This window comes from Lampetra fluviatilis, chromosome 22 (genome assembly GCF_964198595.1).
Source record: "Lampetra fluviatilis chromosome 22, kcLamFluv1.1, whole genome shotgun sequence".
Classification (NCBI taxonomy): domain Eukaryota; kingdom Metazoa; phylum Chordata; class Hyperoartia; order Petromyzontiformes; family Petromyzontidae; genus Lampetra; species Lampetra fluviatilis.
In genome coordinates this window covers 3,255,556-3,327,644 of record NC_136296.1, presented here as the reverse complement: position 1 = coordinate 3,327,644, position 72,089 = coordinate 3,255,556, and the positions used below count along the sequence as shown (strand labels likewise).

General features: G+C 47.3%; 2 protein-coding genes across 6 annotated transcripts in view; both read right to left on the bottom strand.

The window, feature by feature from the left end:
• Positions 1–26,553: 26,553 nt before the first annotated feature.
• On the bottom strand, positions 26,554–67,016 carry ATRAID (all-trans retinoic acid induced differentiation factor). 2 transcript variants are annotated; one of them, XM_078866280.1, is made up of 7 exons: positions 66,854–67,016; positions 51,173–51,309; positions 49,264–49,335; positions 39,607–39,678; positions 34,921–35,024; positions 28,896–29,002; positions 26,554–28,147 (listed from the first exon to the last, which is right to left on the bottom strand). In XM_078866280.1, exons 1-7 carry the CDS (start codon positions 66,956–66,958, stop codon positions 28,043–28,045), a joined length of 702 nt encoding a protein of 233 aa, XP_078722406.1. In that variant the 5' UTR covers positions 66,959–67,016; the 3' UTR covers positions 26,554–28,042. The 2 variants fall into 2 exon arrangements, with proteins under 2 accessions (XP_078722406.1, XP_078722407.1); XM_078866281.1 differs by lacking the exon at positions 28,896–29,002.
• A 3,886-nt stretch (positions 67,017–70,902) lies between these two features.
• The window catches only part of LOC144938457 (tyrosine-protein kinase Yes-like), a 100,564-nt gene continuing 99,377 nt past the window's right edge, over positions 70,903–72,089 (bottom strand). For all 4 annotated transcript variants that reach the window (XM_078866276.1, XM_078866278.1, XM_078866277.1 and 1 more), the window contains one exon: positions 70,903–72,089. This exon is cut by the window's right edge and continues 6,055 nt beyond it. The gene's annotated coding sequence lies outside the window, so the exon portion shown is untranslated.

The window sequence follows — 72,089 nt, the reverse complement described above, 5'->3', positions numbered from 1 at the left end:
GTTTGTCACCCGAGTACTAAGTGGATGTTGGTCATCCGAGTAGCTCAGTGGGCGTTAGTCGCCAAGTAGCTAAGTGGGTGTTTGTCACCCGAGTACTAAGTGGATGTTGGTCATCCGAGTAGCTCAGTGGGCGTTAGTCGCCAAGTAGCTAAGTGGGTGTTTGTCACCCGAGATACAAAGTAGGTGTTAGTCACCTGTAACCAAGTTTGATAAAATAAAGAGTGTGTTACCCGTGAAGTCGTCTCCCGCCGAGTTACTACACTACAACTGGCGTCAGAAGTAAACCTGTCTTCAAGAAGTATGGACACAAGGAAGACTACCCGTACCCACGAGCGAGGTCGGGATGACGACGGCGTACCGGGGACACCGACCTCGGGAGTAGAGGACGAGGAGTTGCCGCCGATGCAGCACTTCGCGGTGATGGCCGACGCTCCGCTTGCCTCCGACACCAGCCTCCAGGACGCGCACTCCCGGTTGGCGGAGTTGCTACTCGCCGCCGCCGCTGTCTTGGCCGACATCTCCGTTCCGGCGAGCGGAAAAACGGCTGCGGGGGTCGTGGAGGAAGCGACGTTGGAGGATTCCCGCCAAAAGGCGCTTCGCGCCAAAAGTCTGGAAGTTCCCGCCGTTTTTGAGGGGCCGCCATTGATTGGCGGGAAAGACGGACGCCACGTGGCCGGACACCTCCGCGCAGCGCAGCCCACGTCATCAGCGCGCGCCGGAGCCCTCCATTTTGCGCCTGACAACCGAGCCGACATTTTACACAACTCCAGCGGAGCGCGGGAAAATCTCTCCGACGTCGACGACGATCGGGTCCTCCAGCAAAGATTGCCCGCGCTGTCGGCGTTCAAGGCGGATGGGGGCGACTGGGGAGCCTTCCAACGAAGGTTCCTCGCTCATCAGGAGATGTCGGGGTGGTCCGACACCACTGCCCTGCGTGCGTTGCCAGCGATGCTTGACGACGACGCGCTTGCAGCCTTCACATCTGCTGCAAGGTCGTCCCGCTCTACGCTCCAGGCCGCACTACACCTGATGGCGAAGGTGTTCGGGCCGCCCTCCACGTGTCGCCACCAGTTCTACGATCGGCGGAAGGTGGCTGGGGAAACGACGCTAGCCTACCGCACGGCACTACTCGCCTTGGCGGACGCAGCTTTTCCCCGCATGGATAAGGAGGGGAAGGACGCCATGGTGACGGAGCAGCTGCTGGTGTTGGCCCACGAGTTGGGGGTCCCCATCAACGTGGCAGACGAGATGGAGATCTGCTCCCTGGCGATCGCCACGAGCATTCACGCGTACGAGGTCCTCAAACGCAAGCCGGGGGTCGTCTGCAAATGGCCGGGGAACGCGGCACTGGCCGCCACGATCGCCGAACCTCAGCTAGCTGCGGTGCAGGAGCAGGCCTTCGCTGCATCGCGTCCGGGGGAGTGGAGAACGGGAGGTCGTTCGCCCACACGTTCGCCCCGCAAGCTGGAGCAACCGAAACCTACGACGTCCGTCGTCTGCTACAACTGCGGCCTTCAGGGTCACGTCGCAGCCGGGTGCCGGGCCCCGCGTCAGCGCGCCGCAGGACCACGTCGGGACGACGACCGGGGCCACAGGTCGTCCCAACAAAACCCGGCAAGTCGCGGCACCTCACACGTTCGGTCCACAAACACGGCACATTCGGGTCGCCGCTTCGCGGTGGGGGGTTCGCGGCTGGGTGCCGGGGGTTCAATTCGGCGAGGGGGGTCTGTACTCGGCCCGCAAGCAGTCGAGTGGTCCGAATTGGCCCACAGGATCGTGGCTGCGTCGGCCGGGTCGTCCGTGGTAACGGGGTTCATTGACGGGGTTGAGGTCCGGGTGCTTGTTGACACGGGTGCGTCGGCCACCATCATCTCGGACCTTATTTATAACATTCTTCCCGTCCAAAGTAGACCCCTTCTGCCGGTAGACGTGCCATTTTATGCGGCGAATGGGGGATCCCTGGGGATCATCGGCCAGATTCGGGCGACTATTTGCATTGGTGACATTAAATTAGCGGGCCCTATTTTTGTATCATCATCGCTGGCCGTTCCCTGTTTGCTAGGTACGGACTTTTTGTCAAAAATGCCCATCAAAATTCTTATAGATCAGGCCTGCATAGAGCTTCCGTCAGGTCGGCGGGTTGCCTTCTTGTCGAGCCCTACCAAAGTGCGCACGGTTTGTGCGACGGTGCAGGCGCTGGCGACTCACACTGTACGGGTGCCCCCGGGATCGCAAATGTTAGTACCCCTTCGGTTCAGGAAGCCACTCGAGGTGGGTGCGGAGGCACAGGGGGTGCTGTTGGGGCCGTCAAACAGAGCCAGTAAGGGCCTCGACTTAGCGGTTGCTCAAACCATGGTGAGAGGGGACAGTGAGCCGTTCGTAATGGTCCTGAATACGGGGTCGCGGCCGGCCGTAATTGCGCAGGGAACGGTGCTGGCTCACGCCGCGCCGCTACCCGTTGAGGAACGGCTCGTGGCTCAAGCAGATTTCACTGTCAAGTCGCATCCTCAAAGTGATGAGGGGACTGAGTGGTTGGACTCGCTGTGTGCGGGTTCTGCTAACTTGTCCGGGGTGCAATTGGGAGCATTGAGGGGTTTGCTCATCGAGTTTGCTGACGTGTTCAGCAAACATAAGTACGATATCGGCTGCACTGGCCTGTTGCGCCACCACATAGCTACAGGGGACGCGGCCCCTATTCGTCAGAATCCCTTCCGGCTCAGCCCGGCCGAGAAGGAACATGTGCAATCGGCGGTTAATGATATGTTGGCTGCAGATATCATTTCGCCCTCTTCTAGTCCGTGGGGTGCTCCTATTGTCCTAGTAAAGAAACAGGACGGGTCCTTGCGGTTTTGTGTCGATTTCCGCCGCTTAAACAAAATCTCGATGGCGGATGCGTATCCGCTCCCCAGGATGGATGAGTCGCTGGATGCCTTGGCGGGAGCGCAGTTTTTTTCCACACTCGATCTGCTTTCTGGATTTTGGCAATTGCCACTCGATAACGAGTCTAAACCTAAAACTGCTTTCCGAACACCTGGGGGCCTATTTGAATTCAACCGTTTGCCCATGGGCTTACATTCCGCTCCCGCCACGTTCCAGAGACTCATGGAATTGGTTTTGTCGGGGCTCCAATGGGATACCTGTTTGATTTATCTTGACGATATTATCGTCTTTAGTCGGACTTTCGAGGAGCACCTCCAGCGACTGAGAGCGGTGTTCCTCAGGATGCGTTCCGCTAAGCTTAAATTTAAACCGGCTAAATGTTTTCTGCTTCGGGAATCGGTCAGGTATTTGGGCCATATCGTGAGTCGTTCAGGGATCTCGACGGACCCTGCTAAGACGCATTGCGTCAGCTCATGGCCAACGCCAACCTCGGTCACGGAGGTTCGTAGTTTCATTGGTTTTGCCTCCTATTACCGTCGTTTTGTCAAGCAATTTGCCACCATAGCCAAGCCCCTGCACGCTTTGATGGCTAAGGGTGTGAGGTTTCACTGGGGGGCGGAAGAGGAGGCTGCGTTCTGCTCCCTCCGTGACGCTTTGGTGCAGGCTCCCCCCTTGTGTTACCCCGATTTCACACAACCGTTTTTGCTTGACACGGACGCCAGCAATACGGGTATCGGGGGGGTGCTCTCACAGGTGGTAGGGGGGGTTGAACGGGTGGTCGCCTACGGTAGTAGGGTTCTTTCCCCCGCAGAACAACGCTATTGCGTAACTCGTCGTGAATTGTTAGCCATTGTGTTTTTTACACAGCAATTCAGGCCGTATCTTTACGGCCGTCATTTTACGGTCCGGACGGACCATGCGGCTCTACAATACGCTATGCGCATGGCACAGCCATCGGGCCAATTGTCCCGATGGTTGGAGGTCCTTCAAGACTACCAATTCACGACGATTTACCGCAAGGGGTTGCGGCACTCAAACGCGGACGCCTTGTCGCGGTTGCCGCCGTGCACGGACTGCACATGTTTGTTGGGATCAGCGCGGTGCAAACCCCCGGTCGCCGGCACCCCGGGAGTTGCGCTCGCCGCCACTGACACCCCGGGAGAGGACGCCCCCACGGGGAGGGATTCGCTGTTGTCGTTGCCCCTCATTGAGTGGGGCCGCCTCCAGATGTCCGACAGCTCCCTACTTACGCTGCGTCGGAAAGTTGGCGCTCCCGAAGAAGGGGAGGCGCGGGTCGGTTCCTGGGTGTGCAGACAGGGCCTTTTGATGAGGTGGGACAACATGTCCCGGCGTCACGTGCTCGTTGTGCCTGTTGCTATGCGGGGTAGGGTTGTTCTGGCAGCTCATGAACGGCTCATGCATCTGGGTTTTCACAAAACGCTCGCCCTAATCCAGCGAGACTATTATTGGCCGGGGATGGGTAACGACGTGGCGAATATTCTTAAGGGATGCGTAGGGTGCGCAAAAAGGAAACCGCCACCATTGGCAGCTAATCCACCGCTGCAATCCATTCAGGTTTCACGTATAAACGAATTGGTAGCGTTGGACATCTTGGGGCCCTTTCCGGTTACACCAAGGGGAAATAGGTTCCTGCTGGTTGGCGTGGAATACTTCACCCGATGGCCTATGGCATGGCCGCTCGCCAACCAGTCGGCTGCGGCGGTGGCGGACGCCTTTGTCCAGGGTTATGTGTTGGACAAGGGCGCCCCCGAACGCTTGCTGACGGATCAAGGGAAGAATTTTTCGAGCGTTTTGTTGCGCGAAGTGTGCGACCTGTTGGGTACAAGGAAAGTGCGTACTTCCCCCTACCACCCGCAGACTGACGGGATGGTTGAGCGTCTGAACAGGACGATTACGTCTATGTTGTGCCAACAGGTCTGCGACGATCAGGTTGATTGGGACTTACAGGTGCCGGGGGTACTCGCGGCCTATCGAATGGCCCCTCATGCGGCGACGGGGTTTTCCCCATTTTTTCTTATGTATGGACGGGAGGCCGATCTGGCCATGGACGTCCAACTGGGGATTTCCCAGCCACGTGCAAAATCTAAATTGGCAGACCACATCAAATTTAATATCGCCAAATTGACTGAAGCGCGGGAGGCGGCAAGGTTGAATTCGCGGTCGCGGCAAATTGCAAACGAGAAATTGCATGAGCGGAGGGTGCATACGCATGATTGGAAACCAGGCGATAAGGCCTGGCTGCATTGTCCACATGCACCGTTGGCTACGTCCCCCAAGTTGTTGAGACCTTGGAGGGGACCGGTGGAAATTGTGCGGGTTGCACGACCCCAGAGTATACAGATTAAATGGGGGAAACGCCGTTGGTATGTGCACCCCTCCCGACTGAAGCCCTATGCGGCACCGTGTGACCCCGTTCTGTGCCGTGACGACCGGGCGTGTGATGTGACCGTCGACTCGGGGAGGGAGGTGTCGCAGGCTGATCCTCACGTGTCTCCACCTGACCCACCCCCAGGTGCCTCGGGCTTGACGGCTGCTGACCGTCGAGAGCCTGAACCCCGGGGCACGCACGAGTCCTCGATGCCTGGCCGATGTCTTTCTGAACCGCCGGCACCACCGGACGTTCAACCGCGTCTGGTGCCGTACGACGGACCGGCAAGGCGGACTCGGGCTAGGTCTCAACAATTTTCATGAAGATGGTTTTTTTGCTCTACACCGAGCTCGCCCGGTGTTCCCCTCTGCCGGGGTAATGTCCCGTTGAAGGGACGCTCGGAAGAAAAGGGGACACTGCACGAGTCGAAAGAAAAAAAAAAAAAAAAAAAAAAAAATTTCCATTTATTTTTTTTGCATACACATTGCTATTGTCACTCGCCGGTTTGTATATATTGTTCTATTGTCGCGGTGGCATTGGTTGAGGGTTGCGGATGGTAGTGTTCGCGTCGTGTTGTGTTGTTAGCTTAGTTGTTGTTCTTGTTGTTGTGTTGTGTTACGGGGCACACAGGGGGGGTTTGTATATTTTTATAGCAGCCGGGGCGGCTGCGAGCTATGTGGTAGGGGGTGATGTAGTGGTGGTATTGACGTGCGCCGACTGTGACAGTGATGGATCACGGGGCGGCGCGGGGTGCGGGGTTGGGCACGCGTTGTGGGCGTGGTGTGGACGCGCGCGCCGGGAGTGAGAGATGACGGGGCGGCGCGGCGTGAGTGGTGAGGCACGATGAGATGTGGGAAAAGAGGATCGTAGCCAGCGCCCGGCGATTGGTCGAATAAGTGGGTGCTCGCAGCGACGTCCGCAGGTGGGGTATAAAGGGGGACGCGCGAGAGCACTCGGGGAGAGTTACCCAGTTGAAGACCCGAAGACGGAGCTGAAGACTTAGTCGCCGAGTAGCTAAGTGGATGTTGGTCATCCGAGTAGCTCAGTGGCGTTAGTCGCCGAGTAGCTAAGTGGATGTTGGTCATCCGAGTAGCTCAGTGGCGTTAGTCGCCGAGTAGCTAAGTGGATGTTGGTCATCCGAGTAGCTCAGTGGCGTTAGTCGCCGAGTAGCTAAGTGGATGTTGGTCATCCGAGTAGCTCAGTGGGCGTTAGTCGCCAAGTAGCTAAGTGGGTGTTTGTCACCCGAGTACTAAGTGGATGTTGGTCATCCGAGTAGCTCAGTGGGCGTTAGTCGCCAAGTAGCTAAGTGGGTGTTTGTCACCCGAGTACTAAGTGGATGTTGGTCATCCGAGTAGCTCAGTGGGCGTTAGTCGCCAAGTAGCTAAGTGGGTGTTTGTCACCCGAGATACAAAGTAGGTGTTAGTCACCTGTAACCAAGTTTGATAAAATAAAGAGTGTGTTACCCGTGAAGTCGTCTCCCGCCGAGTTACTACACTACACATGCATCGCTATGAACCCCTAATCAGTGCCCCCTAGCTTATTACAGACCACTTCAAACCTTATTGGTCACCCAGTGCCCCTTATAAATCTCAACGTTCATCCTACAAAGTCCCATCGTAAACAAATAGATACAAAAAAAACATTTGCCCGCATTGAAACGGCTGTACGCCGTATGGACTGGAAAACTTAATGTCCCTGCACAATAGTACGGGGCGAACCCTTTGGGGTTGACAGCTCTGCGCGTGCAAAGAGAGACGGCCGAGACGTTGCTCACGATTCTAAACAGGAGCCCCGCCAAATACGAGTGGGGCAGACGCGGCGGTGTCTGGCCGGTAATTCAAACGGAGCCCTGACCTGTTGGTCTCTAGGAGGCGGATCACCGTTATTAGGGGAGGGGGGCTGGCTGAGACAAGGTCAGAGATTGGCGGTGGGGGCAGTAAATTGCCTCTCCAGTCCAGATACAGATACTCAGACACACAGGGGTAATGGACATTCGCACAGAGAGGGACACAGGCAGAGACAAAGATCCCGTGTAGCCTTAACAGACTGTTGGGGCAAGTGCTGTTAGCGAGCACCTATGAAGGCCGGCACGGCACACGAGGGGGTGGGTGGCCAGCACCACGCCCGGCCGCCTTTGTCTCCCCAGTGGCGATGTTTTTATACACTGCACCAGGTACTCGTTTGAGGCCGAGTCAACCTTGGGGAGACCCTGAACCAGTTCAGATATACGTCACTGGTGTTGACCGTGAGCGTGAATCGAACTCGGTTCGCCGGGTTGGTAACGCAACGTCCTAACCGCTCCACCACCGCTCCTCAGACAGCAACGGGCACGTATAGAGGCACACACATTCTGAGAAATACAGAGACACGGAGAGCGACAGAAGACATTGGCACGGCGAGCGACAACAGAAACGAAAGCATTGATAAGAAGACATATTGAGGCTCGCACTGGAATACGTAAAAATAACACTTTACAGTGGACCATTATTCATATTGTTGACTTCATATTCAGCGAAGAGCAGAGTGCCTGGGCTATAAAGGGTTAGTGGGGGCCCCAGTGCACTGCAACACTGGACCCAGGCTTATAGGTATAGATTTCAGCCACCATTGGATTTGTGAACACGGGTCGTTTGCGATAAAAACCGGTGGAGAAATTGACACACACACACACAAAAAAAATTGACATACACACAAAAAAAACATTGACTCGCAAAAAATTGACGCGACAAAAAAACCCGCAATGGCCATCCGAACTCGGGGAGTCAACAGGGCAAAGTCATCGGCCCACGGTAAAGATTTTACACCTTGGGGGAACAGGTTGCCAATTCCTCATCCCAGGCTAGAGGGTCGACTGTGCCCCATCACTCCTCCAGCGTTGTAACAACAACAACAACCACAAAAGCCGTACAGCGTGGTTGGGGGTAGCCAACGGCGAGCGGTTGTCCTGAAGAAGAGAGAAGATACCCCGTCATAGGAATGTGGAATTAACACTCAACAATGGCTAAGTCGTCGTTGGCAAATCTGCGCTGTATTTTTGCTCGTTCACTAACCCCATTGGCAAACCCAAGAAGCCTAAGACGTCCACCTAATTGCCTTTTAACTACTTGTGCAATTGCTGTAGTAGTGCTTTATCCCTTCTCTCTGTCTTACACTCATGTCGGGTTTTCTCGTACTCTTTGTTGATGTAACTCGCTGGACCCGCCCCGATTTGGCATCCGCGGAAAAAAATAGCTTCACAGCCCATCGGATTCCTCCAGGAATAATAAAGATCCTGATTCTCATAGTCAGGACTGTGAAATGGGGATGATACTCTTAGGTTTTTTCGGTAAAGTCACGTAGGTAAAAAATAAAATTAAAATTAATCAAGTTAAATAAAAAATCACGACGTTTCGGAGGCAACACAAGATTCCGTCTTCAGGTGGAACCGTCACAGCACGATTTATGTATCAAGTAAAGAGGTCATCAAGTAAAAAGGTCTTTACTTGATACAGCAATCGTGCTGTGACGGTTCCACCTGAAGACGGAAGCTTGTGTTGCCTCCGAAACGTCGTGATTTTTTATTTTACTTTTATTAATTTTATTTTTTTACCTACGTGACTTTACCGAAAAAACCTAAGAGTATGAATCCTTGCAGTCACGAAAGCTTCAAATCTAGAAATGGGGGTCAACTCACTCCCTTGGACACCCATGAGTCTGGTGGCACTTCACCTTTTGCGCCGCGCAAGGATGTTCCACGAATCGGGCTTTGCAATCCGACTCGCTCAGTCGGCCACAAGAATCGACTATTTTATTTCTCCACCACCATAACGGCAGCACGAGAGGGAGATGGGGGGGGGGGGTTACGCTCGCCGTACACAACTGTCAAATAATCGTTACCTGAGCGCGAGAATCACGTCGAGGTGACGAGCCAACGCGCCGTCACGACACTGCTGTGGACGTCGCTGCATTCGCGTGACGCGTCCGGAGCTTTCCTCTCTGTCCCGTCTTAGTGCGTCCCGTGGCCACCCGCGACGGGGTTGGCCAAGGGCCTCGTGGGGCTTCGTGCCGTTCAGACGTACACAAGCGGGGTGCAATTCGACCGCGGGCTTCATCATAAACGGCGAACCTCTTGACACGGGGGGACTTGGGCAAGAGAGGCGCGCGCGGTCGACCACGAGGGGGGGGGGGGGATACGGCGCACGCGGTCGACTGTGACGCGGCGCGCGTCACCGCGTGCGCTCTGCCTCGTGGCAACCTCGCGCTGTCCCGCTCGTGAGACGTTCACTTTTTGCTTCGTTTTTAAATGTTCAACATTTTATTCTTCTTACGTGTAAACAACAACAACAAATCAGACACACGCGCAAAAAAGAAGACGGCGTTTCATTCGATAATTCACCCGCTACCCTATTTTTATGGGCGACAAGAAAAGCGATAAACATCATCGCGAGATTATCCACAGAGCATTACCAAGCTCAGCTGCAGATGCCCCCCGCAGTGCGTGAGCGATGGAGGACTCGACAGTGCGCTTAGCCGCGTTTGATCACAGAGCCCCCCCCCCACCCAGTGAATATCCCGCTCCCCAATGCGTCAACTGGCAACGGGAAAGTGGCATTGATGAAGGTGCTACGGTCACACACGGCGGCCTACAGTGAAAATGGCGGGGGGTTGGTGGGTTGTAATTTACGGGCCCAGCCAATATGAACCTGCCCAGAGCCTTAAGGTGGCTGTGAGAAGTGGGTGGCAGAGGGACAGCAGGCTGTACTATTGACCTCACATGCAACACACTCACTCTCTCTTAGAGGGCGGTAGGAGAACTGCAAGACAACAACAAAATCCTTCCAGGAGTGAAAGTTGCACATGCCTACAGACACAAAACCATAGCTCGCCCAGCACACAACCGGTATGCTGTATTAGTGACGAATTGGCATGTTTTGTTTACGTGACCAACATACTCTTTGGTTCTTTCAGTAAAGTCACGTAGATAGAATATGAATAGATCACGACGTTTCGAACTGCTGACGTCAGAAGTTCTCCTGCTGTGTTTGTCTCACCGGATGACGGTTGCTTGTGTTGCGATCGAAACGTCGTGATCTATTAATTTTCTACCTACGTGACTTTACCGAAAGAACCAAAGAGTATGGATTCCTGCAGTCACGAAAGCTTCAAATACGTGACCAACCTTACTAATTGGCTGTGTCGGGTGGTGGCGGGTTTTAACGACACATTTCTGTTTACACGATCTAACCCCAAAAACCTCGATTATGGATAAGACAAAGGGTGCCGAGCCCGGCCTGTGACTCAGGCTGGCAGGCCCGACCCGAGGGGCTCCGTGGTGGCGAGATGTTGACTACCTCGGGATCGAACACACGACAAGAGGTCGTGGGTTCAATCCCGACGCTGACTCCTGTATATTTGGAGTTTGCATGTTCTCTCTCCCCGTGCTCACGTGGATTTTTCTCCAGGCCCTCCGTTTTTCCCCCATAGAGCTTATAAACGAAGTGTTTGGGGGCAGGTGCTATTCGTGAGCACCTGTTAAGATCAGTGAGGCAAACAGGGGGGCGATGTGGCCAGAACCACACCTGGCCCTGAAATGTCACCACCACGCTGGGTGATAATTTAAGGCTGAGTCGACCTAGAAGATGCACCGGACCGGTGCTGATATCACTCTCCACTGTTAGCCATGGCCGAGAGTGAAACTTGGGTTGCCAAGTTCGCAGCACTGCGGTGATCACGAGGCCGCAGCACCCCACAACGCACTCTCACACACAAACACACACATGACGTGCACAAAGCATTGACATGTGTGTGCCAAAAACGCATGCTTTATATGGAAACTCTCATTACCAATGTTGTGATTCGCAATTCGTTTTTTTTGGTGTGACCTTTCTTACCAGTATTTAAATATATAAGAATATGTTTTACCCTTTCTGGCAATAAAACAGTTGTTTTAAGATGTTAAAACACCGAACAGAAACCTTTTGTAAGGAATCAATATCACGCGAGCCCACAGCATTATTACAATGGTCAGTTGCGGCAGAGGTATTGGTTCTGCCATGTTTCAAATCTGCCTTGTGTTCACGAACACGGTCCGAGACATGTCGTTTCGTTTCCCCAATGAAACTGTTACCGCAGGTACAACTCAGTTTGTAGACTCCAGGGTATTGCATGTTTCATCTACAAAGTCGCTGGAGATTACAAACGGCATCACAAGGTGTCAACATTTCGCTTGCTTTTCAACATTCAAATCACAATAATAATATAACAGATCATTTACCATATTTTGCCACAAGACAACTTGATTTGATTGGCACTGTTGGGTGGTAGAGGGTTACAGTTAAAACAAAACTTTCACTATACATACATGACAATCTAACCCCAAAGTAAACAAATTATTCATTAAAAAATGTTATGAATTTTATATGTAAACTCGAAAGACGGAGATGTCCTTTTTAGCCCGAGAGTCTGGAGAAACAAATGTTGTTCGTGAGGTCCTATTAAGGCCAGAGCAGCACGTGGCGGGGTTAGCTGTGTCCCATCCTGCCACTGCCGATGTGCGCTCAACACCTCACCAGGCATTCATGTCAAGCAGTCAGCCGAAAAGAGGCCCAGGCCAGGTTTGCCGATACCACTTGCCCATTGTGTCATTGCCTAACATCGAATCCGCAATGACACGCAGGTCACGGTGAGCCACATGTCGACTGTGTGTCTCCCCTGTTCACCTGCACGATGGACGGTCCCCATTCGTGATACAAAGCAGAGGGAAATGGCGAGGTCACTTCTTCTCTCCTTTGGAAAACATTGCCTTTCCACTCAATGGTACTCAATATTATTGACCGGAAGAGAGTATGGGCTGAGTTGACCCCAATACGTATTTGAACCCATGACTATCAATTATGATCCATTGCATCATTAGACCTCCTTGGCCAGTACCAAAATAAAATAGGGTTTTTCCCCTTTTTTCTAGCAACAAAACTGAAACCTTTTTATGTCTGCATTAACCACAATACTTGCAGTCAAAATGCAAACAAAAACATACTATGATAATATATGCATTTTCCTTGAAACTGATTGGCCGTCCCTTGGTGTGGACCAATCAGTTTCAAGGACAATGCATATATTATCATAGTGTGTTTTTTGTTTGCATTTTGACTGCAAGTATTGTGGTTAATGCAGACATGAATCCTTGTAAAAAGGTTTCAGTTTTGTTGCCAGAAAAAAGGGGGAAAACCCTATTATTATATGATCCATTGCTCTGGTATAGGAGCCACCCCTCATATAGCCATTAACAGACCATTGGGGCAAGAGCTGTTATTGACTACCTATGAAGGGGGTGGGTGGCCAACACCACACTGGTGGAGATGTTTGCTCTGGGTCCTCCGGTGTTTACCCTCGACATTTAGAAACATGCGTTTAGATTATTCAGACTGATTGAGTGCCGCACATTTCCACACGATGAACCATTTCGTTCAGCTATCAATCGCGGCCAGGTCACTTCTGAAAAAGAGCTCCAGGATATAGCTCAGTAGGTCTTACCTGGTTACAAAACAGAACTAGTTGAGTTGATTCCAGCCCCAGTATAAATACATATTTCAATTCTGATCATTTAGTGGACACAAATTCTTCTTCTGGAAAGACTCCTCGTGAATGGTGCTAATTTGGGTCTGCTGTGCGGCGCGCACGAGGGAGGCTGCATGGGAACATTCACCACAAGGGAACTCCACGTGCACTGCTGCCCGGGGTGCGAAGCAAACCGTTTACAATTACCCAGCTCCAAATTTGCAACGGGCGTACTCGAACAGAATTGCTTGACTGTATGCAGCTTGCATTTCTTCCATGCCGTACATAGCCAACGGCGCCCACCGAGAGATGCGTGGGAGGGATGACAAAGTAGCCGCACAAAAAAAGCGGTTCTGAAGAGACGAGTTTTGAATCTGGATTTAAAAGTACATCGCTCCGGTGCCTTCCTCGTACCTTTACCCCCATGTTCACCGCGAACGTTCTTGGCGAAACAAAGCGACTGCTTCTGGTTTCGCCCGTTCAAACAACTAAACAACTACATGTACACGCACGGCTTTTGTGAAATCTACCGCTGGGCGAGCAGGCGAGTAGCGTCGTGACCGGCGGAGGCTTCACCGGGACAATCCTGGAGTTTCGTGGAGCCCGAGGACAGGCGATCGCTGTTCCACGCTGCGTCTTGAGATGCGGGTTGCATTTAAACGCGATAATGAATCCACACGTCGCTACATTGTACAATATCAATTGTAATTTCTCGCATCTAATTTATTTTTTAATTCAAGGCAGGAGAAGCCGATGCGTGAATGGAAGAGGGAAAATATTTGCAAGTTGTTTGCAATGGGGCAGGCGACGTCGAACAAAGTAGCACGCTGAGAATGTGCCAATGCTGGTGGCATAAAAGTGAAATCGTCTTCAATCTGGTGGGGGGTGGGGGGTGATCCTGGGCTCAGATTCCCCTTGAACGAAACAGGGGCTCTGGAACGGAACCTCAGGCTGCTTTTCAGCAGCATCACAAGGACCAGATGGTTTGCACAGTCAGGGGGGGCTGTGCTCTGACATTGACTCCTCGCTATTCCATGCCGCACTTTGATAATAACAGGCAGAGTGAGAGAGAGACACACTCACGCACGCAACGGGAGGGTATTATGGCAGAGATGTTTATTCATGGCCATGCTATTTTCCCGCAGCTCACCGTAAATTATATACGTGAAGCTTCGCTGTTATCTAAACTAAAATTATTTTTTTACCAGGTAAGGCCCACTGAGCTGTAAAACTCTTTTCTGGCCACAAATGATAGCTCAATGAAGTGGATTGTCACGTGGAAATGTATCGCAGTCACACACCCTAAACGCATTTTGTTTAAATGAGGAGGGAAAATGTGGAGGACCCGAATAAAAAAAAAATCCACGCGACCACGGGGAAAACGTGCCAACTCCAAATATTGCAGGCGTCAGGGTCGGGAGTGAACCCACGATCTCCTGCATACCAAGCAAGGGAGATAACATCTCCTAGCCACCGATGTAGAATTCCCACCAATAGATGAGTGCCACCAACCATGATGAGCACTGAAAAAAACACGCTTGCTTGTTGGAGCAAAGGGACAATTTTCAGTTCATGGAACAGAGATAGGCAAACTCGCACGGATCATGTGAAACTGCCTCCTCTGCTATTTCGCGATTAAATTGTTTTGCTGTACTTTTTTTGTTACAGTTCGTGTCACAATGAGAAAGCGGAATATTCGCCCGTTGAAGTTCGGCAGTTACATACCAATTGTCATTGTGGCTCGTGGCTTTAATTTTGTCTGGAAAATCATATTTACATACCCGTGTCTTTTGAGAGCCCGTTTAACTGCTGTAAAACAATATTTTTGTCTTATAATCGTCAGCCCTTTTGTCAATTCACTGCTGGATCGAAGGCCTCCTCTATGCAGTGCCAGGCGTGGGACTTGCTTGACCAGACTTCATGGAGGTCAGTGCTGGTTGGTGAAATGGTGCCTGGGACCAGTTCACAATTCACTCTCCGTTGATTCATAATAAAGGTGTTTGGGTTAGATCGTGGGAATATATTTACGCGATCTAACCCAAAAAAACCTTGATCATGAATAATATTGGTCACGAAAGCCCACGTGTTAAATTGACCCTCCACTGCAGTTCACCATGAACGGGAACGAATTCAGGTTGTCGGGTTCATAGCGCAGAGCCCTCACCACTGTTGCCACCACTCAACCCCAGATTACTATGGTCGCTCACATAAAAAAAATGACAAACTCCTTAACATCCATTTTCACTTTGGAAATAACCTTCAGTGTCAAATAAATGCCCAAGACTGAATTCATCGGCACTTAACGTTGCCCGGTTGTGTGAAAGGAGGGGAAAAAAACCTCTGCTCTCCCATTAAAGTGCAACACACATCAACCGTATGCCAGTGAACTTCTACGTTGCGTGTGGCAGTGCGAAATGAGGAAATGAGATGAGGGGGTAAGGTTTATTTGTTTTACGATAGCCCCGGGATTTGGCGAGCACAGTGTGTGGCTGAGAAAAAGGTTATTCAGAAGATCCTCAACCAGTTCGTACCTCGAAGACGGCGATTGTACAGCTTTGACAAACCGGTGTAACGATAATTCAAGGTGTCTCCCGGCTTATACCTGTTCGTGGCTGTTAGCCAATTGCATACGACAACCACAAAGTGGCACTTGCTTTATGAACCTCTATTTTACACGTTGACCCTGTGACATCATGATTGGTTCGAGTGTGCAGGCTCTGCAGCTGCACTCAGAACCCATGGGCCTGAGGGGCCCATGGGCCGGGCTAGGAAGAGCGGGGAAATTGGACCGGTAGCCCCATTTAATTAAAACTAAAACTACGGAGGGGGGGGAAAAACTGGAGAACCTGGAGAAAAATCCACGAGACCACGAGGGGGGGGGGGGGGGGAGACACACAAACTCAAAATATACAGCAGACGTCAGGGTCGGGATTGAACCCATGCACTCCTCCATACCAGGTGAGGTAGTCAACATCTCACCACTGTGGCACCAGGGCCAGCCCACGCTAGGCGTGCCGGGTCAGCCTGGTAGGGCCGCCATGGACACTCTATTGTTACATAACCTTCATATTCACTTTTTTTTACCAGGTAAGGCCCCACTCAGCTAAATGGCTCTTGTTCAAAAGCGACCTGGCTATCAGAAATTATCGCTCAAGGAAGTGGCTTATCATGTGGAAATATATACCAACCAAATACTCTAGACGTGTGTTTCTGAATGTGGAGGGGGAAAAACCAGAAGACCTGGAGAAACCACGGGGAGAAAGAGACATGCACACTCCATGTATACAGGCGTCAGCGTCGGGATCGAACCCACGACCTCGTGTCGTGGGTTCGATCCCGAGGTAGTCAACATCTCGCCACCACGGAGCCCCTCGGGTCGGGCCTGCCAGCCTGACTCACAGGCCGGGCTCGGCACCCTTTGTCTTATCCATAATCGAGGTTTTTGGGGTTAGATCGCGTACATTTGAATGTGCCGTGAAACCCGCCACCACCCGATGCAGCCAATTAGTCAGGTTTAGTCACGTAAACAAACATTCCAATTCATTACTAGTTCGGCACACCGGTGTGTTGGAGGGTAACCCTACAACATTTACAATTCGAGTACGACACATTTATATTTACATTATCGAACCCAAAACCTCTATCATGGTTGTTATTTGTTGCGAAAGCCCGCATGTTAAACTGGCCCTTTGTCGTCGTTATCATAAATCTGTTTAATTTTTCTGTAACCGCAATACTCTGACAGATTCCATGGGCATTTGTCCCAGTTAACTTCATTAAAACAACGTTTATATACACGTACATTTTATTGCAGTTTTTTCGATTTCTCATGCACTCATGCAGCTGCTTCGTTCTCGTTTCTATTTGGTTGTTTTTGCTCCGATTCCTGTGGCCTTTTTATTTGTTGTACTTTTTTGTTGTTGTTGTTGTTGTTGTTTTTTGTCATTTTAGCGACCCCCCCAGATCACCCTTACGAATTGATACCATCCTGTTCCCTTGATTTATCAACCTGGTTAAACAAATACACTTGAAGAACGCTTCCCATGGAAAATGCGAGAATGCAACTACAACCACAGAGACAGCGGGGAGTTCAACCGATTTCCACCACACTCAAAAAAAAAACAGCGTCCACTTAATGAAATTTTCTGTCTAGTCCAAAACTCCAGCTGCGGCTGTGTCAAAGGTCAGCCGGTTGCTTTTTGCCAGCAGGAGTCCAAAATAATGCAAGCAAAGCAGAGAAAAAAACATCATGCAGTCACATGTTTGGGGCACAAATCCGACCATATGTGCAAAGTAAGAGGTATTATTATATTTTTTTCTGCCCCTATGGGCATTGCTGACATTTCCACAGCAATGTATTTCCTCTCCGATCCTCATCTTCCACCAAAAGAAAAGCGAGATTGGTTTCTGTTCCGGTCCATCGTAGGTTTAATTCACATTTCGATGCCACAGGCTTAACGGTCGTTGAATGGGTGCGGCGTTTTTTAAATTATTTTTTCTGCCAGTTCGATGTCTTGTTGCTGTCGTCCTGGTAGGAACGCATTCAGATTGTGTGTTCATTTTGCAAAGGACACTCGGATAATTGGAATAAAATAGAGCAACGCATCTAACAATTTCGTTTCCATTTGGCCTGGGTGGTGCTGCGTATGAGGACAGCGAGCCTCAATGTAAGAACCTCGCAAATTCCGATTGAATCAGCAGTGAACTCAGCTCATCGTCCAAATTGGTCTGGTAAAATCAGAACCACTTTTGTGGGACGTCAACTGCGGTTAGTCCTGTGGAGAACTGATCCCACCACTAGCTTAGGACCAGCGACACTTGAGTGTGGACACAATGTGACTTTGGACTTTGAATTAAGTTAAATAATAATAAACATTTGTGATTCTAGTCGACAACGATGGTGGACCATGGCCATATCATATTCTTTGCGAATACTCATGAAGGAAATGGCGATTCATCCAAGGCAGGGCCTTCCGGAAAAAAAGTCACGAGACGCAACGCGCCCAGCCCACATAACGAACAAATCAAATCTCATCTTTGGATGTGGCCCAAAACCGGTGGTGGAAATTCCAGTCATAGAATGGGGCCAGATTATCCAGAGGAAGACCAACATTAACCTGCTATACAACGTGGTCGCATTTTTTTTTTATCAGCCCCAGAGGGATTATGGGTTGCATTGATTCCACCAACTGGATAAATAATTCTGGTCAGATTATTAATGTTTATAATCATTAATGGCGGAGAGATGGTGCAGCGAGTGGCTAACAAACCACGCTACGGACCCAGGCGATTTGAATTTAATTCCCAGCCGTGATATTCTGAACCTGCCCTCCCGTTACACACTCACCAGCAAGGTAAAGCATGATGCGGTGTGGGGGGAGGAGGGGGGAACTTCATTCAGATTGACAAAGGGTTGTAGATTAATTATGTCATTCAACATTTACAAGAACTGTGTGCCTATACAACACTCCGAACAGCATAAAATAAACAGAGAGGCCAGAGAGGGAGAGTCAATCAGGGTTGAAGGCTGCACCTTAGACACCATGGGACCTGATGAGAATAACATTTCTAATTCATGGGACCTCCTTTGCCAGTACCAAAATATGAGAATAGGTTTCCAAGATTCTTCTTTGAACCATAGGCATGTGGAATTTCCACCATCGGCTATAATAATCCTGTAATGCCCCATGTACACAGGGAAACCTTGCAGAGCCACATGCCTCTTTCCAGGGGTCTTACTTTGGGACGCTAGACCAGTTATGAGAATAGGTTTCCCCCTCTTATCTGGCAACAAAACAGGTGTTAAGATGTTAAAACACCAAACTGAAACCTTTTACAAGGAATCATGTCTGCATTAACTACGATACTTGTGGTCAGAATGCAAACAAAATCCATACTCTGATAACATATGCAATTGGCGTCCTCTGGTCTAACACCGTTTGACGTGGCTCAAAAGAAAGCTGTCTCTGGTGTGGACCAATCAGTTTCAAGGACAATGCATATATTATCAGAGTACGTTTTTGTTTGCATTCTGACCACAAGTATTGTGGTTAACACAGACATGATTCCTTGTAAAAGGTTTCAGTTTGGTGTTTTAACATCTTAAAACCTGTTTTGTTGCCAGAAAAAAAACCTATTCTCAACATTTCTAATGTTTCTGATAACCGGTTTGAGTTGCTTTGTGTGTATTGTGCTCGTACACCGCTGCCGGTGGAGCATTATAAAATAACGGTGTGCTGTATGATCGGCGACGTTTCAGGCAACGGGCCTTCTTCGGAGTACATTTGTGCTATTTAAGAAGGCAGTGTTCATGCCACGCACGCGGTGCATATCTCTTTTCAAGGCCAAAGTGCTGTTGACGAATGTGCTGAGTGGTTGTGGTTGATCGTGCACCACTGCCAATCCAGCAGCAGCAGCATCGCCAAATACGACAAAACCCCGATGCTTACATCGTTTCGCAAATACGTCGTCACTTTATAAACGCTCAACAATATACATCTCATCATCATTGAATTCACATTTATAGAGCACAGTCGTTCGCTAAAAGGCATTCTTTATGTATTAATGCAAGTGTATGCATTTATTATTTCACTTAATTTTGAGCCTCCTGTGCAAAAATAATGGATAATACATACAAAGCCCAATCTTGATTTGAAGCTTTCGTAACTGCAGGAATCCATACTCTTTGGTTCTTTCCACGTGACTTTACCGAAAGAAGCAAAGAGCATACACATCTCGTTATATTCGGCAACTTCGTTTTACGAATATCCACGCATTGATGCACTGCCGTGCAAACCGCTCATCCATTAGAACAAGTGTGGCAGTGCCGTCGTAGTAGTAACAATCATAATAACGATGCAATTTATGACGGCGTGCAATGTCGCGGACCGAAGACGCAATTCTAGGGCGCTGCGCCGAGCTCGGCGTGGGACGGCGTCGCGCAGTCTCGGCGAGACTCGGGCGGTTCAGTGTCGAGCCGAGGAGATGCGCCTCGAGACGGTTGTTTTTTTTTTACGAAGAAAATTGTTGATCGTCGCGGATTTTAATAGGGAGGATGGCGTTCCAGATGACGCGGTGCCTGCGACGGAGAAACGACGAGAAGCGACGGTGGTCCTTTGTCCCAGGGAGTTGCAAGGAGGTTCCGCGAAGCACTGTGAAAGTTGTCTACGATGAATTTAAATTGAAGTGTTCAGGCGTCAGCAGGGATCTTGGGCACGGCGGGTAGCCGGAGGATTTCAGAGGCCTGCAATCAACAGGGGAACCGCCATGTGCTGATGCATAGCCATTTAAAGTACTATCCAAGCTCTCCTTAACTTTCCAGATCAGGATTGCCATCGGTTTTGGCTGCAGGCGTAATAACAATGCAAGCAAAGTAAATGTGATGTTCCCACTCAAAGCATGGAGGTGATACTCGGCTTCCGTTTACAGCCCTTCGGGGGGGGGGGGGGGGTAGAGACTCCACATTCCTATGGTGGGAACAGGTGTCGATGGGGCAACCACTGTCGACGTCACCACGGAGTTGTGTACTCGAGTCGTAGCTCCCACGAGAATGGAATCAACACGTTGTTGGGGGAAAATCGATCTCAAAAAGTAGTCCGGTCATGAGACTGTGTGTCTTCGAGAACGTATCCCAATATGGGGTTAATAATAATAATTCAATTTGTAACGCGCGCAAATTTGCAGACGTAGTGGCCCCAACTCAGAGGCACGGAGCCAAGCTCAGAGTCGCTCGAAAGCATGATTGTAGAGGTGAGTTTTTAAGTCTCTCTTGAAGGAGGCGATTGAGGTGATGCTGCGAATGTGCAGAGGGATATCGTTCCAGACTGTTGGGGCTGCCACCGAGAAGCGGCGCATAGACATGACCATCCTGGATCTTGGTATCCAGAGGAGGTCGTGAGTCGCGCTCCGCAGGCATCTGTCGTGTGCTGAGCTGCAAGTTGTCAATAATGAAGAAAGGTACGGCGGGCAGGCGGATATGAAGGCATTGTGGCAGAGGCAGGCGGTCTTGTATGTGACCCTACTGGCGATGGGTAGCCAGTTGAGGGCACGGAGACAAGCTAGTGAGTCGAGACGGGGATGAGTGTGGGCAATGACGACAAGTGCAAGGTTATTTTGTAGTCTTTGAAGTTTCTTTAGGTTGCCAGCGGAGGTCCAGACTAGGACGTAGTTGCAATAGTCAAGGCGAGACCCAACTATGCAACATGCCAATGTGTTGGCAATTTCAGTAGAGATGAGAGGACGTATGTGTCTAAGAGCCTTCAGGTGAAAGTTACATGAGCTGATGATATGGTTGGTTTGACGGTCGAAGGATAAAGTTGAATCTAAGATGACACCGAGGTAGCTGAAGTGGTCGGTGAACTTGATGCTGTGACCGAAGATGTGTATGTGTGTGAGGAGTGCTGCTGAATTGAGGCGTTGCTTGGTACCTAACATGATGGCCACTGACTTTTTCGGATTAAGGGCTAGGTTGTGTGCAGTGAACCATTGTTGCACGGCGGTGGTACATTCTGAGAGCCTCTCGAATCCAGATGCATTGCTAGAATCGTTGGCGGTGAATAGAATCGTGTCATCCGCGTATGAGTGATGCTTAACACCGAAGCTTGCAATGAGCCGCCGATCAGGGAAGTGATGGCATCGACTTGCTTCTGCACTGATACATTATTTTTTTTAAACTCGTGTTTGTATTTGATGGCTCCGTTGCTAAGGGGGGCCTCAGAATCCAGAATCTCAGTGGGCTGGCTCAGCGAATTGACGTCTTTATTGTCCAACCCTCCAACTACAAAGCCACCGGCCGCTTCTCGTCGCATGTCAATAGCTCCAAGCTGGAACAGCACTTACTGCAATTGTAACATCCTTATATAATGCATCGTGTTGTATCCCTGGGCAAAACAAGTCAACGTGACTGTTTGCTAACATCCACGGTCAACACAAAATAAAAAAGCACCCCACAGTAACAACAAACAACGATAAACAAAAACCCCACGGTTCCAGCCTCAAGACTTCATGAGGCTCTCGCCCAGTTTGTTTCAGGTACGAACTTGCGGCGACTTTCCAGGCTGCCCTCAAGAGCCGTCCCTCTTGGGGGTGAAGAGAGCGAGAGATGGAGAGCGAACGAGTGTATGTGTGTGTGCGCGCAACACTTCAAGGTCTACACATCTGAATCGTGATGGACTGTGGCGGTTGGCAAAACACGCGAGTTCGCATCATTACAGGTCTGAGGTCCGTCCGTCCCCTAGGGGTACGGCGAATCGGTGCGGCCGCCCCGGGCCCCGCGCTTTGGGGGGGGGGTGGTCAGTTCGAAGGCGTTCGGAGGAGGGGGGGGGGGTCTCCACACGGTGCGGGATTTGTGAGCCGAGCTCGGCGCCCCACCGCTACCCGCTATGGACGGCCCTGATGACAGTCACCCAAATCGAGCAAGTCGACCGCATCACAAAGCCAATTTGAAGGCCGTCAAGCAAACGGGACAGCTTAGTCGAGAAGCCACCGGCGTGGACCGTTCCTGCTGCCGCTGATTATGATGACGACGACGACGCGGGCGTGTTGCACGATTCGTCTCAGCGTCGGCAGCTTCAAATGAATGTCATCTGAACCATCCTGAATGTGACATCCGCGGGTTTGGATGTATCCGACAGTGCACAGCAGCGGAGTTTCACCCCAATGGCCAAAATACGCGACACAACATGGAGTCGTGTAATTTTTTTTGCCGGTTTCATGTCGATATAATTAACGCCGTGTCGTTAGAACGAACTCTGCATCATGATTACAAGTTTTGGCAACGTTTCGGGCAATTGCCCGAACCCGCGTCGCTCGCATTCCGCTGGGAAGGGTCGGAGGAGGAAGATGACCCGGCCTGGCCCCCCGTGAACCCCAGGCTCGCTACCTGTCCACATCACGCAACATCGTCCCTCCGTATGGCCTGTATCAATCTGTTGGGGCAAGTGCTGTTCGCAAGTAGCACCTATGAAGGCCAGCACCACGCTCGGCCGCCTTTGTCTCCCCCCCGTGGTCGATGTTTCCCACACCTCCGATTAGCACGGGTGGCTACGTACGGTGCGAAAGAAGTTCAACATACACACGTTTGCACACCGCACCAATGTACTCGTTTGAGACTGAGTCGACCTAGGGGAGGCCCCGGGACCGGTGCAGATCATCATCACCGGTGTTGGTGGCCGTGAGCGGGAATCGAACTCGGGTCGCCGGGTTCGTAGCGCAGTGTAGCGCTAACCGCTGCCCCACCGCTCCACACCACAGCGAACACCATCACACACACCAGTCTTGCTCCATTCTACATGTTCCTGTTTTCCTTTTTTCTTCTCATTGTTGTAGGCCTTTGTCCCACCCCCCAAACCAAATGTGATCTCGGTTGTACAATCGGCATCATGTCACGAGACGACCGAAATCCCCTCCGAAGTCTCACAGATAAGTGCACGACCCACCTGTGTCGCAGAACGGTTCGCACCGAAACAGATATTATTAGAAAATGTTACACTGGAGCACGGCAATATCCAGATGTACGACTCCCCCGTTCTTTTTTACGTCGTTTCGCAAGCACCTCGTCGTCGTCGTCGCGCTATCAACACCGCGACCTCAACCCCGCGACCTCAACGTCGCTGACAGCATCGTCCGTTCTTTCTCGTTATCCGTCGCCGACTCAGCCTTCGCTTCCACCTAGGCCTCGGCAAGGTTAGGTAATTTACCCTTTTTACCGGGTAAATGTGTCGACATGCCAAGGTTAGTAAGGTAAAGGGTAGGGTAAAGGTAGCGCGAAGTATTACCCGGTAAATACATTGTGTTTACCGCTTACTAAAAGCTCCGTGGCGCAGTCCGTGGCCTCCATTTAAAATTGGAATCATCGAGAGTATTCTATATGAATAAAGGGTAAAAGGTAGGGTCAAGGTAGGCTCGTTGCTTTTGACCTTTTACCTTTAACCTTACCTTGCTAATGGGTAAAGGTAAGGGTAGAGTGATTGTATTGTGGTAAGGTAAACGGTAGGGTAAAGGTAGGCTCGTTGTTTTTATCTTACCATGCCGAGGCCTACTTCCACCACCTGCCCTGCGGATTGCTTCGACTCACGGGGCAGGCAGTGAGATTTACGTTCCGCCATTGGGTGACCAGCTTGACGGCATCGACTCGCTACACTTAAAAAAAAATCACATTTTATTACAGACAGCTGCCTGGGTATGAACTCGACCAGTGGCCCACTTAGCATACCGATCTCACGTCTCCATTCAGTGAAATCACTGAATGTAAATGGAGAGGGGGCAGTGTTGATTCCCACTGCTGCATTGCCACCTCCTGGTCAACCGTCAGCTTCTGTGCTCGTGTTGAACCTCTGAGACGCACCAACTCGCGGTGGCTATGAGATGTTAACCACCTCGCCTGGTATACAGGAGGTCGCGGGTTCGATCCCGACCCTGACGCCTGCTGCTGGATATTTTGAGTTTGCGTGTCTCTCTCTCACACCGTGGTCCCGTGGATTGTTGTCCATATGCTCTGGTTTTTCCCTTCCACATTTAATGAGCACGTGTTTAGGGAATTTGACCGCTATGGAGTTGCACGTGATAAGCCACTTCGTTGAGCTATCATTTGTGGCTTCTGAAAAAGAGCTAAAAAGCTCAGCGGGCCTGACCTTGTAAAATAACAAATAGTTTACTTCATAGGTTTAACTCTCGGTTCTTATAGTTAAGAGCCCTGACAGTCTGACAGTAGCATGTTGTTGGGGAAGTGGGAGCAGGTTTAATTAGTGGTAGTAGCCTATCAGTGCCTGTTTAAATAGTATCATACCTTGCCGCAACATTGCATTACGCGTAAGGGAATGCTGTTTGGGATTAAACACGCAATGACTTTGATGACAATTGCATCTGTGTGATGTCGCGTTCTTGTAACCCATGTTGTGTCCAATGTACTCCAGTAGGTCTCATCGGTTTGTTGGTTTGGTGGCCCCCCCGAATCAAAGAGTATGGGGCCTTGTGCCTGCAACCCCCCCCCCCCCCACCTAAAAATGATAATCTTTTGCCATACATGATTTGCTCAAGTAGATCAGTCAAACTGCAGCAGGCATTCTCTCCAGTATTTTTTCCATCTTCCTTCGGCTGCCACTCCCGGCATTATTCTGGACCACTGGCGATCGTACCTTAAAACGACGTGTCCTGCCCAAGGCGGTTCATTTGAGGCCTTAGTCCAGCAGTGGATCGAACCACGGCTGATGATTAATTTGAGTATCCAATAACTGTGGCTAAGATGGATAATTTTTTAATGATCCGAGATTGTCTTTAATGATCCACCTTAAGAGTGTTCCAGATGGCCGCAGAAGCGCGGCCAAAAGCGCGCGATGCAAAGCGCGCGATGCAGTGACCGTCTTCGTTCGATGGTTTGCCAAAACCCGCTGCGACGATGACCGGAGGAGCGGTGATGCAGTGGTTTACCTGAGAGCTCAGTGATGTCCCTATGGTTTCCTAGCCTGGACTCTGAAATTTTCGAGCAGTGAGCGTGGGGAAGGCCAGGTGGCATGGAGTCATCCCATTGTGACATGGTCAGCCAAGCAGCATTTTCCATTGAAACCTATAGCTTGCGTACAGGAATGATTTTCAATAACACAATTTGTCTCAGTATTCAGCATGTCAATTCAAACTCCCATCACGTCCCCCCACCCCTCTCTCCATGCAGTTCCGCAGGAATATAACAAAACATTAACACACGTCGGAGACTTTGCCGTGTGTATGCGTGTGTGTGTCAGCTCAGTCAGTCGACCCGTGGCACCTGGGTCTGCCCCGTTACCTCCTGCCAGCGGGCGTTCGACACTTCACGTGGCCTCAAGGTGCACCTGGCCTGGCACAGGCGTCGTGGTGACATCATCGCCACTTAGTGGCGAATGGATGGCGGTTGTTGTTGTTGTTTTTGCAGAGATAAAGGAATTCACGTGCTCCAGGACTGCAAACCCAAGGCCAGTGGACAAGCGTTGCAGATCGAACCAAACCCTGAATGTTCACAGCAATGGGGACCTTTGCTGTGAACATAATAAAGAACCAAAGAGTATATACAAGGACTTGTTTCAGCAGTCTGTTTCTCTATCCAACCTGAGGACGATCGCTTGTGTGGCGATCGAAACGTCGTGATCTATTATTATTTTTCTACGTGACTTTACCGAAAGAACCAAAAAGTATACATGGTTAAAGTTTAACACGTAGGCTTTCGCGACCAATATCATCCACCTCTTGCCTTTCTACAGGCCTCTCCGTTACTACCGGTGTCGTACCTTGTCCCTGGGGCTTGCCTAGGTTATGTTGCAGCGCCAATCGCGATGATGCAGTTCACCAGAGTTTAGCGGAACGACGTCGCAGCGGCGCAAGTTTGGCGGTTACTGGGGACGGACAGTGGCGATTGGGTGGGGTGCTTACACGGTGGATAGGGTCAGCCGCTTCGTTTTGTCGTGCTGCCGGACTATGGGCAATGGGAAAAAAGCTTCATAGCTCATCGGATTCCTCCAGTATAAATACTCTGATTGTGGCTGCTGCGCCCATGGTTGTTCGTACGCCGGTCGTCGTTCATCCCTGCGTCGTCGGCGATGTCATTCAAGTGTTTTTTCCCTTCCGAAGAAAAATATTTTCCCCCTTTTTTTTGTCCTTGTGATATTGTGGTATTGTTATTGTTGTGTTTTTAGGACAATTGTCGTGAGATGTCGTGGCATTTATCTCCAATTCCTTTAACCCAAAAACACACATACACGCTTCAAGGACAAACGAGAAACTGATCACAACACAGTTTATGAATCGCCTACAAACGGAATGTAGACATTACATAGTGGTTGAGTAGTCTATAAAATTGTTAACGGTTCAGAGCTGATGTCTTCAACCACATATACTACACTACAGCGGTGTGCAATATAAACACTGATAGGTGCATTGATACATCAGTGCTCCACAAGAATATAAAATTGCTATTAAAAACGTGTGGCCAGTTATCAAGCATTATTCAGATAAAAAATGGTAAAGGTGCAGCCCTGAAATTACTTGCTTACGCCACTGCTGGCAGAAGGGCATCGACTGGAGGGAGCCACTTCGAGGTGGTATTTTCACCTCCTCTTCCACGCTGGTCAAACATTTTTGAAGAGGTTGGAAGCACACCACCCTTTGCCCTGCCACACGTTACCTGCCAATCAGCTAACTGTGATCTAGATTTGAAATTTTCGTGACTGCAGGGATCCATACTCTTTGGTTCTTTCGGTAAAGTCACGTAGGTATAAAATAAAATAAATCACGACGTTTCGGGCGCAACACAAGCGTCCGTCATCAGGTGGGACAACGACAGTAATTGTTTGTTGCTGTGGTTGTCCCACCTCATGACGGACGCTTGTGGTGCGCCCGAAACGTCGTGATTTAATTTATTTTATTTTATACCTATGTGACTTTACCGAAAGAACCAAAGAGGACAGCTAACTGTGGTATCCGGCTGGGTGGACAGAAGCCGGGGAGGGAGGGGATTTAGGAAACGTGTTTAAGAAAATACTTTCAACTGCTAAGCCAAAAGATCGAATCAAGGTGTCGGATCTCTATATTGCAAGTCCAGTGTGCTAATCATTACAACAGAAACATCTCATTAATTGTTTACGGCCGCACACACTGCCACCCCACATCTGAAAGCATACACGAAACCTCGCATCTCCCATTAGCACGGTTAGCTAAGTACGGTGCGAAAGAAGTTCAACATACAGACGCACACAATCTGATATATCGACCAAAAATCCACCGAGTATTTCAGAGGAGTGCCCCGTTTGAACGTTTGGCCAATTCATTATTTAATTGTGTGTTTTGAAGCAAACCATAGTCACCGAAAAAGTGTACATATAGGAGGAAATGACAATCATCAATTTATTCAGAGGTTCATAACCTTCTGGTTCTACTGCCATCTACAGGCCACCTCATTCAAGCCAGTGGGTGTCCTAAGCACTCCATGATCTCTGAGACCTACAAACCCTGAGACCAAACCTGGATTAAAAGGTGAACTCCAACCACACTTGGCACAAAAGTCAATTCAACTGTACACACGAAGCTCACTCAACACATTAATTAAACCCAAGAAATAATTTACAACTCAACGGTGGCCTCGAAAAAGTGCCGAGTGCGTTAATGGATGCGAACACATGGCACTCTGTCAAGCGCTGCATTTGACAACACCATTTAGCAGAGCCATTGCCAGCGGTGGCAAAAGCTTGCACATGGAATGTGCAAATCAGGCCACTAAAGGGTTTTTGCCTTTCTCCGCTGAGTGGCCCACAGAAAAGCTGAGAGCAAAAAGGTCACCGCTGTAAGCAGGCCGAAGAACAGCGCCATCGGGAAGAATCCCTACGGAAGACACAGAGAAGGAGGCAAATGTTAAAGGGTAAGGCAAGCTATTATAAAGTTACAAAAGCAGACACTTTGGTGAAACAACAACTGTAAAAGTAAACAAAAAACACTTAGTTTACAGTGTTTTCATCCCATTTATTTTGATGCCGAATTGCTTCCCTCACTTGTTATGTTTTTTTACAAAGTTATACTTTTGTTTTTCAAAGAAGAGTATTGTCAAGGGGCAAATATACAATAATAATCCCAATAAGAACAATGTTTAGTGCGAAACAGTCATTCATGCAAATTTCATCTCACAACCGCCGACGGAAAATGCGCCGGGCGGGTTGTTCCTCGAGCCAGAGCACTCACGCCACGTCAGGAAACCCTCCCCGGAAGATCAAATCACAGAGCTCCCTCTGCAGCCTAACGTCACGTGACGACTTCTTGGTGCTATCTGAAGGGCGGTTTTCCCGCACGTCAGAAATTTGATACTTTTTATAAAGTTGATTCTTCAATGTCAGAATAGATGAAAATAGGTAAAAAAAAAACTAAAATTTGTCTTGTACGGTCAATGGTGATTTGGTTGAAAGCATCACTCTCTAACTTGGGAACATGGTTCGATCATGGATAGCCGTGACAGGAATTCAAACTCAAAACATCAAGGCTCGCTCAGTGGCACACCGCAGGTTATACGCCTCCTCCGAAATATGGCCCCACCTCATACACAAATCAAATTATGCCTCATTTGATGAAGCAGAATTACCTCTCTAACGCACTTGTATCCATGATGGGTGTCCTTGCAGTCACACTTAAAGAGGCCTGGACCATCTGGGTGACAAACAGCCTCCTTTGGGCAGTGGTTACTCGATTCTGCAAGTGATTGAAAACAAAGCCACACAGTGTAATCATGAAGGCTTTATCTCATCTTGCAGTATCACAATTATTCCAAACTAGTAGCGAAAATAAAGGAAACAACCTTTCAATAACACCATGGAGAAGCGGACAATACATTTCTTTCATATATTTGTCCCCCCATATGAAGCAAAAATACACACAAGCACAATCGGTATGCGTCCCTGAAAAAAGCGAGACATCAGACGATACAATGTAAATCTAAACCCATTGACTTAACATATCTCAATTTAGGTTTCGTTCCCGGGGGGTATTTTTTTTTGGTCAGACAATAAGTAACAATAACATTGTCGATGCGTTCCAAGAAAAGGGGCGCGCGAAGCGGAATCGCACGAGACAGCGGCCTGCTGAGTAGCGCACACGGTAACACACACAGTGTTGTCTTGCGTACTACCGCGTAGCCGCGTATGGGTGAATTCAAACAGAATATAGCGAATTTTGGATAGAAATAGGTTAGCCGCGCATACATATTTCACAAACCAAACCCGCAGAAAGCGATAATGAAAGATACATAAAAAGGTGTTATATAACACGTTTAAATAAATGACATGTCCATACACCGTAGCCACCACAGATGGAGGTAGAAATTGCATTTAGAGGCCTGGTATGGGATGAAGGGAAGTTGAGGAGTTACATCATGAGGCTTGAGCACCCAAACTACTGAGTTATTTTGTTAAAATCTTTTAAAACAACGTTGGAGTGAATCAATGCATTGTAAATATAATTATGTTCCCCAATTCGTTGGCGGTGTTATGGTGAAACAATGTGAATAGGAGCAGCATAAATAGTGGACTTACTGTAATGTTTTTTTACACATCCTGCCAACCACAAGGCCTTCTTCTGGAAGTTCATAAATTCATTGCTTCAAAAACACATTACTAAGGAAGAGGTCAGAAGGACATCATGGAGAGTCGTAATGAAAATATGTACCATGCAAGAGGAGTAATGTCTCATCTAAAAAAGCTGTCAACAATTTTTCTCAGCCCCAATATCGGGGAGTTTAAGAAATGTTATTTTAGAATGTCTTTGGTAAGGAGAACGCCACACCACGTCAGTAAATGCCCCAGAAGATGACAGCCAGACCTCAGACCGCAATTACTACAATAGGCCTATCTAAAACGGATCTTTTTATTTGAACTAAAACTAAACTATTTTTCTTTTACCAGGTAAGGCCGACGGAGCTATATAGCTCTTTTTTCGGAAGCAACCTGGCTATCACAAATGTTAGCTCAATGAAGTGGCTTATCAAATTGAAATCGATAGCAATCAAATGTTCTAAACACACGTTTATAAAAGTAGAGGGAAAACCCGGAGAAAATATACACGACCAAGGGGAGAACATGCAAACTCAAAAAAAAATACAGGTGTCAGGGTCGGGATCAAACCCACGACCTCCTGTATATTAGGCGAAGTAGTTAACATATTGCCACCTTGGTGTCCCTATCTTGCCCTACACAGAGCACCGTGTAGTGCACTGTGTGCGTGGTGCACTATGTATCTCACTGCATGTCAAATCACCCAACAGGCAGTACTTAAACACATTCCCTCAAAGCCAGGATACACCAAATTAGGTACATTTTTACATTCATGAAATGAACCTTAGATAGATAGATAGATCGTTTATTGTCATTGTCACCAGTACAACGGAATTTAAAATGCTCACCAGTCAGGGCATCATTCATAAATTTATGGCGTGACCCCAGGGTCCCGAATAAACGGAAGTCAAAATCACAATGAATTTATTTATTTTTGGCGACTCCATCCCACCGCGCACATAAAAGCCACGACCTACCAGAAATCCATCCTCTCGTTCTTCACCAAGCACCCGTCGTTGCCAAAATTTCCATAGCCATAAACTAAATTTTGAAACTTTGATTAGCGCATTGTGTAGAGCTCGTCGAGAGGAATAGATTGCCGCGTCATTTGCCTTCAACAGACATAAAATGACGTCACAACGCAGTTTATGCGAGAGCCGGGGGCTTTTGGGACCCCGGGGTCCCGCCATAAGGTTCAAATATTAATTGCAATTATTGTTGACTGGATTATGACAAATTACTTACTAATTTTGACAAGCTGCCAAAATTCACTTTGCTACTAACAAATGTCTGCCAACGAGTAAACCGTTCATCAATCTCAATTATTATCATCTAACTCCATACACATTTTAAAATAGACTCGAGATATATCTCAGCCAATTTTTGTTTGCCCTCGCATGCTATGAAACGGGCCATTTCCCAAGACATTAACCTAATGTGTGTGTGTTTCTCTTGTCCAGGCGGCAGTCACGAGGCTTGTACGACATTCGGTTGAACACCTTCCAACACAGTCCCGTAAGGTGTACACGTATTCTTAAACTTTGGGCTCATGATTTAAGTCATACAAATGTGTCTTGAGACAAGATCGATCACAAGCATCTATGTAATCTGTATGTTTGTATGCATGCATCTTTATCTGGGAAACTCTTCCAAGACGGCTCTACCAATCTCAGCGAATGAGGTGTCATTTGAAAGATAATGGAAAGCAGCTTATATGAATCACGTTGCAATTGAGAAATATTGACCTTTGACCCAATAATGCAGCTTATTAATCCTGAAAATGCTTCCACTCTACCAATTACAATCAGCCTGCATGTGACAAAAGCCTTACAAACAAAAATACATACTTGCTAAGAAAACTGCCTTACAAGGAAAAGGAAAAAAATCGTCGCTGTGTTTACATTTCTTTACGATTGAACCTCATGGCAGTATAAATCTTGACTTAAAGCTTTCGTGACTGCAGGAATTCATATTCTTTGGGTCTTTCGGTAAAGTCACATAGGTACAGTGAGGGAAAAAAGTATTTGATCCCCTGCTGATTTTGTACGTTTGCCCACTGACAAAGAAATGATCAGTCTATAATTTTAATGGTAGGTTTATTTGAACAGTGAGAGACAGAATAACAACAAAAACATCCAAAAAAACGCATGTAAAAAATGTTATAAATTGATTGGCATTTTAATGAGGGAAATAAGTATTTGACCCCTCTGCAAAACATGACTTAGTACTTGGTGGCAAAACCCTTGTTGGCAATCACAGAGGTCAGACGTTTCTTGTAGTTGGCCACCAGGTTTGCACACATCTCAGGAGTGATTTTGTCCCACTCCTCTTTGCAGATCTTCTCCAAGTCATTAAGGTTTCGAGGCTGACGTTTGCAAACTCGAACCTTCGGCTCCCTCCACAGATTTTCTATGGGATTAAGGTCTGGAGACTGGCTAGGCTACTCCAGGACCTTAATGTGCTTCTTCTTGAGCCACTCCTTTGTTGCCTTGGCCGTGTGTTTTGGGTCATTGTCATGCTGGAATACCCATCCACGACCTATTTTCAATGCCCTGGCTGAGGGAAGGAGGTTCTCACCCAAGATTTGACGGTACATGGCCCCGTCCATCGTCCCTTTGATGCGGTGAAGTTGTCCTGTCCCCTTAGCAGGAAAACACCCCCAAAGCATAATGTTTCCACCTCAATGTCTGACGGTGGGGATGGTGTTCTTGGCGTCATAGGCAGCATTCCTCCTCCTCCAAACATGGCGAGTTGAGTTGATGCCAAAGAGCTCCATTTTGGTCTCATCTGACCACAACACTTTCACCCAGTTGTCCTCTGAATCATTCAGATGTTCATTGGCAAACTTCAGACGGGCATGTATATGTGCTTTATTGAGCAGGGGGACCTAGCGGGCGCTGCAGGATTTCAGTCCTTCACGGCGTAGTGTGTTACCAACTGTTTTCTTGGTGACTATGGTTCCAGCTGCCTTGAGATCATTGACAAGATCCTCCCGTGTAGTTCTGGGCTGATTCCTCACCGTTCTCATGATCATTGCAACTCCACGATTTGAGATCTTGCATGGAACCCCAGGCCGAGGGAGATTGACAGTTCTCTTTGTGTTTCTTCCATTTGCGAATAATCACACCAACTGTTGTCACCTTCTCACCAAGCTGCTTGGCGATGGTCTTGTAGCCCATTCCAGCCTTGTAGCCCATTCCAGCCTTGTGTAGGTCTACAATCTTGTCCCTGACATCCTTGGAGAGCTCTTTGGTCTTGGCCATGGTGGAGAGTTTGGAATCTGATTGATTGATTGCTTCTGTGAACAGGTGATTAGGAGCACTCCCTTTAAGAGTGTGCTCCTAATCTCGGCTCGTTACCTGTATAAAAGACACCTGGGAGCCAGAAACTCGTTCTGATTGAGAGGGGGTCAAATACTTATTTCCCTCATTAAAATGCCAATCAATTTATAACATTTTTGACATGCGTTTTTCTGGATTTTGTTGTTGTTATTCTGTCTCTCACTGTTCAAATAAACCTACCATCAAATTTATAGACTGATAATTTCTTTGTCAGTGGGCAAACGTACAAAATCAGCAGGGGATCAAATACTTTTTTCCTTCACTGTATATAGGTTCAAAGAAAATAACACAAAAACTACGACGTTTCGATCGCAACACAAGCGGTCGTCTTCAGGAAAAGGGGGGTTAGCTTCCAAGGCAAACTGTGTATAATGGTTTGAAATGGGCGTAGCCCAAATGTCAGCAGCCAAGTGGTGGGCAACCAACCCGACGGTGGTTGGTTTTCCACCAATCAAAGAGGGATTAGCATGTCCCATTAACATGCTAATTTTCACCTGGCAGCCCTTTACCAAAAAACTCAAAGAATACTTATGGCGGTACCCCGGGGTTCCACAGTACCCCGGGGTACCGCCATAATGTCCGTGATGCAGTCATTTTTAGTCTGTTGATGGTCAGCGATGCGGCCATCGACTCATCTCGACGAGCTGTGCACGATGCACCACTACGGTGCGTACAAGCATTCAGAGTTTCAGTGCCATCGTCCTCGCTGCGTTTTGACATTGCGGAGTAGCACTGATTTCAGATTGATTGGTGCCCCAGTCGTGGAGTTAAGTACACCCTAGGAAAAAATATTGTCCCAGAAATAAAATATTTATTTACCTCGGCCATTTAGTATTAGTTGGTACTCCGGGGTACCACCATAAGGATCAATTGCTAAGTGCACACCATCGGGGAAGCTGGTTGAATCTCAATGGCAACGCCACTACATTGTGTTCGCTGACGGTCAGGTGACTTGATGATGAGGGTCAGGTGTTCGTTCATGTGTCACACCACCCTGCCCAGACGACAGGCTGACCCCGACTCTTGGTATAAATCATTATTTCAACTTGTAACGGGCTGCCGCACAGCATTTGCCGCACAGCAAGAGAGCGGCTCGGAGGAGCGATGAACCACAGACAAGCAGGGAGACAGCCACGTGGTGAGACAACTCCCAAATCACCCCCAAAGCTCTGTGGCTCTCTATAAAGGCTTTTTGAGCCACTTAACGACATCCAATTGTTTATGTACGTTGAATAGACAACAAACGTAGAACGTTAACGAGACACGCACACACGTACTTGCATGCATCATTTTTTTTTAAACCCATGCATGCATTGCAATTGCTTTTTAGAATCAATGTTGGTGTAACATAGAGGTCTTCACGTGTCACAAGAGATTCTCAAACCCACCGGGGCTACAAGGGAGCGAAGACTGGTACAGCAAGAGGCTTTGTGAACCCATCCAGTGTGGACTTGTGAGTGTTATATTCTCACGTGAGTGACGTTTCACCTATTTTGTTTTTAAGGAATTGGTAAAACATTTGAATGCAGGTCCCTCGGGAATAAAATGGCTTGAGAATTTCCCGTATAAAAAAAAAACACCATTTGTAATAAACATACTATAAATTGTGAACAGAAAGCTGATCACACTAAGACCTTTGCCAGGGGTACAATGTGATTAAAACAGACACCACATGCAGCTCTCGACCGACAAGTCCCAACCCCTCCCACGTCGCTCATACCGTTGCATGCATTCTGCTGATCTTGGCAAATCCTGCTGTGGTTGACATATATCCTCTTCCAAGCCTTGTTCCCTCCAGGGCATTCGACGAGATGAGGCAGCTCGCTGAACAAAAGCCACCACGTATCAACACCATAGCCTTTCAATCTGCTTCATATTCGATATAAAGTTTGCATGCAAGTGGGTGTGTGTGTCTATGTGGGTGGTTGATGTTATGGTTATGTGCAATGCACTATCGAATCTGGCAAGCCAGGCTCATTTCAAAATGCCAAACACATAGGGGGACTGAGAGAGACAGGATAGACAGAGGGAGACAGAGTGTCAGATGGATACACAGAAAAACAGTGGGAGATTAGAGAAACGTGCCAGTTTGTTGAAATGAATATATTTCAAAGGACTGTCTGCCTTCAAATTCCACATTGCTGAATCTATAAGAAAGATATGTGGGTTTGGGACACATTCCTGCAGACGTGGAAAGATCGGATATCGCTGCAATCCTCAAAAACGCTAAGACACCTATTAGCAACATCAGTAAGGATGAGCGCTTTGAGGTTAATCAACTAAAAAAAAGAGATGACATAGTCACCCTCTCAGCCGACAAGGGCAATGCCACCGTTATCATGGACAAAACCCATAGAGTAACAAAATTCAGGACCTACTTAATGATGGTAGCTATACCAAAATCAATAGAGATCCCACCAACCGCCTGGTTACGAAAACCAACAACATCATCACTGATTCAACATCTTTAATCGAACCAACCAAGCGGCTTTCTTTAAAACCCTCTGCTGCTAGACCACCCAGATTGTATGGCTTACCAAAAATCAATAAAGAAGGTACATCACTTCGTCCTATCGTCTCCACCATTGACTCACCCACCTACAAACTGACCCGATTTCTGTCTGAGACCTTAAAACCATTCACTGGTAAGACCACCTCAGCTGTACTTAACTCAGCTCACTTGGTATCGCTAATTAAGGGCCTCTCACTATCTCCAGGTGATTTGCTTGTCAGTTTCGATGTAGCTTCTTTGTTTACCAAAGTTCCTGTGCCTGACACTATTACAATCATTGAAGATCTGGTCTAACAAGGACTGAATGCTGATGTACCAGCCCTGGTTAGACACTGCCTAATCAACACTTACTTCACCTGGAATGGAACATTCTACAAACAAGCTGAAGGGGCCCCAATGGGTTCTCCCTTATCTCCAGTTGTAGCCAATGTTTTCATGGAAAATCTTTAGACAGATGCCATCCAAGCATCCACCCTACGTCCTTCCTTGTGGAAGAGGTACATAGATGACACGTTCGTCATCTGGCCACATGGCCTACCAGCTCTGGGCCAATTCTTCAACCACATCAATTCCATACACCCAGCCATCAAATTCACCATGGAGGTGGAAAAGGATGGCAAGTTACCATTCTTGGATGTGTTAATCAAAAAGAGACCAGATGGCTCAATGGGACACTGTCTACAGGAAAGACAGAGTATTCCATTCGGATGCCGACCTAAAACCTGACTACCACCACCATCCATCCCAGAAGAATTCCCTCATCAAAACTCTACACCATAGAGCTCGATGTATGTCCGACCATCACCACCTAGCCAGTGAGCTGGAACACGTACACCAAGCCCTCAAGACGAATGGATATTCAGACTACACAATCCGTAAGGCTATCACCCCAACCGTTGGGAAAGAACCATTTGAGGACCCAATCAAAACCATCACCTTGCCATACATAGCTGGGGTCACTAAAAAGATTTCCAAAATCATGAGCAAACACAAGATCCAGGTTCGACTCAACACAGAACATAAAATTTGTGATCTGATCCCATCTGTGAAGGATGTGATCCCTGACACGCAATACCCCGGCGTCTACAAACTAAGCTGTGTCTGCGGCAGCAGTTACATTTGGGAAACTAAGCGACATGTCTCGGAACGTATTCGTGAACACAAGGCAGATCTGAAACACGGTAGGACCAATACCTCAGCCGTGGCTGATCATTGTTTTAACGCTGTGGGCACACACACAATGTATTTTTCCAAGACGAAGGTAATCTGAAAACCCACTGACTATCAGCAAAGATTCGTTCATGAAGCCATCCAGATATTTAAACAGAGACACAATTTAAACCGAGAAGATGGGTACATACTGAGCAATCATTGGAAGGATGTTATTAACCAATTTAAAAGTCACAACTGGCTGTGATGTTTCCATCCTACCTGCCGATGTTAGTAGTTATTTTCGACTCTCTGGTATTACATTAACAGGTTAAATGTCTCGCTAACACAGCCACCGTTGCTCGTTTTCCTCGATGTGGCAGTGGCTCTACGATCTTCCATTGACATGCTAATCTCTCACAATACAATGACCACCTCCGCAGCTTAGTCGTCGTCGAGGTGGCTCTCCGAATTACCCGATCTTACATTGACATGCAAATTTCATCACTAGCCCCGCCCACTCCCCTTATCACCTTTGGGCTACACCCATCTCAAACTTTTATAACATCCTGCCTCAGAAGCTCTCCCGCTATTTTTTCACCTGATGACGATTGCTTGTGTTGCGATCGAAACGTCGCGATATTTTTATTATTTTTTCTATCTACGTGGCTTTACCGAAAGACCCAAAGAATAAGATAGGTGCGATTCAGAGAAATGGTAAAAAGTACTATTAACCTTTGGGGTACTGACTCCCTTCATTGGAAACATTGGAAAATTATATATTACTACTATAATAAGCGAAGAATGTGCGTGTTCCGCACGTGACGTCACTCCACATGAGGCCCACCACCCCGCGTGATGTCACTACATGAGACCCACCCCCCACTCATTAATATTCATGAGTGGGTGAACTTTTACACTAACGCAGAGGAAGGTCGAGCTGACTTTAATAATTTATTACGGAAAGTCGCTTCAAATGACGTTTCTTTACAGAAAGTGACGGTAAAAAATAAATATACGCAGCACACTGCTACATCCGTACGTGACGTCACTGCAAAAGAGCCCCCCCCCGTCATTAATATTCATGAGCAGTTGGATTTTTACACTCCCGCAGAAGAAGGTCGAGCGGAAATAAATATTTGTACGCAAATTCGCTTTAAATTTGACGTTTCTTTATTGAAAAAGTTAATCAAATAAATCATTATACGCAGCACCAATGTGTTTTTGGTGTCTTTATTGATTTTTTCAGCACTTGAAGCAAAAGGTAAGTCTAATTTTTGCTTCTAAATTATGATAACATTTCTACATTTCTCCGTGATTTTCCAGATATTGTATCGAATTCAAATTGATTACAACCCCAGCGAGCGAAAGTAGAAGAAAATAAAGTAGCAGAGCACTGATTTTGAACTAATTGAAGGGGAGTTAAATGCAGTGCTACAGTGACATTAAGTGAGGTGTTTTATGACAGTTTTGTGCAAAAATCACTGCCATTAATACAGTACAACAGTGAAATGCAGTTAAGTGTTTGATTACATCGTTTTGTGCAAGATTCACTGCCATTAAATTTACACAAGATACAATAATACTCTGGTCAAAACGACGACAAATTCCATTAATTCCTGCGTATGCGATGACGATCAACAAGTCCCAGGGTCATACTTTTCAAAATGTAGGTATTTATCTCAATGAACTCGTATTCTCCCATGGCCAGTTGTACGTGGCTCTGTCTAGATCTAAAAATCCTCAGCGGATCAAAGTGTTTATCAAGAGTAGTCAACTGCAGGGAAACCTGATAATTGTTTTTTAACCCTTTTATCTGGCAACAAAACTGACACCTTTCTTTTTACAAGGAGTCATCTTTGCATTGACCACAATACCTGCGGTCGGAATGCAAACAAAAACACAACTCTGATAATGTATGCACTGTCCTTGAAATTGATTGGTCCACACCTGAGACAGCTTTTCTTAGAGCCTAGTCTCACATGGTGTTGGACTAGGTGACGCCAGATTCACACACAAAATATCGTATATTGAGAAACCTTCCAAAGTCCTTAATTTCATTTTTTAAGTTAAGAAAATTTTATTTACGTGCAACAATTCCTAAAAATATGTACAATCACACAAGAAAATGTAAATGTACATCTTTAATATTACAGATTCCGTCCTAGGACGGGCAAAAGGCTAGTCTTTAAATAACAACGCTGATCTAAAGAAGGGCTGTTGTCAATATATCATCTTTATGTAAAATATAATGTTAGGGTGAGATGACCTAGCAGAGGTCCAGGAAAAGTTCATGCCCAGAAACCAAACCTTTTTCTCTATGTCCCTCTGTCGCACTCTTGTCCATCTCTCTCGGTTCCCCCCCCCTGTCTCCCTCTCTTTGTGTCCTGCAGTTTCCCTGTATGTCCCGCTGCTTAGGTCTGTCTTCCTGTCTTTCTCTCGTACGTCTCTCTCGGTCTCGTCTCTCTCCTTCACCATGTACCCATGACGAGAGTTGTCGTCGCAGCTCCCGTTCCCGATTCTCCACTCTTATTTTAGACTAAACTCATATTCAGATTTGCATATTTCCATGCTTGAATCAACTGAATATGAATACTAAAACAAATCAGCCAATATTTGGAGACGGCGAAGTTAATATTAAGTGTATTATTAAATGTAGGAAGTGTTGGTGAAGTGTTATTCGTCTGTGCCGCTACTTAAAAGTGTAATTAAAATACTGCGAAAAAAATTCCACAGCCAACTTACATGTACGCCAGGCTTGTAAATCCAAGGAAGGTTGCGCTTGATATGTTAGCGAGTGGATTGTCCGAGAGGTCCCTAGAGTTGAAAACAGAAGAAAACAATGCACAATATTTACAAACATTTCACAATATTATAAAAAAAAAAAGCCAAAATAACTACGAGCTTTGTGGCCTAACTGCATGGCACACTGACGAAAAGAAACCCACTGGCTACAGTCCAACAACCCAATATCCACCATCCCATCACTGGCAACGCACGAGGCAGAACTCAAGGGTATGATTATTACATGAAGGCAAGGCCTCCACACTGGAGATTGTCTTTCCACACTTCTCTATGATGGTCAGTGCCGGTTTGTTGAAGGAGGCACACAGGACCAGATCTAGGTATTATTCGTCAATGCTCGGTCAGGAATCAAACTCAGGTTGCCTGGTTCATGGCGCAATGCGGGCTAACCACTGCTGCCACCCTTAATCAGGCACATAACAATTCACCTACCACCCCCAAACCCCCAATAATTTGATGAATTGTCACCGTCATTTTTTGGTCTTGTATTTATAATACTTGTTATTTACATCTCGTTTGTACAATTTTCTTTGGTAAATACCCTAAATGTAACATAATATAATTTACACAGACCTTAATGGATTTTTAATACACACCCCATAGTATTCATTGATAGAATAATAATCACTTTAAATCGATGCACTGTTACATGCATAGTGCATGGGTTTTGGATGAAAAAAAAACACGATTTACTTGTGTAGAATGTGTTAAATATGTATTTCGTCTTCAGACAAAAAAATCACTGGATACCACGTGAAACTATTTTTGGCGGAAAAATAATTTGTTTGGATTGTCTTGAATTTCACTTCTGATTGGCAGGCCTGATTTTCAGACTTTCCAGATGGATATAAAATTTGTCAAGCACATCCTGAGTACATGTGGTATGGCTGGCAATGGAAATTCTCATTAGGGCCTTGCAACACCATAGCCACACACAAGTAATGAAAAATAAAGAAATCCACTGGATGGAGATGCCAACATTCTGAATACACAGGCACTCCCACCCAACACGAGACCACGATGCATCCAATAGCAATGCCACAGCTATTGGCATTGCATCAACTCAAAAGTGGGTATCTCTACAGAAACAATTATAGTATGGTTATTGCCTGCATTGGCAGTGAAATGAATTCTAAGAAAAAAACAAGTATTCCTGAATGGGTATTGCTATCTATTTCAATGAGGCAATAACATTTCTCAGATAGAATGAAGAACATTACAATTGTAATCAGAAAGAGGAGATTGTGATGGTTAGGGCACATGTGCAGGGTGGAAGAAGGAAGGCAGGTTATCAAGACAAGAACTGGAGTGGCATCCAGAAGTCAGTGACCAATGGGAATACCTGAACCCAGATTCTGGGATACTCTAAGATTGGGCCATAGAGGTCGCGTTCTCAGCAGTACAACAGCTGTGGGTTTTGGGAGAAGGAACGGAGCAGTGGCATCGAAGGCCATTACCACGATAACCTCTCGATCTTCAAGGCCACAGTCTGTCCAATTAGAAGTTTCTCCCTTTGGAAACGAGCGTTGCATGGTTTTCATCTCCATTTAGTTACACCAAATCCATGTATATTTTTGATACCGAAAATATTTGTCAACAAAGTGTTTTTCATTTTAGTAATTCACGACTGAGTGGATGAAAATAATTAAGTGTGACGATGACTACACCCACCAAATACCAAAGGTGACTGCCCATGACCCGACAGAATTAACGAGTCTGCCTGATGAAGACGCAGACCGAGATAATGCACATACTGAGGATAACCAAAACTGATCATTGGATTTATAAGGATATATACCGATTTACCGAGTTCACCGATTGGCTGACCTGTTAATATTTGAAGGGGGGGGGGGGATTGCATGCCCCTCACACCAACATTGATTAACTAACAGTGGACAGCTTTGACTGCTTTAGGGGACTTGAATAACGACTCAAGTAAACAAAAATCCGACTAAATTAACACCGCCCTGAGCCATTGGCAAAAAGCTGTCCATTTCCATGACAGGGGCCAATATCTTGAAAGAAACAAGCATTGTTGACCGCACACACATTACACCAGCGCTAGTTTGTCAGCTGCAGGAGGGATGTGGAGCCACGTTTATCCCCAGCTACAATTTGAACTAATTACCTTCCAATTGTGATTTGTGATGTTCTAATAACCCATTGCCACCGGACAAATTACGTACGCACAATTATTTGCAAATACAATCACGCGTGATGCTCTACAGTTATGTGATTGCAGTGGTTCTCAACCTTTACTGCACCTTTGGTTCTCAATCGTACATTTTTATGTAAAAAAATGCATAGGTTTCATGAAACAAAGTAGTTGTACTTACGTGCCCATGCTTAATTTGTGTTTGATTATTTACCTTCTAAAAAAAAAATCTGGCCATGTCTCGCATCCCCAGAAAGGGCATCTTGCACCCCCAGGGGGTGGGTGCACCCCAGGTGAAGAGGCACTGGATTAATGTAAGTTACTTCATAGTCTCAAAGGTTTTTTACATCACAACGATTTCCATCAGCAGATTGTGCACAGCCCCACTCCCCGCACCCATGCACTTTCAAACCCATTGAAAAGGCTTTGTTGAAGAAAAAAAATTACCGAGCACCAATGGAGACAGCCGACTGAAGGCGCTATTTGCAGCAGACGTGACTGGGGGGCAAGGACAACAGCTGAGAGTGAAAATTACAAATATGCAAATATGGACGAAGGTGCAGCTGGCACACCCGGATAACGCCGAGGGTTAAAGCCATGGCCACGGAGAGGCTTACTCGGAAAGATTTATTGTAAGTGAACTAACGGATATACGATTTAAAATCAGGCAGCAAAGCAGGGATTATAGCTGGTAAATATGCGCAAAGCAAAAGTCACATACAACAAGTTGGATTAACAATGGGATGCATCGGTTAGGAGGCAAAGAACTGGTAAAATCTAGAGAATATGTATACCACTGATAGTCACTGAGATCAAAATGATGAAATAGAGGCAGGTGAGAGCAGGTTGGAGCACTTTTGGAATGCCAAACTTGATAACAAGAAGCATGAAGGAAGATGTGTTTTTTTTAATCAGTGTATATTACCTGCAATGATACACAGTTCAGAAATATATAAGACACTGACCAAGAACTTGGAGCAAAGCAGAAAATTGCGTGCACAGAATGGAGAGATGTGTGCTCATAATTATGTGCTGGCTCGGGCAGTACCCTGCCGTGAACAACGTGCACACCGCACAGTGGGTGTACACCCAGCCAACCACCACCAAAGAATCACAGGCAAGCAACGCTTTCCCGCAAGTAAGCATCAAGATCACGATGACAGGTTATTCACGTCGAACAAAAGTGCGTGTATTGGTGACGACGCTGCCAAAGAACACTTACACCGCAATTAAGATTGGAAGAGTTCACTGAAGTCATGCACACTTAAATAATAAAAAATCCCCCGTCGTGTCATTTTTCGCATTACCTTTAATCATGCCAAAATTTTCGACGTGCAGTACACTCCTAGCTGTCCTTTTGTAGCAAATTCCAAATGGCAACATGACCTGGCCAGAATGAAGCCTCGTCTTAAAAAAGATTACGATGAACCTCATTTAAATTGCACCGCTACCTTTAGGCCAAGTCAACTTAGAGAAGGCTCAGTTTAGATACAGATGCCAATTAGCCATGCCCATAATGTGCTTGGTCAGGAATCAAACACAGGTTGCTAAAATAATACAGTGCGGTGTGCTTCCCACAATAGCATCACTCCACCATACACATCTGTCATTCACCACTTGGTAGCAGGAGCATCACCACAGTGCATGTGCAATGCTCAGTGCACTTTATGAAAATATGCAATGGTAAAATCTGATCGGCAGGAGTTTATGGGACACGCTCTATAAAAAAGTGTGGTTTGCACCACCTGTGCTCCCCAGTCGCTGTGTTTCAGCCGTACGATCCTCTCTGCTCGTTGTGTCATTCCTTTGCCTCCTGCTGGTGATAAAAGAGCAACCGCCACCAGCAGTGAGGGAGCTTTTTCCATGAGCCTCCTTCCATTAAAAGGAGCCTCCTTCCATTAAAAGGAGCCTCGTGAAGGGGATACACATACACGTGTAATGTAGCACTCAGAGACGGTCTTGTCCAGGTATGTATGTATATTTTTTGTCTATTCCGGTCCGCGCGACTCGATGGCATGCTAGCGGGCGGACGCGAGTTGACTATGTACAGTGGGTAACTTTCTGTAACTGCGACACGGCGTCACCTACGTAGCTGGCTGACTATATTGGAGCCGACCAAGTAACAGCTACGGCGACGATATATATAATCTACTTTAGTCGTTCTAGACAATAAGGCGACCCGCTCCCAGACGGTGAGAACGATCCACTTCCTGATGACGACATCGACGATGGTCCAACTTCGGATCCCCGCAGCAGCCCTGAGCCCTGCTCCGCGCCCCCTTTTATCCCCCCTCCGACTCAGCCATGCCCCTTTTCCACGAACTCTCACCTCATTTGGCCCTGTCTGTCCCTGTCTCTTCAATTATTAATTACGGCCACTAGGCCCCATACTGTCCTTACACACGTACAAACACACACACACAAATATCCACCAAGAAAAGTGAATAATATCCATTGCAAATGTTTTTCCTTGGCTTCAATAAGAGGTCATGAACTGCTTAGGAGCCTTCACAATTTCCAGAGAACGTCACAACATATGTGTCCCGCCGCACATTACTGGGATATGCACCCCAATAAGGTCAGCCGCTATTTTAAAGCATTCTATTGCTCCGAAGGCCCATTACAAAACTCTACATGCCGGGCTGCGCCAGTACCATCATCCTTCATTTCGCCTCGCCCATCAATTACTCGCGAATGCCGTGTGCCGGCAGCACAATCAGAGCAGAATGACGCTCACAACGCTTTCTTTTTTTATCCCTCCCCCTCTCTCGCACTACGTAGGATTCAAACAAAAAGGCGGCACAAGGATTCACGAGAGAACTTCAGAAGGAAGCATTAGATGGATGACGACTGAGCCAGCCATCCTTCTTTGGGATAATTTCCTTCATGCCTTAGAATAAACCGATCCATAAAAAAGCTCACGCCCCTCGGTTTATGTCGGTGCTTTCATTTTTTAAAGTCTGATCCTTTCCACCTGTCATCCAGCCTAACTGGATTTCACAGACTTTCCAAGGCCATGAGTGAAAGGACATCATGAATGGAAACCCAACAAGATAAAATACGCCGTTTATTAGCATTCTTCATGACTGACGTCAACAGTAAATTAATGACTTCTACTAGTTTACAGCCATTATCAATCCACTGCTGGACAAAGGCCTTTCACACCTTATTGATCATGGGGGTTGCTTGATCATACTTCACCACACTGGTCAGTGTGGATTGTGAAGGTGAGCGGCGAGTCCCAGGATTGGTGCAGATATTATTCATCACCACTGATGTCAGCCATAGCCGGGAAAATCCAACTCAGGTCGAGAAGTTCACACAGAACGCAGCGCACCAAGCACTGCACCACCGCTCCCACCCATATCACACCAATCAATTAACACACACGTCAAGTAATTGAACATTTAAGAAAGACAAACATTTTGTCCATCACAAAAATGACCAGGGGTGGTGCTCATCTGTGCCGTACTAAGCTTGTTGTAAATTCAACATTCCTATGATCAGGGTCGGACCATCCATACAACTGTTGCTGACGTTGCATAAAGTAGTACACATGATCTACTACAGGGGACGTGCACATCAAGTGGGTCTCGGACCTTCCAACTGTGAGTTGTGTCCTTGGCCACGTTGGCACTCGTGTCGATATGCTCAAGAACAAATGAGGAAAACAAATCGTAAACGATATTCGCTGCTCATAATGTACGTTTTATTTTTATTTTACTTACAATTAACGTTACAAGTGTCTCCCTGTGCCGTAAACTGATCAACACTCAAAAGGCCACTGCCAAACTGTGGCAGAACATCTTCGTAGTTTACAACAACTCAGGGTGCAAGCTGTTTTAATATATACAAGCCACAAGCTTTCATTATCTCAATAATACCTGCACATGTTGCTGCCCTTTGAGAGATCACGCAAATTATTCAACTGAATCACTAACTCCTTAAGACATCATGACCTGGGGCACCGTAGCAGAATATATCATAGAGGATAGTTGGCATCGAGGGTGGGGGGAATGGATGGGGATGCTAATCTCCTTTTTTTGCAGTGTTCACACTGCCTGACACATAAATCTACGACTACTAATTTTATTTTACCACGTAAGGCCCAATGAGCTATATAGCGCTTTTTCAGAATTGACGTGGACAAAAATGATAGCTCAAAGAAGTGGCTTATCATTTGGAAATGTATGGCAGCCAAATAGTCTAAAAGCACGTTGATTCTAAATGTGGAGGGAAAAACTGGAGGACCTGGAGAAAAATCCATGCCACCACGAGAAGAACATGCAAACTCCAAATATACAGGCATTGGGGTTGGGATAAGGATCAAACTCACGACCTCCTGCATAGAAGGAGAGGAAGAAAACATCTCGCCAAATATACCATCTGCACCTCTGGCATTTACAATGCAAAAAAATGTGTTGGCTGTGTGATTGCCAAAGGGACTTTGTCCAACACGACTTCACGCATTGGCATTTCAATACATTGCACATTCCTTTGCCAAATAATGCACAACATGTCTCAAACCTCCATCCCAAAGATTCTGCATCAGGCTTCAGGAGGCACAAACTCATAAGGGTTCAAATAAAATAAAATAAACCCCTGCATTCAATGAAACACTGCCTCAAAACATTTCGTGCATACAAGGAGTCCTTGCTTAACGTCATCATTGCGTTCAAGCACAGTGCGACTTTAAGCGGAACGACTTAAAAAGAACCTATGTTCCCTATAAGATATAAAGTAATATCGAAGGTTACGTCAAAATGTACATTTTTACCAGACCAAAACGCAGTTACACGTTGAATTACAGCAATATAATATAAAAGAAATGCGTATACATTTAAATAAATATTAATGTAAAGAAATATACATTTCAATAAGATGTTTCCTACCAAATCTACCAATATCAAACACTTGCTGGCCATTTTTGACTCATGGTTCAGAAGGAGTGTACCACAATAGCAAGATGAAACGATATCCAAATGTCGGTCCACACAATAATATGGCAAAGAATGAGAAGGGGTCCAAGGGATGCTGGGACCACGTCACATTGTGCTACGTGCGGCTACGCTCTGCGCCCCACGTCGTGACGTTATAAAGGAATAGATTTCCGATTGTATTGGCGACGGTAGAAGGAAACAACGTTTATTGAATCAATGTTAAGTGAGGACTCTCTGTATATTCAATTACAAGCACGGCACACTGCTCTATTTCAACATGTAAGTCTTTGTCGAGGTTTTTGTCGTGTAAAAGCTGCTTCCGCGCACACATACAGACCTTTTGTCAAACCACTTTTGGACCAGGGCCTCCCCACGCCGTGTGGGTCATGTGGGTTCTTTTTTTGTTGTTATCATACTTCGCCACGCTGGTCAGAGGTGGCAGCAAATAATCCCAACACAGCAATGGATTTTTTTTCCTGCACTGCTCTCTGCTGACCAGTACGTAGCACAGCCTTGCAGTAGCCTTTGTCAACCGAGCATGCATTGTAGCAAGCACGATCCAGGCTCAACACCGATTAATCACCAAATATGCCTCTATACTTATCCGTGTGCATGTATCAGGAGCTGTTTGTCAACCCACTGCTGGACGAGGGGGCCTCCCCACATCTTGCGGGTCTTGAGGCTTATTTGGGTATACAACCAACCGTACTTCACCATACCGGTCAGAGCAGAATGGTGAAGACGTACTGCCCTCTACTGCCCACAACACCGATTACACCTCTCCGGAGATGCCCCATGTTGTAACCGCAACCCTCAAGAGCAAATGGTTATAAAAGCACATGCTATGTCTGATTAATGCGTACATAAATAAAGTGCAATCCCCTCCCGCCCAGCCCCCCCGAAGATGTTTAGACTGAATGAGCCAAATGAAAGCAACTCACCGAAGACCCGAAGATAGGATGTGAAATGTCTAAAGCTGTCTTGCCTGGCAACCTTGGTTAATAATCAAAAAGAAAGGCACAGCACCTTAATAAAGAGAAATTCAGTATACATATACAGTTGAATAAATGTAAATGTATGACATGGGTTGACAAGAAGCGGAACTGATGACCGGACCAAGATCACCCCACACACACTCTACTTGAGAATATAATTTTAGATGGAACCTGGGATTTAAGGCCAGGACCTCAACCTTGCTTGGTCAAAATGCAAATATTAACAGATACAGTAAGATGGGTGTTTTATCCCACCACCATTTTTTTCCTTTGAATGGAATATAGATCTTCTCCCGCAAAAAAAACACACACGCCTGGTCACGAATGGAATAGTACTTTATATTTGGGATGGGATGGGATGGAATTTTCTCTGGTAGATGATAATCAACATTAATCTGTCCTTAATCGTGATTCTACACTCAATTTACAAAAGCCATTTTCCCGTCATCAATCTTGTTTTTCTGCTCATGATTATGAGCCAAACACCAATCCATTGCTGGATGAAGGTCTCCTCAAGCTGTCACCATCTCCCAAGGTCCTGTGATGCAATAATCCACCTCGCACTCCACACGAGCCGATTTCATCGCTCCATCTCCATAGCAGACGTTCTCTCGAGCATGTTCACGCCCTTGGCCGCCACTCTGTCATTAGTCTCAATCAACAACCCAGCCCCACCTTTACGAACAATTATAATGTCTTTTTAAGCAGCGTATGTAGTCTAACATGTTCTTTAACGTCTCTGCAACCGCTGTTATATTTGGTCATTACTTCAACCTTCCTCTCCTCATCAATCTGTCTACTCCTTGCCTCTCTGCTAATGGTGCCCTTGTGTTTCGTTGGTCTCCAGAGACATGATCCCACCTCCAATTTCCAGGACACGGTCTCCACGCTTGGCCGACTTCTTGCATCCGCACTGCGTGCAGCCGCCATGCTGCAGGACTGAACATCGCTCCTCCTCTCTCCTCCCGAGCCCAAGCGGGAAGTCACCATGGGATCGGTGGGTGACACCCGGGTCGGCTGAACTGTCAAGACCCTGACCCTGATTACCCAGGTGAAGAGCCAACATCAGGAATTCCTCTGTCATCACTGTAGGAAGGGACATATCTCCTTTTTTATATCCTCAGAGCATGGCGTGGAACTCCCTTCTAATTTGAACCGACTCAATTCAATCGTGTACGATATTCAATTACAAGCTTTCTTAGTGACTTGTGGGTAATGATTAAAAAGCATGTATCCAGGCAATGGTGTTTCACTACTAAAAAGCATAATAAAGTATAATTAGGTCCAGCAGCCTAACAGCCTTTTGAATCAATGTTTCCCAGGCGAATTTGTTTACATCAGCAAACTCTTCTTCAGTTGACATTCTGGAGTCTCATCAGCAATTCGAGACGTGTGTCAATTCTCACTTCGTATCTACACTCCAGTTTCTCTGTGTTGCCGGTGCTGTGTATTAAAAATCATACGGCATCTGCTTAGCAACGTCGATGATAAAAGCGCATGCACTTACATCACTTCAGCTTTGGACGCATTATCCAGTAGTCCTTCCACAGTCGTGATTTGACAGAAGCTGAGGTCCAGCCTGTAAATAATGAAATGGCAATAATTATACGGAAACGAGGATAACATTCAGGTCCACCCCAACTTTACATCCAAATCACACAACTTAGAGCCACAAACTAGCAACAGAGACGATGCTATGATAAGATGACGAAAACAGACCGACAGAAGAATCACAGAGAATAACTCTGTAGGCAATACCCCAAATTGGTCTCCGATGGATTCTTGAGCTAAAAATATTTAAAATAATGGTCTCTTAATTGGGTAATTAGATCTGCCTTTCGGTTTTTTATCTAAAATCATAATTTTAAATACGATTAGAGTGCGATTTTCAAACAAAACACAAACAGGTTTCTGGTGAAGTATTTTGCCGATAAAATAACAAACAAAAAATTCAGTTTTTTCTTTTTCCAAAAATGTTATCCCAGTGGTCCCATTGGGTGTCACATCATGAAATGAAGTATTCATTCGGACTTCTCACAGCAAGTGGATATCACAGAGCTACTTCCAAGATCCCTTGAAGTAATCTGTGATCCACACGGTATGCGGAAGCACTTTCTCACTTGCACCGCCAGAGAGTAATGTTTGAACCCATGACCAGGGATCCGGCAACCAAAATAACAAGAACGTTTTTTTTGGAATTCGGTGAAAAAGCTCAATATTTCAAGAGCCGCAATGCACTGTGGTGCATACGACACGGTGGTCCTTGATAAATAACGTCACGAAGCAGCAGTCCTTAAAGAGCCGCATTCGGCTCCAGAGCCTTAGGTTTCTGAGCTGAAATCTATCCAAAATAAGTATAGAAGCAAATGTAATGTGGTGGGGTTCTTTTGTGTGCAGCCATTGGTGGCCGGGCTGAGACCAACTCGCTACACTTGAGAAGCCGGTCTAATGGCTTCGCACCCAGAATCCCAGTCACGCCAGCTCAGCGCTCTGATGTCTGAACCATCCAGCCAACATTGTCATGAGCCCAGTATAGGATGTTCTCCGATAACGCGGTAGTTGCTTTCCTGAAGAAAAACGTGTTATGGAATAATTGCGTTATAATATATATGATGTAATACGAGAGTTCTCCAGCGGTCGCCGATCGGTGGGATAGGCTCCGCCGGTTCAGCCATCAGCCAATCGGATGGATGCGCCAAGTTCAAGGGCGGAGCTCAGGGGTTCTTGTGGGTAACCATCTAGAAGGTTCGTGAGGGGGCGTGGCTATAGGCGGGGCTTGGTGACGTGGATGAAGGGTTATAAGGGGAAGCAGGAGGCAGCTCGGGGTCAGCGTGTGGAGTCTAGAGTCGAGACCACGTCTCGCGCCTCCGGCACGTCAGCGAACCGGAGGCCGTCTCCTTGCGCGCCGTCTGCCAGCGGCGCGTGGGAGCGGGAGCGGAGCGTGAGCGTGAGCGAGCTGTGCGCGAAGCGGCAACATCGAGCGCACAGAAACGAGAGTGGAGCGGGGTCGGTGCAAAGAGAACACGGAGCTGTCCGGCCGACGAGAGATAAATAATAAAGAAGACCCGAACTAAAGATCGTCGTCGAAGTGCTTTATTACAATAATATAGGGTAAAGCATAGTCCGCGATATCACATGAGAGGCAGGCTGAACAAAGACTGAAGTGCATGGGTCGCATCAAGAAGCATCCAGCAGCATCCCGCCGTGTGATGCTACGCCGAGGCAGCCGTACAACCGCTTATTCCTACTCGCACGACGTAGTGCCATTCACTCGATCACGTTATGATCAAATTCGCATCCACGTTATAAAAAAATGTGTTCCCGAACACATGCATCGCGTTATATCCAATTCGCATTATGAAAACATGCGCTACAGGAAAACATGCTGTATTAAACATTGACAATCACGGACTCACCCCAAGATGGTGTCGTGGATGTCCCCGGCGCTCAAGCAGCACCGTCCGCTGAGTCTGCGCGCCAGCGTGGCGTTACAGAACCCAACCACGGCCGAGGACGTGGCCTTCCCGGGGCACCTCGTGCACACGGCGAGCGTCTGGAGCAACACAAATAACAAAACACAATTGTGCATCAAATCAACGTTTATCTCTTCATTAAATATTTTAATCGCAGTCTAGTTTTGTACTTACGGTTTTGAAAAAATAGTGGTAGTATGAGTTATTCACGATTTGGGCTGCTAGGGAGTTTACACGCTTCTTGCCAACGACAACCTACCCATCAACCAAGACACCAACAATGTACCTCGCTGCCAACTAGAGTCCCCATCCCCCTTCTGGGATCGCTCTGTCATCATCCTAGAATCTCACCCAGATCCGCAATAATACTGGTAGTCGTGCAGGGAGGGATTTGGTGGGGAGGGAGGGGCTGGGTGGGGAGGGTGGGGCTGGGTGGAGAGGGGCTGGGTGGGGAGGGGCTGGGTGAGGAGGGTGGGGCTGGGTGGGGAGGGGAGGGGCTGGTCACCCCGTGGTGCCCTTATAAAACTCAACGTTTAACCTACTCACGCCGGATTGTGCCCGCCCTCACAGTCGGGCATATTTGCGAAATACACCACGCCGCCGTTGACCCTGGCCATTGACCGAGCAACCCAACGTTCCTACCAGCTCCCTCCACAGGAATGTGTTGTTGTCGAAACAGAGTATCACAACGTGGACATCCAGAATAAATGCTGAATTCGTGACCCAAACATCGCACCTCCCTGGCTTTACTCGAAGACACTGGTGGAACCATCAACTGTATTAGAACTTCAACAGGCCGCTGCGCAGATCCCCTTCATGAATTGAAAAATAAAGGCAAGCCACAGTGTGACCATGTAACCCAAACTATGCACCATATTGTAAACCACTGTAGTCTGCTCTACTTCAATGCATGAATAGCAAAACGACACAAACTCTCTCCTGAAGACCCTCGCAGCTAGCAGAGCCTTCACATTGGCACTTAGCTTCCACAAATATTGCCGAAAGCAAAAAGAGAATTAACGGTTTGGACACGGGCGCCCGGTGCTATTATCAGAAGCATGCGTTCAGCACGAGCTGTTTACAACGCTAGGCCAAAGTTGGCAGCTTGATCATGACAGATCTAACTTAATGGCAGCGTTGGCCCAACGTGAGCGTGTTTACTGGGAACCCAAGTGATTTGTTGAGCAATTATTCAAGCATGTGAGCTAGTTGAGAACCCATTTAGTCAGGTGAGAATCCATTTAAGAGCGGGTGAGAATAAAACTTGACCGGGTGAGAAACCATTCACCCAGGTGAAAACTCATGAATCCAGGATAAACCCAACCGTGTCATGTTGGAGTCTGTTAATTGGGGGGCACATAACAGACCTTAAGTCGGTACCCATCCACTGCTGGAGAAGAGCCCCGCTGCAATGATGCTACTACCATTAGCTCAGTGCATCTCTTGTCCGAACACTCATCTACTGCATGCACATGCACTTCTCGATGCTGCACTAAGGCAGGGTGGTGCCGTGGTTACAGAGCTAGACTTGTAGTTCAGAAGGTTGCGAGTGCAAATTGTGGTTGAGGAAATTATTCAACTCATCACCCCTTCTGGATCAATGAGTATTCCAGTGTGTAAAGTCAACACAGGTCATCCTATGCACAATGGTGCAACCTGGAGAATGTAGAATTTCCAATGCTGGATCAGAAATGCCCACTGCTCATTAGAGCAGGGAAACACTTAGTGCATCCATATATTAACCCTGTCCAATGTCCTCCAGTGTAAGAGACCCATTGAATTAACTGTTAATTAGGGATCCTCTTTTTTGTTGTCCATTACTGAGCTTTTCCGATGACCAAATCACCCAACGATGGGTGACCACCAAGCACAAACCGGTTGTAACAGACGGCTGCCAGGGCTATGTGGTGGGCAGCAGAGGACATTGCAGCAAAACCAATGACCAATATGCTTCTCAAAATCACAATCAGAATATGTATTCTTACTGGAGGAATCCGATGAGCTATAAAGATCGTTTTCACAGATGTTCAGTAGGGGTGGGTCAGAACGTTCCAACAATATACAAATAAAACTAAACTAAATTTCGATTTAAAGCTTTCGTGACTGCAGGGATTCATCTTCTTGGTTCTTTCGGTAAAGTCACGTAGAATTGAAATAATAAAATAATAAAAATAAAACATAATAAAATAATTCTCATGACGTTTCGGCCACAACGCAAGTAGCCGTCCTCAGGTGGAGAACAGGTCTGTCTCCTTGACAGAACAGGTCTGTCTCCTTGACAGACCTGTTCTCCTGTTCTCCACCTGAGGACGGCTACTTGCGTTGTGGCCGAAACGTCATGAGAATTATTTTATTATGTTTTATTTTTATTATTTTATTATTTCAATTCTACATGACTTTACCGAAAGAACCAAGAAGAAAAAAAACTTAACTATCTTTTATCTTATAAGGCAAAGCCCACTGAGCTCATTTTCAAAAGCAACCTGACCACAAATGATAGCTCAACGATGTGGCTTAACATGTGTACACTTATAGCAACCAAATCATCTAAAAACACGCTCTTGTATCTGTGCTCCACACATTCACTAATCCGCACTGACGTGCACGGTGAAACCATGGTCAAATAATCCTGATGGTCAAAACAGCATGGGGAGGACCTCACTCAGTGGTGGACTAGCAGTCGCCGCCCGCTTCGCGGGTGGTGTGTATATGCTTGGTTGGTGGGGAGTTGAAAGTGGCTGGACACAATAGACATGTTTTGGTGATTGTTTTATGTTTATTTTTGTGAGGTTATATGCATTTTTATGAGACGCTCAATCGACAATATTAAAGAATGCAAGTTATTGAAATATAGAATGCAACTTATTCAAATATCTGGCGATACACGATATTCTTCGTGTACACTCCGTCTTCCTCCTCGTCGTCAGGTCCCTCAATAAGCGCCTTGATGTTGGATCTTGCCGTGACTCGCGATAGTGCCACGTACAATTGGCCGTGCGAGAAGCATGGCGTTGGTAGATATAATCCCAGGTTGTGAACAGTTTGCCCTTGCGCCTTGTTGATGGTCATCGCGAAGGCTGGGACAATGGGGAACTGTTTGCGCCGAAGTCGAAATGGGAAGTCCTTCGTGTCCAATTCGCGGCGGATATGGTTCTCAAGCAGCGAGTCCAAGACCAAGTGTGGGTACTCGGAAAGCTGCGGGAGGTCGTCAAAGTCCGACAGAGCCATCCCACCTGCCGTGAGGAACTCGTGGAGGCTGTGAAGGGTCTTGAACTTTACCATTTCTTTTATTTTCTTTGATGCTGCTAATCCTGCATAATGCACGGGTATAAGTAGTACTAATCACATACCGGCATTTCCCATATCCCCTCCCTTTGATGCTGCTAATCCTGCATAATGCACAGGCATAAGTAGTACTAATCACATACCTGCATTTACCATGAATATGCTAAATACCTCTTGATATGCAAATTCTTTTGTCAAGGCGCCCTTTCCCCCCCTTTCAACCCAGCTTATATATATGCTCCAAGCACATGTGCTGTTTCATTCAGACACTGTCGCCTCGACAGACCTGGTTTTCACCTGAGGACGGCTGCTTGCGTTGTGGCCAACACGTCGTGAGAAATGTTTTATTATGTTTTATTATTATTATTTTATTACTTCCCTTCTTCGTGACTTTACCGAAAGAACCAAGAAGATTTACCATTTCTTCTTTGTTGGTCAGCTGGCGGTACTGGTACTCGTAATCGCGAGCCAATTCGTCGTAGAATTTATCCCAGACAGCCTTCGTATCTGCTGGCATGGAATACAGCAGAATCGTAGCGAAGAGTTGACGAAGCTGGTACGGCATCTGAAAGAGCGAGGCTTCTTCCAGACACGCAACCCATTCGCGATTGCTCTCAAGGTAGCCTGCTCGCATGGCTGCTTCCAGCGGTTTCTTTTATTTTATTCGTAACACACCATCCATATGCGCTCCACCATCCACCATGCCCTTGCATCGCAAAGACACAGCTCCGGTGAGCGTGTGCGCCATCCACAGTGACATTGGTCAGCAATTGCACCGTTCCGATCGCACACAGGTTGGCCCCTGCATCCTCCGTCTGTATTTACACACACAGACAGATCCGCTATGGGGCCACCTATTTTTTTCGTATAAAAAATGTATTTTGTTGGTGTTTTTACGTTTACGTTTACGTATTCCCATTGTGGGTGTTTTACGCATGCATCAGATTTTTGGGTTCCTCATATATGGTATCAGAGGTGTGGGTCACTCCATTTCTCAATCGAACAATAACGGGGATCGTTTCAGTTATGACAGCTTGCAGATAGAAACATAGCATGATCGTATACTAATAATGACAGAATTAGTACCCCAGTGGAGGGCATCCCCCACCCGGCGCTTCTTACCGGTACTGTGAGACTTACAAATCCAGACCCTCTACTCCTCCTGAACCGTTCACAATACCCTGTGGTAGTACCATAATCATCTCAATAAAGCGATCACTTTCCAATGCCCATTTTGATCCCGGGAGTTACCCGGGTGGTGTCACACTGTACTCATTGTTTTAGCATGTCGCAAATTGCGATATGGCTTGTGCAACGGCCAGAGAGTGACAGCGGCGGGGGCCGGGCTGCAACCTTTTTAGACAGTTTATACATTTCAAAGTGCATGGGATTGGCACTCCAAAACATGATAAATGTACAGTAACGCCAACTGCATCCGTGCCAAACATGATACGCGGACACATGCTGCATATTATGCAACACATGCCCTTAGCAGCAGCAGCATGCACAACATCTCAATTACACAACCGAAGTAGACAGCAAGCCGTCCATGGAGACGTGATCAACGTCAATACATAATAATGGTAATAAGCCGGATAAACCAAAAAGTACCCATTCTACCCATCAAACAGTCAGCTGGGTTGCCCCATGGGGGTATTGACCCATGGGCGAAACTGTAGGGGGCGCTACGCAACTGGCCGTGGTCCCGGCAGGTGAAGCTGCCAGCTCAGTCCGCTAAGACTTACTGTATAGCGACCCCTGCCTACTCGTAAGGTAAAGTTGTTTGGGGACTCCACTAATCGCAGCACGCAGCACCCATTTTTTACATAAATATACGTAATATTAGCGTAACTACCATTCGCACACTTGCATACACACCACACTCACACAGCGCAGGGTCTGTGCCCAGTGCACTGCACCACTGCGGCGCAGACCTTGGCAGACCTATGCTATCACACAGCGCTTACCTTCTGTGTGCTTCTGCATGTTTGGAAATGGACAACTGACTGACTGACGCGTGCTGCCGCCACAAAGTACGCAGGTCACTTTGAGGCAATTAAATGTAAGGGATAATTAATTAGTCCAATGAGATTGAAGGCAACACCGACAGAATTTCTCGAGCGCTGGTTTGATATGTAGGGCGGGGAACTGTGCAGGGCCACTTTGCACACACTTGTTTCGGCCCAATGAAAGATTAAGCACAGTGGTTTCAAGAGAATGGGCGCAATATTGATGGAGCTGCAAACGAAAGAGTGGTCAGTTTTGGCCACTGGGGCGTCGAACCGAACCCCACCAATAATGAACAGATTTGATTGAAAGTTCTGGAATTGAAAATGTATGCGGCTATCTGATTAGTGGAGGGTTCTTGGTTGCACCCGCGGACGTTCTTCGTTGGGGAGATATCGCCACCAGAACGCAGTGTTCGGCGGGTGCAACAGCAACACTGTACCTACAGTAGATTTTGCGTTGCGACCATCACTGTGAATATGGTGTTGCGTGAAAGTAGGTGCAATTGTTGACCGAAGAGACGCTGTTGTGCGGCAGGTTTATTTATTTATATTTGTCGAATGAAAGTGAGCTGTGGCTTTTTGCCGGCTGTTTTATTAATTTTTATCGACGAATCAGAGCTAGCTGTTTGGGCGGGTCCGTAAATAAATTAACGTCCAGATACGCACGCAGACGACCAAACCAGCGTAGTTGTTTAAGAGATTGACGATAGGGAACATTGTTTTGCTCATCAGCTGGCACCTTCTTCCAGCAGCATGCTCTGTAATCCATATGCTTACTGGTCCCAATATGAAGGCCCGATACATGGACAAATTAAAATCGATTGCAACAATTGAATTTGCCCATGAGGAGATTTAACTGCTCGGGGACGGAAGCAGGTCGATGTGAAATAAACGTGCGCTTGAAAAAGGTTTAAGCTTAAAGGAAACTCGGCTCAATCTATTTCAAACAACTTTTTCTTTCATATGACAGAAGGGAAAAGCTAACGTTTCGAAACGTCTTATAGTTGAATGCTAAGTTCTTTCAAGGAGACAGTAGACCCTGTACGGATTGCAGCGACAACGCCAGGATGTGCGTTCGTCGGTGACTCATTGGGTGGTTCTTACTTCACCACAATCGCTGTACGGCGATTCTTTGATCATCCATTTGCGGAAGGTGCACTCGCATCTCCCATGCTGCATTCGAGTGCGGTTTAAGCGAGGTCCATAATTTTCGAAGGAGAGAGAAACCCGGTGATCCCAGTCAGGTCCTCAAATGAGGTTTTTGTCTGCCACGTCCATAGCCCCCCGCGATTGCATCCAGCCGAGTGCTTGAAAACGGGCAAAACAGTTAATGGGTTACAAAACCACAACCGCTAGCACAATACAGAAATACACACAGTTATTTGACGGACCTTACATATCATATTAGGCAATGAATCTGCTTAGTTGACTGCCCTTTATTATTTTTGGGAGCTACAGCTGCCTCAGTTTTTACACATAACCTCAGGACAGCTGGAAGGTACGCATATAAGCAGAGAGCGCAGCTCACCGCAACTCAAGCCATTATCATCATACGTTACACGGTATGCATGTAATCATTCACCACATAGTGCGCAGTTGGATGGATTGTTAAGTTTCAGGATTGTGATTCAATTCAGTTCTTCATTTGCATCATCTCATTTGGACTGTTATTTTGTTTGGTTAGTCTCAATTGTCCAGTTTAGTTTGCTTTATTATCTGAAATGTAAACATTTGCAGGTGAACTGCAAATGTTTGCATCAGGACAGCAGGTCTCAACCTGTGGGGCATGCAACCCAACGACCCCCAGAAAGATTTTCATGGGATAGGGGGTACCGGCTGTGGTATGGGGAAAATGCAGGAAAAATTGTGTAGGTTTATGTGTGGGGAAAGTCAGTGCCACATTGTGATCACTCTGTATTGAGGTCATAATAAGATTATAAATATTGAAGTGGTGGAGGGGGGTGGCATGGAGACAAAGTGGTCTTCGTTGGCATGCCACTACACCAAAAAGGTTAAGAACCAGCGTTTAGAGTAAGACAGGAAATAAAAATGTGCAGTTAATTTGTAACTCATTTCCATAACATATAAATATGACCGAGGTTTTGCACCAGCTTCTCATGAACCTCAAAGACCTCCTCCATCCCGGCAGCAGCCTAGCACCCAGCCAGTGGCCCACACGCTTCATCGAAGCCCGCAACCTCCTTCAGCACGTACGTCACCAACAAACTTGCCAACACGTCACGGCCCCCACGGCCCCCACCCCCCCCCAACTCATCCTGCTATATTGCAATCCTTTTCTTCTTGCCGATGCTGCCGAAGGATGTCTTCGCCCTAATCCAAACTATTTACATCTGGTCGTCTCCGATGAACACCCTCACAAGTTCCATATTCAAACAGTGTTCCACAGAATACTCCAGAATTCTCGCCAATCTCACCAATGCCTCTTGTACAGTTGGGCTTTTCCAATCCTCCTACAAAATTGGTCAAGTAACCCCGCTCGAGAAACCAGGATCTGTTGTTTTAGTCATCATGCGGCAATATATTGAAAAACTTTGTTAGCTTTTTTATCTTGATTTTAAGCGTTCGTGACTGCAGGAAGCCATACTCTTTGGTTCTTTCGGTAAAGTCACGTAGATATAAAATAAAATCAATCACGACGTTTCGGGCGCAACACAAGCGCCCGTCATCAGGTGGGAAAGCATGATCTGCTGCTTTATAAAACAGAGGTATTGGAATTAACCAGCAAATACAGGGTAAACAATGGCAAGCTTTGCTGTAATAATGCAAATAACTTGTATTACATATATAACAAATACTAATTTCTAAATGTAAATGGATACTTTTCTAAATTCTCAAGTATTCAAATGTAACGCTCATGAGAAATGGCGGAAATTAATGACTTAAAAAAAAACCTACAGCACAATAGTCCAACAGACAATTCTCTTCCCCGTTTCACACATGGAGTCTCAGTTTTGCTTAACACATCATAGGGTGTCTGCCCCCTGTCGGAGAAGCAGGTTTTCAGGTTTACCGAGAAGTTGGTGTCGGCCCTGTCACCGATGACTGCACAACGACACTTAGGAGCCATTAATGCAGAGCCTATCACCAAATCACCCAGAATGGGGCCAACCTCAATAGATATCAGAAACCAAGCAAGGCTGAGCCTTGACGGTGCTGGGATTATTCCACTCTTGGTATGGCAGTAATATGTTCAATGCAAATGGCGAGTTCTGCTAGCCATGAGAGCTTCAGGAGAAAGTTTGTGTATTTTGATCTTCCTCTGTTGAAGCAGCGCAGACTACATTGGTTAAATTTTAAAGCTTTCGTGACTGCAGGGATTCATATTCTTGGTTCTTTCGGTAAAGTCATGTAGAAGGGAAATAATAAAATAATTAAAAACCATTATTTCCCTCCTACGTGACTTTACCGTAGAAGGGAAATAATAAAATAATTATTCCCCTTCTACGTGACTTTACCGAATGAACCAAGAATACATTGGTTTACTCATAATAACGTTTTTCTTGGGGTTACATCGCGTAAATATAAATGTGTTGTTAACCCACCACCACCACCCGACGAAGCCAAACAGTAAGGTTTGTCACGTAAACAAAACATGTCAATTAGTTACTACTTCAGCACACCGGTCTGTTGGAGAGTAAATCCACAACATTTACAATTTGAGTGCGACGCTTTTCTGGTAATTACAACCAGCTTCCCCATAGCACGTTATTATATGGTCCATAGTTAGAGATGCATGACCACAATCACACTATTCTGGCTTGTTTTTAATTTTCCTTTTAGAAAGGAGATGTGTACATTGGCCTATTGATGTTTGTGATCCGGCTGATGGAGGAATGCAAAAGCCAGGAGGTGCGATGTGAGCATGAGGATGACTAATTGACATGCATTAAACAGATGTTGTAAGCCGTTAAAGAAGAAGTCGCTCACATATAGTAAACGCTGCAGTAGAAGATGTAATCTGTCAATGTAAGTCTCTCGGCAAAACAAATCTGAAATGAAATGCTACTCGTTGAGGATGGATAGATGATGATACAATGATAGATGAGACAACCAAGAAGTAATGACTCCGTGGTTTGATGAAACTATTAAGAGACTGAATGACGCTGACAGGAGCTGCTGATAAATGATACTACACCAGGTTGAACGCTGACCACATAACTGACGATGCCCACAGACATGACCCTCAGCAGTTACAGCTAATTTGATTTAAGGCAGCTGGTTGACTACTTATCGCTATGCCATGCAAATATTGGTCACCTGCTTGAAATGCCTCCTAAATGCAAAGAACAAAAGAATTGCCGATACAAACTCAGAACACATTCTCTTCTAATGTATCACATCAAGACGAAACTTAATTCTAAACAGCAATCCCCTTTCTTATTATTCATAATTGCTGTCTTTCAAGTAATTTTCCAACTCCCTTACCTGTGCTGATCAAGATATAAGGGCGCCACAGTGGCAAAATGTTAACTATCTCACCTGGTATACAGGAGGTCGTGGATTCGATCCTGACCCTGACACCTATATATTTAATAGTTAGCATGTTATCCCCGTGGTCATGTGGAATTTTCTCCGGGTCCTCGGGTTTTTTCCTCCACATTAGAAACATGTGTTTAGAGTATTTGGCTGCTATAAATGTCTACATGACAAGCCACTTCATGAAGCTATCATTTATGGTCAGGTCGTTTCTGAAAAAAAGCAATATAGCTCAGTAGGACTTACCTAGTAAAATAAAAGTTTTGTTTTAGTTTCAGTTTTTTTGTCATAGAAAAATACCAAATCCCATTTATAACAGTGCTTTCCTAGTTCGTGCTGACCATAACATTAACATCCAGCACCTCCGATTGGCACGGTTGGCTACGTACGGTGCGAAATAAGTTCAACATACATACTAACATTTCCATCTCTCTGCTCTTTCCCTGTAAACTAATGGTAACCATTCAGGTCCTATGATTGGTCAAGCTCCCCTCCATGTCCCTTGCACATAATTGGCTGCCCTTGCATCTGTATCTATGAATCCCCCGCCTCCCATCACGTGCTCTCATTGGCTACCTGGGCGGAGTTCGTCCTGCAGACAGCCAATCAGCATCGTTAACGCAACACGGACTACAGTAAAAATAATTCAAATGTACAATGCACATTCAATCCTAGGATCCCAATGTGCAATGCATGAAAAGCAGGAAATAATAATCAGAACCAGGGCAACCAACCAAACTAAACAGGGAAGACCAGTTTTTAGAGATGAGTTTTCAAAGCAGACTTTAATATATCTACCGAATTCAATAACCTGGTTTCAAGTGGCAAGGTCGTTCCATAGTTGTGGTGCCACGCTAACAAAAGCCCAATCACCGAAAGAGTGCAAACTAGACCTGGGAGTGCTGAACAGTTGGAGATCGGAAAATCTTCAGGACTGTGATGTAATATATAAATGTATTAGTTCCTGCAAGTAATGTGGGGTAAGACCTGTTAAAGCCTTATAGGTTATTAGCATTATCTTAAAATCCACTTGGAATTTTACTGATCGCCAATGAAGAGAGAACTGGTGTAATGTGTTCACGGAATCGTGTATGTGCAAGCACTATAGGAGCTGCGTTCTGAACAAGCTAAAGTCTGCCCAGTATTTTGCTCGGAATCCCAACAAGTACTTCGTTGCATTAATCAAGTCGGGATAACACAAAAGCACGGACCAGTCTCTCCAAGTCAGCCTCAGAGGATAAAGACTGAACAAACTGAACACCAAGGTTTCCGTGCTCACCTGTGGGGCAGACATCGTGACCATCCATCAACACACGAGGCGAACCAATTTTAGAAAGATGCAGAGGGGAGGCGATGACTATGACTTCAGTTTTATCGGCATTGAGTAGCAGAACGTTTTGGCGCAACCATGAATGCACGACTCTTAGTGATGCAGACAACGCAGAAGAAGCTGCTGCATAGTCTGGTTCTAACCAGATATAAATTTGAGTGTCATGTGCATAGCAATGGTAGGATAAACAAAAATATTGGAGCAAAATACCCAAGTGCCATGTAGATGATAAAAAGTGATGGGCCAAGCACAGATCCCTGCAGAACACCACAGAGAACCAGTCTAATTGACGAAGTACCTTCGACTTTGTAAGTTAGAGTGGAACCACAACAAAGCTATGCCAGAGATACCCATTGAAACTTCCAGTCGCTCAAGGAGAACTCTGATCAATGGAGACAAATGCCACACTTAGATCTGGCAGAATGAGGAGGCTGACAAAGCCTTTATCTGCTGACAAAAGTAAATCATTGACCACCCTTACCAGATCAGTCTCGGTGCTATGTGCTGGTCTGGACGCCGATTGAAAGTGGTCAAATAGATCGTTTGAGGACATGTGCTGATGTAAAGGAGTGACGTCCGCTCGTTCCAGAATCGTAGACAAATACAGAAGGTGAGATAATGGGCGAACATTTTCCATAAGCTCGGGATCAAGACCCGACTTTTAAAAATTGGGGTGACCGCAGCTTTCTTAAAAATGTCAGGAACTGTGCTGGTTTTGAGGGACCTGTTGAGAAGACTGATGATGAACGGCCCCATTGCAGCCTAGAAGGGAAGGGATCAAGTGGAGAGCTGGTCAGTCGGAGACCGCAAATAAAGAGATGAGTTCCGCAGTTGAAATTGCGGGAAACTCAGTCAACAATGTGCCCTCGAACTGAGCCAGAGGCAAGTAGGAAAGAGAGGGGACAGAGGGAAGAAACAGTAATTTGGACTGGACCATTTAATATTTATCGTGAAAAAAACTGTTTAAGATATTTAGTACAGAAATCAGCAGATAAGTGGGAGATTACGTTTGGTTCCTTACTCAACTAGTTGACTGGTACATGAAAATAATGTTTGTTACCACTGTTTGCAATGCGACCTGCAATGTAGGTGGATTTAGCCAAGGCAATGTTGTTAATGCATCGACAATCAGAATATTTATTTATAGTGAAGGAATGCGATCAGCTATGAGGCTCTTTTTCACAAATGTTCAGTAAGGGCGGGTAAGAACTATACAACAAACAATGCATAAACACGATGGGTGCAAACTAAAGCAAAGGTAAACAAATCACTTAAAATATACAAATAAAACACAATTTTTGTTTTTATCTTACCCAGGTAAAGCCCACTGAGCTATATAGATTATTGTTCAGAAACGACCTGGACACAAATGAGAGCTCAACGAAGTGGATTATCACGTGGAAATATATAGCAGCCAAAACACAATAAACGCACGTTGATTCTAAATGTGGAGGGGCAAAACCCGGAGGACCTGGAAAAAAATCCACGCGACCACGGGGAGAGAAACACGCAAACTCCAACTATACAGCAGCAGGCGTCAGGATCGGGATCGAACCCACGACCTCATGTATACCAGGCGAGGTAATTGCCATTCGTCTGTTGAAGGGGGCACATACTATAGTGGTTTACAAAGTGCCACAGTTTGGGTTGCAAGACCACAATCGCACTACCGTGGCTTGTACCTTAAATTGTTTCATTTATGAAGATGTTGCGCAACGGGCCTGTTGATGTCCCGATGGATATTGATGTGGAATCCCGGAATGGATTCCAATAATTTCTTTGTTAAGTTACTGAATCGATTCTATTTTGGTACCAATTGGGGTCACTCACACCCCACGATAGATGCCCAAATCTTTTGATCGAAATTGCACATTTATTTATTTCATTAATTCGACACGTAACAGTGTACAGTATTTAATAAGCATCTTAAAAAATCCGTTGTTGAATGTACACTCGACTACAAGCGCCGTCGAGTCTCATGTCAACGTCAGGTATCACAACACATTCAGAACATTCGGCTCGTTCTAATCACTTAATTATTGAAATTGTCCATGCTGCATTAATCGAACGATAATATATTTTAAAGCTAAATAAATGCTCTGTAAGACCTGTTTAGTTGAAATCGAAATCCGAATCGATTCCATCAGATTCGATATTATGAATCGAATTCGGAATCGAAAGCACAGGGAGGTCCAGATGTTTTATGACCCCCATTTAATTCTCTAAAACTTAACATTTGTTAAAGAAAGGTTTATTTAAACCAGAAGTTAATATGCGGGGGTGGGGGGGGAAGAAACATGTTACGGGTCAATTAATTGGGGGGGAGGGGGGGTCACAAGACATTGGACCGACCTGTACTACAATAATCTAGTGATGAGCCACCACCGATGTCCAAGGCAGGAGGCGGGTGCGACATTCAGGAGGGGCTCGAACAAGCACGCCGCTGTTGTTGTTTATTCTGGCCTCACTCTGTTCGCACAGCAGCGTTCTGCCGCCCGATCTGTGCGAGTGAGATCTGATCCTTGGATTTGGTGGTGGTCGTGGTGAGGCAGAGATTCCGGGGTTGACGAGTAAAGTTGTTTTCGTTGGTTAAGGGGCCGTTCATAAATGACGTCACGCGATTTTGGACGATTTTTGACCTCCCCCCCCCCTTGTCACACGACGTCACAAAGTCAGACCCCCCCCACTCAAATATGACGTCACAAAGCTCTGCCCCCACCCCCCAAATTAAAGTATGCTTCAAATCGCTTTAAACTATTGTCATTGTAGTGCGTATTTAATGTGGCGCTGCACTCTGATGTTGTAGGAGAAAACATTTTAAAGTTGCGCATTTTGATGTGACGTCACATTTCTCAACCCCCCCCCCCCCCCCCCCTAGGTGCGTGACGTCATTTATGGACGGGCCCCTAAGAACCCCGCGTACCCCCAACACCGTCTCGCAGTTCGGGGGGGGGGGGTTGTGGATTGGTGTCAAAGTGTCGACGTTCCGGTCCACAAGCCACATGGCTCCCACCATCCCGGCCACGTCACCGCGGCACTTGTGCCAGGCTAGGTGCACTCCGAGGCGTCTACGCGAAGTAGCTCCGAGCTCGCGTGGCCGTGAGCGTCCTTGCCGCCACCCGCGGGGCGACAGCCTTCACAGCTCCACCACCAGCACCACCACCACCAGCAGAGCCGGCCCAGCCACTAAGCGACCCTTGCAATTGCAAAGGGCCCCGTGGCCAGCAGAGGACCCCCTAGAGTCACTGCTAGCTAGTGGGTGAAAAAAATCATACATCAAAGGGGCCTCCAACCAAATTTTTCTTAGGGCCCCCAAAGGTCTAGGGCCGGTTCTGACCACCAGCACCACCAGCACACCACCACCAGCACCACCACCCTAGCACCACCACCCTAGCACCACAACCAGCCCCACCACCACCAGCCCCACCACCACCACAAGCCCCACCACCACCACCAGCCCCACCAGCACCACCACCCTAGCACCACCACCAGCCCCACCACCACCACCAGCCCCACCACCAGCACCACCACCAGCACCATCACCAACAGCACCACCACCACCAGCACCACCACCAGCAGCACCACCACCAGCCCCACCACCACCACCAGCACCACCAGCACCACCAGCCCCACCAGCCCCACCACCACCAGCCCCACCACCACCAGCACCACCAGCACCAGCACCACCAGCAGCACCACCACCACCTGCACCACCACCACCACCAGCCCCAGCACCACCACCACCAGCCCCACCACCAGCACCACCACCACCAGCCCTACCACCAGCACCACCACCACCAGCCCCACCACCAGCACCACCACGACCAGCACCACCACCAGCACCACCACCAGCACCACCACCACCACCACCACCAGCCCCACCACCAGAACCAGCACCACCACCACCAGCACCACCACCAGCACCACCACCACCAGCCCACCACCACCACCACCAGCCCCACCACCACCAGCACCACCACCTGCACCACCAGCATCACCACCACCAGCCCCAGCACCACCAGCCCCAGCACCACCACCACCAGCCCCACCACCAGCACCACCACCACCTGCACCACCACCACCAGCCCCACCACCACCACCACCTGCACCACCACCACCAGCCCCAGCACCACCAGCCCCACCACCAGCACCACCACCACCTGCACCACCACCAGCCCCACCACCACCAGCACCACCACCTGCACCACCACCACCAGCCCCACCACCAGCACCACCACGACCAGCACCACCACCATCACCACCACCACCAGCCCCACCAGCACCACCACCAGCACCACCACCAGCCCCACCACCACACCACCACCAGCCCCACCAGCACCACCACCAGCACCACCAGCACCACCACCACCACACCACCACTACACCGGCGTGTGTGTGATTGGGAGGCGGTTGTTGACGGCAGGGTTGGAGGAGGGGGTAGTGGCGTGAGGCGATTGTGGTGGTGGTGGGGAGTTGAGGAGCGGTGCTGCGAGGGGGTCTCACTTCGGCATGCGCCATCGTCGTCCAGTGCCCTGCGAGCGCGACGTAGCAGAGAAGAAGCAGCAGCGAGGAGGAGGAAGCGGCGGCGGCGCTCTCCGTTGCGGCCATTGTCGGCGCGTCTCGGTGTTTAGCTTCGCGTCTCACGTGACTCGCGCTCGGGTGACGTCACCCCCCCCCCCTCAACAGCCTCCAACAGCTCCCCCCTCCCACAGCCCCCCCCCCCCAACTGCCTCCCCCCCTCCCACAGCCCCCCAACTGCCTCCCCCCTCCCACAACCCCCCCCCCCAACAGCCTCCCCCCTCCCACAGCCCCCCAACTGCCTCCCCCTCCCACAGCCCCCCCCCCCAACAGCCCCCCCACCCCAACTGCCCCCCCTCCCACACCCTACACCCTCCCGCAGCCCCCCCCCAACTGCCTCCCCCTCCCACAGCCCCCCCCCCCAACTGCTTCCCTCCTCCCGCAGCCCCCCCAACTGCCTCCCCCCCCCCACAACCCCCCCCCACCAACAGCCTCCCCCTCCCACACCCCCCCCCCAACTGATTCCCCCCCACACCCCCCCTCCCCACCAACAGCATCAGTCACGGCGTCATCCCCGCTCGTCATTCTCTCCACACGAGGAGTGGCACCGCCGTCGATCTCACGGCCCACTCGTTTAGATCCAAGCAGTGGATTCAACTGCACTGACCTTTTGCAATGGAGTTGTATTTCTCCCTTTTGTTTTCGCCAGGCGGTAAAACAATATCCACACGGACCATCGCGGAGAAGTATGGTCAGAGAGAAATAAACTCGGCCCTTATCCAGCAGTGGGTGGACAAAAATATCTCTACGGTACACATGTTGATTAAAAATCAGGGGTGTAATTGTACATTAATTAGACCACTGCAGCCACGAGAGAGAGGCACTACAAAGCACCACACTTTTAAACACAGTATTGTAGATATAAGGACTGTAATCAAATCTTGAATTGCTGTCCCCACTGTGATAATCGAGTGTGACAGATCCATTGTTAAAAAGCACAGGACGTCACTCTGTCTATTTTGTATTGTATCGTGTAAGTTATTAACATGACAACACCATACTCTTTGGTTCTTTCGGTAAAGTCACGTAGGTGAAAATAAACAAATCAAATAAAAAATGAAAACAACTAAATTAAATCACGACGTTTCGGGCGCAACACAAGCGTCCTTTATCGCGTTGCGCCCGAAAGGTCGTGATTTAATGTTTTCATTTTTTTATTTGTATTTTATTATTTTCACCTACGTGACTTTACCGAAAGAACCAAAGAGTATGGATCATTGCAGTCACGAAAACTTCAAATCTAGAAATGACAACACCACCTTCACTCTCATTATAGATCATCAGTACAATATCGCCTAAATATCCCTCTGTTATAAATTGTGCCTTTGAATCCTCGAAAAAAGATGAATTGGCACAGTGTTATACTTGGAATGTGTTTACTTCTGCACTCGCTGATAATTACCATAAAACATGCCGACCGAGCTAGATATGTAAACGCAACATTATACTGGTAGGAACCACCAGGTTACACCAGCCCACAGGGGATTATTGTGTCCGTCCATCCGTCCGTCGTGCAGGGAGGGGCGGGGTGGGGAGGGTGGGGCTGGGTGGGGAGGGGAGGGGCTGGGTAGGGAGGGTTGGGCTGGGTGAGGGGTCGGAGGGGTGGGGCTGGGTGGGGAGGGGCTGGGTGTGGAGGGGAGGGTGGGGAGGGGCTGGATGGGGGGGTGGGAGGGGTGGGGCTGGGCTGGGTGGGGAGGGGCTGGTCACCCCGTGGTGCCCTTATAAAACTCAACGTTTAACCTACTCACGCCGGCTTGTGCCCGCCCTCACAGTCGGGCATATTTGCGGAATACACCACGCCGCCGTTGACCCTGGCCATTGACCGAGCAACCCAACGTTCCTACCAGCTCCCTCCGCAAGAATGTGTTTCACAGGATGGCAGGGCCATCTTATCGGTGTTCTCACACGGGCAGTGGCCAATCGAGAGTGGTGGCTACGTCCCATCGGGGAGCTCTTCAGACTAACGGTGGGTAAATCCCACAATAACCCCGTGTGTGCGCTCTCTCGTACATATGGGGCCGTCCATAAATGACGTCACGCCATTTTGGACGATTTTTGACCCCCAACCCCCTTCGTCACACGGCGTCACAAAAAGTCAGACCCCCCCCCCTCAAATATGACGCCACAAAGCTCTGCCCCCCCCTCCCCCAAAAATAAAACATGCTTCAAATCGCTTTAGACTATTGTCATTGTAGTGCTATTTAATGTGGCGCTGCACTCTGATGTTGTAGGAGAAAACATTTATTTAAAAGTCTATTTAATGAAGTAGAACGTGTTGTCTATATTTATTCAAAGTTGCGCATTTTGATGTGACGTCACGTTTCTCAAACCCCCCCCCCCCTTCGTCACACATCGTCACAAATGTCTGACCCCCACCCCTAGGTGCGTGACGTAATTTATGGACGGACCCTATACGACAAAGCGCATCTGAAGATGTGCTTCTGCGGCAGTCCGGATGGCTCTTCCTGCCGATATTAGGAAGCCGCTGGGAGCGATGCACTTTTAAATCACCGAGTTTGAAACCTCGTTCCTTTAGAACTGCTTTGCGTTTTGTCTGATGTCCTTCCCCCGCACCTCCGACGATCACGGTTGGCTATGTACAGGTGCGAAAGAAGTTCAACATACGTGAGAAAAGTGTTACCTGTTTATTGTTATTGACGTTTTATAAGGCACAGCAGACCCAACAAAGGGCTTCAGAGTGCCGTAAAGAGAATAAGAAAAAACATAGAAATAGCTTTAGTTTGTCTGACATATGGTGGGAAAGAAGGGGGCTTCTAGCTTATTTCTAAAATGGGAACATCTCAGCAGTCAGGCGCAGTTTGTCAGGCAGTGCCTTCCAAATCTGAGGGCCAAGGACCGAAAAGGCCCGAGCTCTGAAACGTTTTTTTGTTGCCGAAAGCGCGGCTGACAGAAATAGCATGGTCAGGGTGTGTGAGGACCTCAAACTCCAAGGATTGTAAAAAGCTGCACAGTCTATTGGTCAAATATTGAGGCAATTGCTGACAGAGTGCTTTGTGAATTAAGCACAATAATTTGAATCGTGCACGGAGCTCAATTGGAAGCCAGTTGCAGATCGAGTAAAGTTTGGGGTTTTGGGTCCCGACGAGAATGGTTGGTCAGTCAATAGTCGCGCAGAGGCGTTCAGAACGTCCTGGAGTAGTCTAACTCGACACCGTGAATGACCCACGTTAAAGGCATTGCCATAGTCGAGACGAGGATGTTCCAAGGGTATTCAGCACCTAAGCTCAATCTCCGTCAAGACGGGAAAGTTTGCTATGTTTGTCCATACACACGGGTTTTTACTACTTATTTTATCTTGGGCAGAACCGACAGTGACTTACCCAACACCAAGCCACGACTCTTAGTCACATTTACTCGTCGGGGTGCCATTCCATTGGCTGTTAAAGACGCTGCCATGAGCCTCAGCCCAACAAGTTTAGACTCCTGCTCAACCAGAAAACACACTCCTGCGGAGGGAGCTGGTAGAAACGTTGGGTTGCTCGGTCAATGGCCAGGGTCAACGGCGTCGTGGTGTATTCCGCAAATATGCCCGACTGTGAGGGCGGGCACAAGCCGGCGTGAGTAGGTTAAACGTTGAGTTTTATAAGGGCACTACGGGGTGACCAGCGCCTCCCCACCCAGGCCCACCCCTCCCACCCCCCACCCAGCCCCACCCTCCTCACCCAGCCCCTCCCCACCCTCCCCTCCCCACCCAGCCCCTCCCTCCTCACCCAGCACCTCTCTGTACGGCGGACGGACGGACACAATAATCCCCTGTGGGCTGGTGTAACCAGGAGGTTCCTACCAGTAATATTCTGAATTGTCTGGATTGAGTTTCAGACAGCTGTCAGACATCCAACTGTTAATATCCAACAGTCCAGCGGGGAGGGTAGTGGAATTCTGTTTGTCCCGCATGTCAAGATATACCCGAGTGTCATCGGCATACTGGTGAAAAGAAACGCCACGTGCTCTGATCAGATCTCCCAGTGTTTAATTTTCTCAGCAATAAAACAGACGATAAAGTGTACAACGAATTCACGTTTATTAGAGATCACCAGCACAGTATAGCCCTGCTAGCCTACTGCCACAATTGATATACAAAAAAGGTCTCCCTCTAACCTGGCATCTCCATAAAAAAAAGAACATCAGTACCTGGTGTAGGTTCTGAATAAAATAAAAATTTCCGTGCGTTTTCACTTGTAATCGATCCAAATGAACACTCAATTCAACTTGCGCAAGCGGCAGGCTTCAGCGTCGTGTAACAAGAGGCCGACGACGTCTGACCAATGTCACGACTACGTTAGCAATGCGAGGACTCGACTTGTAAGCAAATGATTTGGTCAGTGGGCCTGATTCAGAGCAGATAATTAAAAATCCTGCTCTCCCCCCCCCCCAACATCCAACTACTTGGGCCCAAGCTAAGAGACCATGGCTCATGTGATCGTGAAATCAAAGTGTGGCTTAGATGTGCCACACAAATTGCACACCTGCAGTACCGAGCTGCCATTGCGAAACAAAACCATACGCGTTATGTTGTGGTGTAAAATAGTCTTAAAAGCGTAAATGAACATTGTGGTTCGGGATTATGATCAGTCCGATGGCAATTGCTGAGTTTCCATTACTATGAATCAAGAATTATACTTATTTGAAGCAAAATGTAATGGAATAGTTTGAATATTATTTTCCAAAACAGGATGTATTTTTTTCTATAAGAGGAACATCGTGTCTTACGATTCTTGTAGCTTTTATACAAGTTTTGATTGTACTGCTACAGTAATTTGATATAATAACATGTCATGTGTAGCTTATTTCAACTTAAAACAAGTATTGACAATGTCCTTTATGTATTTGGCAAAATAAAGGACGTTTAAATGTCTATACTGCTTGTGAAAAGGGTACGTTTTTGGATAGATATACACATTTTAATCTATAGCAATGATTTGTACTATTTTAAATCGAATAAACGACACATGGACAAACATATTACTTGGAAACGCAGTAAATGCGACCGCACTATTGTACCACGACCATCATTAGAAGCATCCGGCTAATATGTGCCATTAAGTGTACATTCAGCGTTAAAGGATATTCAAACAGATGAATTGAGGGCACCATTCAGCCAGCCGACAACACTTCCTGCAGGCGCCTGGCGAATACCGAC

What these genes read in the sequence shown, in the direction of transcription:
- ATRAID (XM_078866280.1), bottom strand. Translation starts at nt 66,958, where the DNA reads ATGGCCGCAACGGAGAGCGCCGCCGCCGCTTCCTCCTCCTCGCTGCTG. An exon ending in GCGTCCAAAGCTGAAGTGAT is followed by an intron (nt 39,679 to 49,263) that starts GTAAGTGCATGC and finishes TTTCAACTCTAG; the next exon opens with GGACCTCTCGGACAATCCAC. An exon ending in TCAGCAGAATGCATGCAACG is followed by an intron (nt 29,003 to 34,920) that starts GTATGAGCGACG and finishes AATCACTTGCAG; the next exon opens with AATCGAGTAACCACTGCCCA.